The sequence below is a fragment of the Pongo abelii genome, chromosome 13 (assembly GCF_028885655.2).
Source record: "Pongo abelii isolate AG06213 chromosome 13, NHGRI_mPonAbe1-v2.0_pri, whole genome shotgun sequence".
Classification (NCBI taxonomy): Eukaryota; Metazoa; Chordata; class Mammalia; order Primates; family Hominidae; genus Pongo; species Pongo abelii.
The window spans coordinates 99,237,125-99,309,213 of NC_071998.2; positions in this window are offsets into that span (position 1 = coordinate 99,237,125).

Below are 72,089 nucleotides of genomic sequence, written 5' to 3' on the forward strand. Positions count from 1 at the left end.
CACAGCCCTATCAACACCTTGATTTTAGCCCACTGAAGCTGACCAAGGACTCTGTCCCTCAGAACTGTAAGATAATTCATTTGTGTTATTTTAAGCTACAACATTTGTGGTAATTTGCAACTGTGGCAATAGGAAACCAATGCAACGGGCTACTGAAGCATCACTAAAAATCATAGTTTTAAAAATAAACAATGATGTGGGATCATTATCAAGAGAAATGCTATTGGAATACAAGGATTATGCTAGCTGATGTAAATGTTAAATCGTGTTTCAACCATCACCAAGATTCAACAGATAAAATATTCCAAAGTGAGGTAAAGGATCAAAATGCAAATTTCTAAAGGAAATGGTTACCAAAAAATTACATGACCCCTTAATTCCTTGCCCACCTCTAGAGTATGAAAAGATCCAGTTTTGGAAATTAAGAAAGAGAAATTGGGAGGAAATTTCTTTGGAGAGACCTGTTGCTGTGGCATGAGTACCTTTCACACCGCCGTTTAAGAGTGTTTGTGTGTCTCTCTGTATTTAAGAGGATGATGCTTGAAACTGATCTCAAACCCATTGAGAAGAGTTTCAACAGGGCCTCCCTGAAAATTGGATATATGTTCCCTGCATTTGGGAGTCACAGAGTGGAAAATCTCAACGGAAAGGGCCAGCTTGGCCAGCTGTTTTAGGGGTGGGAGTCAAGAAGAGATGGGTGTGTTGGATGGCAATACTCCTGCAGGAATAAAAAATGTGTGTTTCCCATGGACCAAAGATCAAGAGTGAGGGAGAACCAGTCTGGGGCTTCAGTCCTGTCCAGCAGTACTCCTGGGGAGATGTTCCTACATTTTGCACACTAGAGGCCCCACTAGAGAGAAGCTGAAGGTAGAGTTGGTTTACGGCAGGCTGAGTAAAGAAAAAAATAAGGACTGGAAAAAGAGAGAGAACATGATCGGCATCAAGAGACCTGCAGATCAAAGCTCCTGGGGAGGCATGGTATGGGGCAAGAGTGTCCTGAAGAACACATAAAGGGCCAGTGAGAGCATGGGCTTTATACACCTGCCTGATCCAGAGAGTAGGAAGCCCACCTCTGACAGGGCTGGTCACATAAGATACTTCTAGCTCCTCCCCTGACTCCAATCCCAGAGGGGTGAGAAATTGACAAAAATTGGGAGAGAAGAGCACAAACTGAGAGTGGAAGCTAACCACACTCCATTGGCCTTCAGGTTTTCCTGTGGCTGTCAGCCTACCTGAGGAAGTAGAGAAGACCATTTTAAATCAAAATCAAAGTTTCAATGATCGTAAGGGGCTTGGAATTGTAATTTCTGAATTTCAGTTGCATATGTTGTAAAAAGGGCTATGGGATCTCTTAACTCCTAGGAATGATCAGAAAAGTAATGGGATGCCCAGTGTTTTATTAAGGACAGGGGAAGAAATGTCTCTTCTAATTAATTTTAAAGAGACAGTGGAAGAGATGAAATAAATTTGCTTTGCGATTGTATCCCAAGAGTTGCTCTCGTCCAATCCAAGAAACGAGTTATATTACATTTTTTTAAATGGGAGAAAGAAAACGAGAAAAGAGAAATAAAAGAAAAGAAAATGAAATACAGCAAAATATTAGTAGAGTTATTTTGGGTTGGTGATGCATGGGTTTTATTTTCTATTGTTTTCTTTCCAATATTTTCATACATATTATCTTTATAATAAGACAGATAATTTTTACATGCATCTACACCCTCCATTACAAAAGACTCTATTCTTGGTACCTACATGGTATACGGCCTTATTAAATGAGCATTCCAAAGAATGCTTGAGACAGATAAAAATGAAAAAGTCTCAGTCGTTAAGGGACTGGAGGAATTTCTTCACTTTTAAATACCACAGTTTTGGATAAAAGTGTTTACAGAAGCTTTGTGTGACTGATGTTGTAGACACTTTAGTATTAGACTGATGCTTCATTATAGAAAGAACCCACACATCGTGGGCAGGAAACAGTTGAACAATAAACTACTGGTGGCCCCCTAAACGAGCTGGCAGTCTTTAACTTCGGTTCATAAAACCAGGGTGGCATTTGCCAAAAGGACACAGAAAGCGCCCAGAGAGATGACAACTTCCGGATAATAGAGCGAATCTTCTAAGTAATCCAGAGTGTTAAAGAAACTATTTTTATTAACTCTCTGCAGCTGTAGCAACCACACTAGAGCACAAATGTGTGAAAATGCAAGCAGGAACACAAAAATAATTTGGAAAAAGTCCCTACCTCCAAAAGGATTATTGGGAAGGCAAAGTGCAGAATGCATCTAAAATCCAGTGTTTATCTTAATGTAGGTGTTTTAAAAAGTTACTTTTCTTCTCTTCCCAAGTCTCCTCCTCCTCCCCAGCCCCCTTCATAAACATAGGGCACCTCACTGGGGTGGCTTGGCACCAGATGTCTCCTCATCTCTGCTTTCTTTATTTCATTTCAGACTCTTGGGTGAATTGTCATGCCTGATATGGTTGATTTCAAAGCCAAGTTTAGATGATGTGAATAATTAAAATCATGAAATTTAAACTCTCAAGTGAAACATTTCTGAGTCCTGCACACAGAGGAAACTTGAATTGGACAGGCGAAGCCAAACCGCAGCCAAACGAAAAAGGCTACAAATCCAGCATTTTAGGTACCACAGAAAATTAAGCACAGCAGGCAGAAAAGCAGCAAAGTTTATCTTGAGTCTGGGCCAAGAGTGAGCCAGGAGGAATACAAACACACAAACAAAAACTCTCTAGCAAAATGTGCTATTCAACTAAGGTTTGGTGGATGCCAGTTTAACCTTTGAGTTGGTCCCAACTAGGTGAGGGTCTGCCTTCCAAGGCTACTGAGCAGACAAGAACTCGCAGCTATAACTGTGCAAGGCATGTATTCTCTTTAAATACAATAGTAAATTAAAGGTCCTTGGGGAGACCCAGAATAGTTCGTGTAGGGTTCTGTGGTTATCCTAGTGCCTGCACCCTTTAATTCTGCAAATGCACATGCTGGAAAGCTTAACAAAGATCCAACCTATTAGGCATGTGGCTTTTGTGGGATCTAAGAGCTCCTTTCATTAGACTAGAACATCCACAAGAAAAATACACGCACACATATCCACACACATACACACATGCACACAGACCCACAAGTTCACTTCAGCCATGCATGGATGCACAGACATGCATATGCATTCTGATGCCCATTCTGACATTCACATATACACTGGCACACACTGGCATATGCATGATGTTCAAAAAGGTGGTATGAATATTCAACATTAAAAATATCATCCAAGAATTTCTTAATGGGGTAAAAAAAAATTTTCAGTGTGATCTGAAGATATATCTGATCCTAGTTTTAAGCGTTTGCCCCCTTTGGCTATACTCATTCTCACTGTACTTTGCAGTATTTAGCATAATGAGCTCTCCTCGAACTGGAGAAAGTCAAACAAGTATTCTCTGAAACTACATTTCCAGAAATATATACAAGAATATGTATTGGCATAGGTTCAGAGATATAAATAGGGTTTCCCATATCTATTGATAGAATTCTAATAGGTAAATAGTCATTTGTCTCATCCCCGCCAAAAATCAAATTAACTCTGTTCGTTCTCTCCAGTGGCTTATGAAAAAAAAGTGGAGTCAGGGAGAAAATCTTAGCAGAATTGCCAATAATTTTGCTTCCTTAGTACAGTCAAGGTCTATTGTATGGGTTATTACCTTAGAAAGTCTCACAACAACATACAAAGCAAATTGTTCTTCAAGGACCCACTCAATGCCCCGAGTGTCCACTCCCATCGGTCAGCATTATAGAAGCTGCAGGGTTCTCTCTCCAGGGGCTCACTATCCACGTGGTTACACACATCTCCACATCATTATAAATATTTGTCCCTACAACATTCACCAATAATGAGAAAAAGGGATTGCTATTTCCTCTACTTGGCAAAAGAGGAAATGGAAATGAGTCACTCCGGAAGTAAGAGGATGCACAGGAATGTTGGGACAAACTGTCCTTGCACTGGGTTGAGCCCTCTGTACCACGTGCAGTGCAGAAATATTCACTAACCAGCTGGGAAAGTACATGAACTGCCTCGTTAGGCTTAACCCTGATGGCTAGAGAAAAGCTTTGCATCTCCAGGACTGGCATTATTTTAGAACTGTAACCAACGTTTAGTAGTTTTTCCTCTCCTTAATCAACCTAGATGAGATGTTCTGTGGTTGGGCTGGCAAAACGGCAGAGCAAAGCTGGAAGGGACACTTCTGATTTTAGTTTGGCAACGGCTGCCCTGGGGCCTACTGAGAGGATCTGCAGCTGTGTCAGTCACGCTGAGGCAAATATGTGGTGATAGCAGGAGGATTCTGCCTGGGCCTCATGCTCGGTTGGCACTCTGCCCCATGTTCTGGAAGAAGGAGTAAATGTACCACTACACACCTCCATCCTTTTCCTCATGTGCCTTCACAACATGTAATTAGACACCTCTGACTCACCTCCTAAGCTGGACTTCAATGAGAAGTGTACATCACCAATGATATCTTCATTTTTAGATGCTTAGCCACCATGTTGTTTCATCATGGCAGACAAAGCCACAACTTGACCACAGCCTACTAAATCTATATGTTCGGCCATAATTCCACGCTGAGTCCCAGGCTTATATCTTGAACTTTTGGCTGAACATCTTCACTGGCATGTTCTTCAGGCACCACAAACTCAGCATATTAATAAATAGAAACTATTTTCCCCCGATATCTCCACCTCCCCCACAAAAACCTTCGTGTGCTCCTTAACTTACAATGGGGTTATGAGGATGGGTTTATAGTGATGTAACCCCATCGTAAGCTGAAGAGTGTACTGAATGTATATCACTTTTGCACTATCCTAAAGTCAAAAAAAAAATTGTAAGTGGAACCATAGTAAGTCAGGAACTGTATTTAGTAGAGTAAGATTCAGCCAACAGTTTTCTGTAAAAAGATAGATAGCCAATTTTTTTGTCTTTGTGGCCCATATGGTCTTTGTCACAACTACCTGTCTCTGCCATTATATTGTGAAAGCAACAATAGACAACATGTAAATGAATGTGCATGGTCGTGTTCCAATAAAACCTGATTTATGAAAACAAAGAGTAGACTGGATTTTCCCTGTGGGCTGTGAACCACCCACTTATAGTCACCAAACCCAGAAACTCCTAAGTCATTTTAGATTCCTCTTTTCGCCTAATCTTCACACCTTCAGTAATTTACGAAATGTTACCAGTCTTTACCTCTTAAATAGATCTCAGATCTCTTTTATTCCGTCTTGTCATTGCCTTTAAATTAATTACACTAATTTGTGCTATTAGTTTATTTATTGAACATGACCAACTACTATGGGCAAAAACAAAGCATCACATATGGTCGCCATCCTATGGTCTCCATTGCTTTTTTTTTTTTAATTCAGCTAATATTCAGTGGATACCTATTGGGTAACACATGTTATACCAACCAGACAGGTCAGTGATGAATAACAAAAATATAGTCCTTCCCTCACAGAGCTCCCATAAAGCATAAAAAACAGGACTTTCATCTATAAAATATCTCAAACAGTCTCTGAAAGTGGTTTGATTTTATCTACTTCTCAAAAAGTTTCCCAAAATTAAAAGCTAACTCATAAACAGAATTTGTCAAACACTTACTAAGAGAAATACACTATATATAAACAGTCAGTTGTTTAAAGTACAGAATGAGCACAAGAGCAAAAAATCTTACTTATCAAGAGTAAGGTATTCTTTATCCTATAATAATTGCTGTGCCATGTATTAAAGAATTGGAGATATTCTTACCTCTCCTTTCAGCATTCATATCAAACTGTGTTTGTATTGATGGAAATTCCTAAATAAATTTAATTCATCACAGAAAAACCATGGCATCTTATTAGGTATGAAATGTGTTACTATTATGGAAGTTATAACTCCACTAGGATAAATAAAAGGGAGGAGTAAAGAACATTATACGAAGTCCATTTTTGTTAGAGATGGTCCAGAAAATCTTCAAAAATCACAACTGGGATGCTTTGAAACTCAAAATTATAACATATTAGGCAGAAGTTGTCTTCTGCAGCTAGAGAAAAAAATACCTGTGGGGCATAATTATATATATTTATTATACATAATATATATTATAGTATAATAAATATATATAATTTATTATACATAATATATAATATATATATTTATTATACATAATATATATTAAATTATATATAATATATAATATATAATATTAAATTATATATAATGTATAATATATAATATTAAATTATATATAATGTATAATATATATTAAATTATATATAATGTATAATATATATTATATTATATATAATGTATAATATATAAGATTATATTATATATAATGTATAATATATAAGATTATATTATATATAATGTATAATATATAAGATTATATTATATATAATGTATAATATATAAGATTATATTATATACAATGTATAATATATAAGATTATATTATATATAATGTATAATATATAATATTATATTATATATAATGTATAATGTATAATATCATAATAAAGATAAATATTGGTAAATATTTATTAAATATATCAATATAAATATATACATATATAATGGATGCATATCATATACTAAGTATACAATATACTATATATAAGTATATATTATATATAGTATACAAAGTACATGTCACACAAGTATACATTAAATATATAAAATAAATAACCATATGTTGTATATAAAGTATATTTATATATATTTTGTATATTATATATTTATATAGTATCTATTATACATTTTTATACATATATACATATATATATGGCAGATTACATTTATCTTTAAATGTAGCCCCAGAATGAAAACTGTAGGGGGTATTCAATTCAAGGTAAGTCCCTCCAATTGTGCATAAAGGGAACAGCCTTCCTGGGGCAGGAAGGGTTAGAGATGCACGTGATAGACCCCATGGCCTCCTGGTAGGATTCCAGAATGAGCACACCAGCATTGGCAGGGGCTGGCCTAGCTGTCCTCTGAGGCCCTGAATTGTGTGAGAGTGGGAGGGCTTTGAAGAAATCATTGTGCATGAGAATATCAAGTGACTGGAGAGATCTCATTCACCCTAACAGAAATGAAATACAAACTCAGAACGTGCTAACGCTTTGATAGAGGGGGCATTCGTGAACACTGTGAAATAGTTGGCCTAAAATATATAGATGCATGCTTTCCCTCACAATGGCATTTTTCACAGGGACAAATGAATAGATTCTAAGGTTCAACATGGGTACTAATAATATTTCCCAGCATTTGATCATTAAGAGAGTGAAGCAGATAAGTTTATTGTGTTGGTGCTGAACTCATACTGAGTTGAAATCTTGCCTCCAGAATTTACTTTATATGGAACCTTGAAGAAGTTATTGACATTGGTAGGTTATATTTGTTCAGTATGTTCACTGGACTTTCCCTACCAAAGAATCTTACTACTTGCCTCATTAATGTCAGACTTGGCCATGTTATTTGCATTGGGCAGTGAAATTGAGATGAAATAATAAGTGTCAATGTGTCATTTCTCAATATGTAGCTTTAGGAGCCATTGCATGTTTTAGCTGCAAACGATTCCACCTGCCAAAAGACAGCTGGGTTACATATAAGGGCAACTCTTTGAATGTGAAAGAGAAAAGAAGTGATGTTAACCTATGATGCACAAATAACATGAGTGGGAAATAAAGCTTTACTGTTGTATGTCAGCGAGATCTGGGGCTGTTTGTTACTATAGCCTAACTTAGCTTATACTGTTTAATATGCTATTTAAGAAACCACTCTCAGATTTCCTTTCTTCAATATAGGAATAATGTAAATATATATTTTAGAAAACTGTTGGAGAAAATGAATTAATTCATGCAAAACATTTGGAACAGAATCTGGCACAGGGTGAGCACTAAATAAATGTTACTTATCATTATACCTAAACTACCCCAAAAGTTCTGAAATTAATGCCCACAATTTCTCAGTACACATGTTGCAATTATTGCCAGACATGCCAGTAATAATCATCAGGAACAAAGAAGATCCCACCAGTATATTAATTTAGCAAGACAGTCCTGAATCAGCTTTCACAAAAGACATTTTATTGCTCAGATAATGTGTGAAGGCAAGGTGTACGAACACTATGCTGGGAGTGAGGAAAATTTGGTATTAGTACCTCCCACTTTCTGGGTTAATTTCCTCCTCTTTAACTAAGGATGTCGCACTAGATGGTGTCTAATGCCCTGGCAACTTGTATGTCCAATGTCATTCTAGCAGAATACATTTCAGCATTACACACAACACATTCAGAGAATGAAATCGTAGAAGGCAGCCCTGGCGTGCATTTGTTTATTCCGGCTCAGCAGCAGTGGGAATTTGAATTCCAGGTGTCCAAGCAAAGTTCTGGAGCCCAGAAAGGCTCTGGAGCATACCCAGGAGATGCCCCTGCTTTCATGGGCTCCCAAGACTTGCAGGGGATCGCAAGCAAGGAGCCAGGCCTTTGTATTCTAACTTTGTCTGCATCCTGCGGCCAAGTCTTCTGGGAACTCTGACTGGCATGTTTGACAAACATATTCCCCTCGTTTGTATCCCCAAAGCAGTGGCATGCGGGTAATAATCCAACACCTGCCGCAGAGGGGCAGATCAAACTGAAAAGGCCCCTGACATCTCCAATTTTTATCACTGGGATTTCACAGTCAGTCTGTAAGAGTTCACATAATAGCTGAGTGGTGAGTTTTTAGCCACACTTTCATTTAATTTTTAAAAATTTTCCTTAAGAACTTCGATTTAAAAGAAATGTAACACCCTATGCTGCTAAGTTCTTAGTAAAAAAAGAAAAAAAAAAGGGCTTAGGAAAGCACTGCTGGTGGCAGTGTAAATTGATAAAAAATTTTTTGGAAAGGAGTTTTATAATACCTACCAAGAACAGCAAAATACTTCATTTCATTAGACCAAGTGACTCAACTCCAGGAAATTTATTTTAACGATCAAGTTCCCTAAAAGTGTAAGTGTGAGGTAGAGGAAACAAAATACAAAACTAAATTTGTCACTTTCCATACTGGTGAAAATCTAGAAACAACTTTAAAGTCCTCAAATAAACCAGTTAAATAAATTGTGCTATATCCCCTCAACTGAATTTGAGACCGCAAGTACAATTATAATTTAAAATATTACACATTCCTGGGAAAAGGTCTACGACACAGAGTTAAGGAGGAAAAGCAGAAATACCATGTCTCTGTATGAAAAAGGAACACACAGTTAACATGTTTGATGTATTAGAATGGCAAAATAATTTGTAATTCTTCTATCTTATTTATTTCTGGCATGGTTATGCTATTGAATATTCAAGAAATAAATCTTTCTAGGTAGAAAAGATCAGAGAAGGGTCTTAAATTCATTTGGTTCTTTTTTTTCCTACCCTCTTAATCACTTGTACTATACTGTGTATTCTCTGTGGGGGAAATATATTTTAGTACTGTACATGAAGTATTATAGACCTCTAGGATTTTAAAAATATATTTGGTGTTTTTGGAAGAGAGAGCAAATTGAACTCATGAATTTATTTGTACTTCCAGTTTAACTGCAATGCAGTTTGAGTATTTTTTTAAAAATCCCACGCCAAGGCAAACTGGCCATAATTTACAAAATGTATAACAACCATTTTCATTTTTCACTTCTAAAGTCAATACTTGTATAAAAAGAAGCCTGGGAAACATCACACAGGCAGAAAGAATCGTCAAAACAAGGCAAAGTGTGTTGTATTATCCCGGGGGGGCCATTAGTTTCTATCTGCTGTGAAGAAGGCATCTTTGCCAAAAGCAATTTCACTGACCAAGATGTCAGCACAGGGCATTGCTTTTCCAGAGGGTCTTATTTAGCCAGTGCAATTCAAGACCCTCTTTTCTCTTTTCTGCCAACTCCCACTTCCTGAAACCAATCCTCAGTTTCACTTTGGAGATGAGATTCCCATTGTCTCTGCTAAGAAACTCATGAGAGCAAGGCTTTTATCTTTGAAGGAATGTGCCTGTGCAGGAAGCCAACACCCATCAGACTAACATTGACTCAGGTCTATTAAATATGGTAATACTCAGAGGAGGCGTGGCATAGGGGAAGAACTTTCTGGGTTACATAGTCAGGGTTGTGAAGGAAAGGGGGTTAAGATTGCGGTTTATCTCATTGCTTGGTTTCACAACCTTGACCAATGTCACTTATGTTCTCTGACCCTTGGTTTCCTCTTTCATCAAAGAGTGATAATAAACCCCATTTCAACCAAGTTACCACGATGATTGACCAAGATAACATATGCAAAGCATCTGACACATAGTAGACACTCAGTAAACAGTATCAATTGTTATTATCTCAAGTATTTCATTTAGCAAACATAACTAGGGCAATCTACCTCTTAATATGTGAACCAACTCTAATGATCAATAAAAGATCAACTGTATCATTGCTCCATTGCTCCATTCTGATTTTTTCCAAGTAATTTTCACTGAACAGCACCTATTTATATAATGTACGTATGTTTGAAATTGCAAGGGTGAATAGATACAGAAGGGGGAGAAGAAATACTAAGAGAGGAAGCATGGGCTAGGTAGTTTATAATTTATCAATATAAGAAGACACATAATGATTTCTATTTTTAAAAATATCATCATAAAACTAAATAAATACTACTTTATTTGAGACTTCAAGAAATATTTTTGTTGGTTTTGTGGCACTTAATACTTTCAGGTGTTACTTAATTTTGGCATTTGAATGCTAAATCTCTTCAAGACAAATGATTGATGTATCTACTAGTTTTATAGTGAATATATTTCAGCTGTCCATCATTCAGCTCTTCTGACAGCTGGGGTCTGTGGACAGGGGCCAAAGGAAGAATTTCCCATTGTGCATTTTCTTGGTAGTAAATGAAAGGTACTCTCCTCTCCCTTCCTTGGTAGCAAGGGTGCATGCATATAATCTAGATTGAGCCAAGGACACATTCCACCTAGGAGATTAGAATCAGAAGTAAGAGGTGCCAAAAAAGAAGCAAAGTTGGAACTGACTGTGGTAGCATGCAGCAGCCATGGTGTCCAATGTCAGTGCCCTGTAGTGGCTGTAATGATGGACAGTCCAAAGCAATGTCTAACAGCAGTGGAAACCAAGTGTCACCAGCTGCAGTGGTGTCCAGCAGCAGTGCTTACTTACTCTTGATAAGTAAGATGTGTGGTACTGGTCTAAGGACCTATTGCTGCCTGACTTCCAGATGCTCTTTGAATCTTGTCTATGCTCCAAAACTACCTCTCCAAGTTTCTATGAATTATAAAAATTATCTTTTTTCCTCCCCAAGTGAGTTAGATACTCTTGCTTGCAACCAAGATGTCTGGCCAGCACACAATTTTTCTCCCTGTGAACCATCTCTAACACCCCGTGTCTTATTCCCTATGGGATCCTGCCTAATCCAGATTCCTTATATATATAATTATACGTGTGTGTGTGTGTATATGTATAATTATATATATACATATGTGTGTGTGTACATATATACATATATTTACATACTCTCCATCCAGGTCTCAGACTTCAGTCTTTATTGGTCTCTCCTCTTGAAAACTGCCAGAATTAAGGACCTCACTTAAAGAGGAGTTGAAATGGATGATTAATTTTATATGTTGATGTTTAACTGTGTTCATCCTTCTTGTAGACCTAACAGGCTGTTTGGCCCTGTATCTCTTCACTTAGATTGCTGTGTTTTGTCTCTGCCCATCTGTTCACAGTTCTTAATTTATACTTATACATAACATGTTTGGTGTATGCTAGGGCTAAATTGTGTATACTAGGGCTAATGCCAAATTCTTTCAGGGCATTGAATGCACACATTTATCATACATTTGTAAACACAGTCCTCATAACTTTTGGGTTGGTTTCCTTTCATTTTTTCAGAATTCAGCCATTGTGCAGTACCCACCCAGTGTAGTCACTCTGCCAGAAATGAGCTGAGGGCTTGTCCCAGTCAACAAACACAAAAACCACAATTCAAAATGATTGACATGAAGATCCATGTAAGGGCGTTTTAGGAATGCAACTGGGTTTAATGTAGTGAAAATGACTCTTAGAGACTTTCTCTTCCTTAATTTTCCACCCCATTTTATAAACTGGGAACTACCATCCATTCACAAACATTAGGAAGTAGTCCCTCTACCCTTGATTCGGTCTCTCCAACACCCAACCCATCCTCAGAAAGTAGAAAAGATTTCTCTGAGCAGTTTTGGCTTTTCTGTCTCTTTTGGGGGGGTGTGTATGTGTGTGTTTATTGCTTTGCATCTGCCTCCCAGTGGAAGCACACCTGGATCAGAGCCCTGAGTCAGTTCTGGAGACCAACATCTCTCTGTTCTTATTCAGAGGCCTTTCAGGTGTGAGGGGCCATGCTTCCTTGAGGCTAAGCTGTCTTGTTAACTTACCCTCTTTACTGTACTAGGGCAGCTCATTCCAAAGTCTAGATGTAGGGAAAAGTAGAAGAAAGCCTGTTCAAGCTACATTCTCTCACCCAACGTTACTAGTAAGAGAAAATGATTTTGATCTCCATCTCTCTGACTTCTCTATTTCCCAACTGGTTTTAAACACAATGTGTGTATACGCATCCCCAATGAGGTTACAAGAGGTGTAGTGAAAGATGCAAGTAGCTTCCATGCATTAACCCTAGTGTAGGTAGAACTGTATAGAAGTCGCTTCAAACTAAAAGAGAAAAAAATAAAAGTGAAGGTTAATGTATTCTGTTTTCTCTGTAATGCCACAAATTTTATTCTATTTCCCTGCATCATTTGGGCTGCAAGATGGCTTTCCTCATACAATATGCATTACATTGCTTATTTGACATTTACTTAGAACCTACTCTGCACCAGGCTCAGAGGTGGACACTGGAGTAATCCCTCAGAATGCAAGAATGAATGCAAGTGGCAAGGGATGGGGCTGGGAAGGAAGAAGGGGTCACATTAAGAAGGACCTTAAGTAAAGTGCTAAGGAATTTTGGCATGACCCGAAAGCTAATAGTTACTTGATATCTCAGCCACCCACTTATCAAAGCAAGTCTGTGACCTGGGGTGGTGGCGGGGTGGTGGGGGGGGGGGGGTGGCTCCAAACTGATTCTCAGAGCCCTAGGACTTCATAGATGGCACATAGGGGTCAGTCACTATGAGGGAAAGCCAAATAGAAGGATCCTGGGTTCCAGCAAATCCATTCAAGACACCCCCATTTTCACCTGTATTGTATACTGATGTGTTATGTAAGAATTGTTCTGAAGAAAGAGCTAAATACCAAACTTACTTTTTAAGGTTAAAACTGTATTTAATAGTCACATTGAAGATCCATCTGCAAGCAGCCATCTTTAAAGACTCAACTTATTTTATATGTGGAAGTGTGAATCTCAATTTGCATCTCCAGGTATCTGAGAAATATCGTATTTTTTGCCTTCTCTTGAAATAAAATTAAATGTGACCCCAAGTTATCATTCTACCAGGATGGCAAAATGCCCAATCTCAGTCACGAGGGGTTGTCCCCTTTCCCCACAAAGCCACATCAAAATCCCCCAAAAAGGAGGGCTCTTTAATTTTTAGTCCACCAGGGTCATCATGAACATCTTCACTGTCTAAGCCTAAAGCACGTCCCTAAAGCTCAGCTGCTTCCCTGCCATCCATGCCCGGAATCCTACCTTCTATACACACAAAGCAGCCAATCCCTCCCAGGTTTGGTCATTTTCCTAGAAAGCAAAACAGAACAGGGCATAAGCCTGGGCTAATCATTGGACTCATAGCCCTTCTCCATCTCTGAGATACCCTCTCTACTCCCTACTCACATTTTCCAACTCTTCCCTCCATTGAGGACATTTAGTATAATGCTTTCAGTTAAGGATTTAGCAAAATGCAAAAACAAAAAAAGAAAAAAATATTTATACAAAAACAAACAAACAAAAAAACCCTTGTGGTCTTCTAGAGGCTTCTATTTGCCATATTGAAAAACTTCAAGAAAAGTGAAATTAATTACAACCTGCTGCCTGCCTGAATTGGAGGTCAGGAAAAACAACATAAAGAGCAAAATCGCATGCTGACACTTCAATAATGTAAAATGCATGGTTTTGTTTTGACATCATTATATAAAGTATCAGTTTTGTCTTCCTAATCGCTGACTCCCCTTCCTGGAAAATAACAATTTTGAATAACTGAAGAAATTAGTTGGCTCAGCATTTAGTCACCCCGGGGACTTGTGACCTTTTTTATTTTCTGTTTCAAACAGGGACAAAATCATCTGCCCAAGGGCAGCCTTCACAGAAGCTCCCCAGTAGGAAGCACAGCATAGTATTACAGGCTGGACTGTGCAGTCTGGGAAAGGTTTCCCTCTCTTTCTGACCCAGGGCTCTCAGCAGGCACTGTGTGGGACCAGGTGACTCTCAAAGTCTCTATTGTTGTCTCAGCTCCTCAGTCTTGGTGGGAAATCAGCCAGCTGAGACACTGAACTCTTCTGGACCAGCATCGGCACTGGAGTCCTTGGCTGTAAGAAGGTGTGGACTGGGAACAGTACATCTGCAAAAGTGTAAAGCCAAGAAATGTTTGAAAGCCCCACTAAGAACCAGACTGAAACACCAATACGATCTGGACGAGGAAGAGGTTACCAGGTATAAGAAAGGGCTAAGCTGGCAATACCAAGACAGAAAGAGCTTCAGAATGTGCATTGCCTGTCTGTAAAGGGTACAGGTTGGGAGTGAAAGCTGCTACATCAGGATTCTGACAGTCATAGGGGACAAGGACAAGGCTGACACATCCAGCTCCTCTTGGGTGAGGTCCCCAAGAGCATTCTTGGTCCTTGCCCCACCCCTCACTCCACCTAATGGTGCTGGGGCATGTTACCTTTTTGGTGGACTACAGCCATTGATCTCAGTTAAATGGAGTTAATTTTCTCAAATATCTTTAGTGTCAGAATAGATCTCTTTCCCTCTTCATGGCCACCAGGACTTGTGAGAAGGAGACAATAACTTGGGCAAGTATATCTGCTGTGCAAACACAAAGTTGCCCTCAGGTGGGCAAAGTTCAGACTCAGAGCTAGGGAGTTACATTCCATTTTGGCGCTTACATGAAACGACCACCTCAAAATAGCTTTATCTGTACCAAAAGTGGTATTTTGGTTCTCCAGCCACTGACACATTTGTCCGTTTTCTTGAATTCTTCAAAATGGAGACAGGGGAGGGCATACCATTCGTTAGGCACCTTGAAAACCCTGACAATGGTGTCAGACTTGGCTGAATTGGATTGAATCGGTATTTAGTCAGAGGCAGGCAAAGTCTTCAACAGTTGGAACGCAGCTCCTGGCCAGACAAACGCCTTCGTGTCCTTGAAGATGTAAGCCCCAAGACCAACCATGACAGCAAAGGACAGAATAAATCACTAGCAGTTCCCAGCAAAGCCCAGGGATTGATAGAAGTGCCCCAGATCATCAATAAATGAGAGCTATGATATCATCACTTCACGGGTAGTCAATTTCAAGGAGGAGCTCCAAAGACGGCATTACTAGAAGGAACAAAAGTTTTCCTAAGAAACAGAAGAAATTAACACTTATTAACTTTCTCCTGTGTGTCAAAAACTTTCTACCTATCGCCTTATTTAAGTCTTAAAACATTCCTACAAAGTAAACATTATCTCCTTTTTCACAAGTGAGATGGGTGATTTGCCCAACGTCATCATTTAGTAAATGGTGGAAGTGAAAACTGATGCCCAGTATCCTGACTCCCAGTGAAGTGCTCTTCTCATTACACAGCTGTCCAGAAAAAGACCATCGCAAGGGAGCCGCCCATTATTTTGATACCTACATTCAGGTGTGCTGGTTAGAAGAAATCAATGATATTGACTCACAGTCACCCCTTACAGAAACATCCTAATTATAGCCAAGGGCCTGGGAAACACATGGACCAAGCTACCCATCGTTAAATCAAAATAAGAGCTTATTATGTCTCTCCCAAAGAAGAAGAGAGTGTGATTATATGGCTGCCTATTTACTCCTCAAACCCCATTTTGAAAGTTGTCTTTGAAATTGGTGCAGAGTACTTTTTAAAAATTCCCAAATTGCTGCAGCCTTGGTCCAAGGTTTCCAACAGGACACAGATGGGCAGCAAGGCCAGTTTCAGTGGTCAGGTTTCCCACTGGTGGAGCTTGTGCCAAGCAGCTCATTCATGGTCTGCTGAGGGAGTGGTGACTCATGATACAACTGCTTTATTTCAGCTTCTGGAACCACAGGAATACATGGTTTCAGAATAGAAAAGACCCACTGACCATCAGAGAGAGTTCTTCTCTGGACAACTGTATAGACTCTCTGATTTACACCAAATTATGGGCAGCCAGAGCATCCCAGAAAACACTGTCAGCATCTTCCCTGGGGGCTCATCCAAATTTTTATGTTATATCAAACCAGGTTTGGCACAGAAGTTTTAAGGGCCTAGGGGAAATGATTTAATTAATTAATTCATTCATCCTATACTCCCAGAGAACTGATTTGTTCTAGCTTCTGGAAATATTGAGGTTGGAATGAGCAATATTGGTGATAAATATATATAGTCCTTGTCTTGAGTAATGCCAGATGTATAGTAGATAATAAATATTTATTGAATAAATGCTCTTGAAAGCCACATTTAAAAGAGAACATAAATAAGTTCATGTTATTTTACTGCTATCATAGGATTATTATCAACGTAACAAAGCAAACAGAGGATAAAATACTTAATTCTGCTTTTGGTTGGTGGAAAGGGACTGTGATCTTTCAGAGAAAGCTACTGAAAGAAAAAACCCATTTAAGCTGAGTTTTGAAGCATGAATAGGAGTTTGGCAAGCTTATAAAAGGGGAAAAGAAACCCAGATAAAGGAAATGCTATGTACATAGTAATGAAGGTGGACAAGAGGATAGTGTGTTTGGGTGCCCACCAACATTCCTATGGTAAAAGATTGCAGCATCCATGGGGGCGGGTGAGGTTTTCAGGAACACAAGCGGTGAAATCAGCAGGACACCCGGCTAAGCTAAACAGCCTGGGCTTATCCTGTAGGCAGTGGGGCAGGAAGGCATCCTGCCCAATATTACTTTTAGAAAAGCAGCTTCAGAGCAAATATGGGTGACTCAGCACATCTATTGGCATCTCTGGGAGCCATGCTCAGCCCTTCCCTTGTGCTGGTGGGTGGGCGTGATGTCTGTGTGCAAGGAGACCACCCACCTGGTGTCATGGCACACATCTGACTTTGATGGGGATTTCTCTAAGCTCCATGGCATGAGTAAAGCTTATTTGGAAATATGAAGGCAAAGTTCTCTCATGCTTTTACTCACACTTTTGTTCTTTTTTTCCCCCATTTGGTTCACATTTTTATATTACCATCACAGAATTGTTTCTCTCTGCTGCCTCTAGTTCTCCATCTGAAAAACCATCATCTTTGACATCTCTTTCTCTGATTGTCAGTGACCCCCACTTCAGTGACCCCCACTTCAAAGCCTAGTCCAAATGCTGCCAGGCATTTTGGGCAGCAACTGCTTAACAGACACCACTGACACCTCTCTCACCCAAGCCCTGCAGCAGAAGGGAGCCATTTTAATGTGATTCTCCCACCAGGCACTCTATAGCCACTCACTCCCCTCCAGACTCTCACATGAATGAATCTCCTCACCAAACCTTCTGGATATCACCTCACACACACCCACCTTGAACATGCTGCACATTGACCGAAACCTTGAATACAGGTAGAAGGACGTAAGCAGTAAGAAACAGAAAGAATGTAATAGAGGGCTGGGTGCGGTGGCTCATGCCTGTAATCCCAGCACTCTGGGAGGCTGAGGCGGGCAGATCACAAGGTCAGGAGATCGAGACCATCCTGGCTAACACGGTGAAACCCTGCCTCTACTAAAAATACAAAAATTAGCTGGGCGTAGTGGTGGGCCCCTGTAGTCCCAGCTACTCAGGAGGCTGAGGCAGGAGAATCGCTTGAACCCGGGAGGCGGAGGTTGCAGTGAGGTGAGATCCTGCCACTGCACTCCAGCCTAGGTAAAAAAAAAAAAAAAAAAAAAAAAAAAGAATGTAATAGAATATGTGCAAAGAGTGGCAATCATTTATTCAGTATTACTGAGGATTATTTCCATATTTATTAACGAATAATAAGATAGACAGCAATGTGAAGGCTCCAGACATGGAGAGATTCATGAAGGAGAACACAGAGAAGAGGAAAGCCTGCTGCCAGGAGAAAGGCCAACTCTCTTTCCTTCCTTTTGTAATCACACAGTCTACTGACGTCTTTGCCCAGGAATAGTCTCCCATAGACTTCTATCCACTGGGATTTCATTCCTAGTGCTTCTATTCTCATTCCTCTTTCCTAACAGAATCTCCAAGGAAGGGAGAAGCTGATCCATCCAAGAAGATTTATTCTACGGGAAAGGCATCAAACACTCCTCATAGCTACTGTGTGGGAAGCATTAAACAAGTCCTATTTCCTTAACATAAATCTGGAAGGCAAGAGGAAGCCATGGAAGGTGTGAAAGAGGAAATAATATCATCCAGGTGGTGTTTTAGAATTTGTGGCGGAGGCTTTTGGTCTTCCCTGAGCTCTGGCTTCTCATGCTGGCAGAGCATTCTAAAGGAGAGCTTGAAATGATAAGAAAATGATCACAGATGCTCAGGGGAATAGCACTGATTCTAAAATTGGGATCACATCTGTTCTCCAGTGAGAGTTTGCAAAACTCTGAACACCTTGTCCCAATACCATCTGCTCCATCCCCTTTCCCCACCTGACAACCTTTTACCAGGCTGGTAGTCAATCCCAGGGAATCAACCATTCCTCAGCTTATTGGGGGCTTGATGTGGAATTGGAGCAACTCCTTTTTGCCCTCTCTGGCCCACCTTGAACTTTCTTGTCCTCACACCCTGCAGCCCTGCTACCAGCTCCTCTGCCCTCAATTGTGTGTTCACCCAACCAGTAGCCTCTTTCATCCCAAGGACCTGTTGACCATCCCTTTCTTTGCTCTCATTCTGGCTTCTCCTCCTCTCCCAGTCACTTTCTTCTTTTTCTCTCAGGCATTCATTCAACAAGAGTTATTTCACACCTACTCTATAGTAAGTACTCTGCTAAGGGCTAGGGATACAACTGTGGAAGTGCTCTCCAGAGTTTCTACCCTCACGGAGCACAAAAAAAGTAAACTGATGTGGAAGGGGCTAAGTTTGCCTTGGAACAGGGGGAACACAAGGAGGCATGCATGCAGATAGCCATCCTAGTGTGAGAACTCGGGAAACAAAAGGACCAGAGAAATAACAAAAGTTAGACGAAAACCCAGCAGATGCCCCGAGTGCAGGTATGAATGTTAAAGTCACTTGAGTCAACCAGGAGTGAAGCCGCAACTTTAATTTCATAAAATTTAATCAAATTCATAGCAAACTTAGTTGCTTCTTTATGTAAACTTGACCAATTCAAGATAAAACTCAGCTAGCTCAAGATGTTTTCCTCCTTTTTTTTCCTTCCTCTCCCAGCATTATGTAAGCTGGGGTGATGATGGAGAAGTGTAGCGGGGATTGCAGCAGTGGTGTGGGGCCATATCTGAGCCACAGCCCTGCCTCTGTGCCTTCCCTGCCTCCCCTGCCACCCCGCTGCCGCCATGATGCCAGGGCTACTCCTGTCGCATCTGAGTTCCTCCTCCTCACTCTTCTCCTCACTCTATCTCTTAAAGCCCCAAACTCCAAGTTTCTGGATTCTCTACCTCCAGAGGATGTAAAACACGGTTAACAACCAAACAATCTCTCTTCTTGAAAAGGATCCTTTTAACTTTTTATGCAGAGCAACATATCTTCCCTTTGTCTTGACATCTCTTCTTCATTCTAGGTCCAACGTCTCATTTGAATAACCAATAGCCTGATCGAAATATTTTCACAACAAAACAGCAATATTTTTTCCAAGGCAAACTCAGCTTAAGTATATAAATAGCTACAGTTCCTTAAAAATGGACTTTGCTTTTCTTTTGTTCTACTACATGGAAAAAGGTTAAAGTCCAAAGTCCATTCTCTTTCCCCTGAACCGTGCAGCTCTCCAAGCACAAAGCTGACTTTTCTACAGAAGGATTTTAGTTTCAGTTGTTTGTTCAGTTGCCCTGGGTTCCTAGGGGATTAAATATTGCATAAATTATTGGGGGGAAATTTGCCTACAGATCCTTAACAACAGTTAAAAAGCCCTGCATCTCACGTGATCTACTTTGCATCTTTCCAGTGGTACATATTCTACTGGTTGTACCATTATCATGACAGAGGTCAAGACATAAATATCAAGGATTAAAGGGTTGTATGCTTTTCTAGGTTACCTATGCCTCTGTTCTTCTCTTATCACAGAAAACGAAAAGTTAGCTCTCTCCCATCTATTTAAGACAGCATGTTTTCAGAGAACTGTCTCCTTAAACAGTTAAAAATCAATCAACAATATAAATAGAGGAGAACTCAAAACATAGTTATGCTTTATCCTATAATTAATTTAATTTCAAGAGAGGTGCTGTAGGTTCAATCCCACCAGCTCAATACCTATTCCACCTGAACAAGTGATGCCAGGCATGGGTAAATCAAGTTGGAGAGCTACTGTGAGAACAGCTCTGGAGTGGAAAGCTTTCTAAGGCCAAGGTTAAAGCGGAAAGAATGTTGCACAAGGCAACCTAAGGCAGCTTGACCAGATTGTCAAGGTTTTCACCAAGGAACCAAAATGTATCTGAGCATCAATAACAGGACACAATAGCAGAGCAGGTAGTGATATCACTGCCATGTGCAAGGCATGAATTGCTAGTGAGGGGTGGCACCAGGGTAAAGACACATTACTGAGCTCTAAGGAGCACTAGCCAAAAGCTGGAACTACCGCGTGCACTTTGCTTCAGTGCCCACCCTCCAGGAGGCTGGCTGACAAATGGCTTCTCCTAAAGACATCCTTAAAGGTCAGTCTGACTCTCTAAGAAGAAACAGGAGCAACACACCCTCCACGTAGTGTGCATGCAGTCAGCTGCATTCCTAGGGCCATGTGGTCCCCATCACTCACCGTCCAGGCCTGAGCTAAACTATAAATTTTTTAGAGAAAGATTCCAGATAAACACAAGCTCCTTGTTATCGGTGCAAGTTCAGAGCCCCTTTAAAGAATGATGAACAAATTATTTCCTTGTTCAGTCGCACAAAACTCATGAGTTGTGCTCACATTTCAGGATTAAAAACTATGAAGTGTGCAAGCAGTCAAACTAGGCTTTGATGTATGCCCTCCAAACAGTAAAAGTTTATAATCCACCTGCCCAGAGGTAATCCTGGTATTCTGAATGGGAAGCAGAATGGCCCTGACATTCTGTTCATTCAGCCATAGACTCCAAAACATTTGGTTGTGCCTCAAACCCATTTGCCCTTTACCACTTGAAAAAATAAAATGGAGAGAGACGGATGATTGTATAACCGTCTCACATTCATAGTCCTATTTATTTCTTTCAAAAACTGGAATTAGAGCATTAACCCATTTTACATGATTCCTTCAAGGCCACACAGCTGGTGTTATGGATTTAGAAGTTAAATCCAGATCCCAAAATCAAAGATCTACCATGCACCATGTCCAAAAATGTCCTGCCAAAAGGAGTGTCTGAAGGATAGGGAATATGGCTTATTTCTCATGGTTTAATATCAGGGATATCAGGATTTCACAGATAGTGCTAGCCTTGGGTAGAATGTGTGATTCTTTTGAAGTAAAGCCAAGGTAATGGGAAACACTGAATATTTCTTTGTAGGCATCCCTTCTTTGGCTCTCTCAAAGTCAAGCTTCTTAAGTAAAATGGCACGTTCACAGCATTTTTGCTTTGTTGAGTCCAAACGACCCAATGAAGCAGCAATCCAGAGTGAGGCAGGAAGAGGCAGAGTTCCAGGCATGTCCAGTGACCCAGCATCACCTCCAACCCAACCAGGACCTGCTGCTGCCAGGGCTACAGATGAGTCAGTCTTGTTCCAAACCAAATGGTAATTAAGAGGGGATGCATTTTTAGACTGCTGTGGTCTGGTATTCTTCTGGCAACTTTTGAAGGCTGTCAAAGCTCTGCCAAAGATAAAGAGAAGGAACTCCTATTTATTGGTTGAGCGGCTATGATGAACTGCGCACTCTGCTAAGTGATCTACATACATGGTGACATTCAATCTTAACAATATCCCTGCAAAATAGGACCTTCTAGCCTCATTTTTTTAGGAAGATGATATTATAATAGAGTTTGGAGAGAAGAACTGAATTGCTCAAGGTCATCCACCTAGGACACACAGCTTTTGGAATTTAATTCTAGATCCTGCCTAGCTTCATAACATATTCTAATTCTACCACCACATCAATTCTTGTCAGCCACATTTTAATGCCTATGGAATTTCTCATGTGATCTAGGTTCTGGTTCCTCAAGAAAAGACATGGAAACAACAGAGGCCCAGGCATTCTAAATTAACAATGCTAACTCTTGTTTGTTCTTCAAAATTCAACATGTGCCTGCTCCTTTAGGTTAGTGCCCCTCAATATGTAATTTATGGATGGTGCTGTCTGTAAAATGTTACCGATTGATATGCCTTGGATGTGTCCCCACCCAAATCTCATCTTGAATTGTAACTCCCACAATTCCCACCTTTCATGGGAGGAACCCAGTGAGAGGTGATTGAATTATGGGGCGGGTCTTTCCTGCACTGTTCTTGTGATAGTGAATGAATCTCACGAGATCTGATGGTTTTCAAAAGGTGAGTTCCCCGCACAAGCTCCCACTCTGCGTGCTGCCATCCACATAAGATGTGACTTGCTCCTCCTTGACTTATGCCATGACTGTGAGGCCTCTCTAGCCATGTGGAACTGTTAGGCCAATGAATCTCTTTCTTTTGTAAATTGCCCAGTCTCAGGTATGTCTTTATCAGCAGAGTGAAAACGGACTAATACACCGATCCATTATGAGACAGGAACAGATATTGAAAGTACATAAACATTTATAGCTATTGACAGCAATTATTTTTGTAATCAATCAAATAACAAAATATTTGGGTTTATATTATGTATGTTTTTTTTAAATTTTCCTTTTCTAGTAATTCATTTTTATTGTGACTTACAAAAACATCAGTATGTAACACACCAGAAATTAAAAAAAAAAAACCTGATTTTTCAAGTTTGAGAAGCACTGTACCAAGTGAGAGATCTTTGAAAGCAGGGGCCATCTTTTAGTGTCTGGATAAGTGAGAAATATTCCACGTAAGGGATGGCTTTTTACTGAAAACAATTTCTGACCTATACTACTAGCTGCCTCTAGCATTTCTGATCTGAAGGGACACAAACCTGGGGGGCAATTAAAAATATGGACACTGGAGTCAGCAGGAAGTGGATTTGAATCCTGCGTCTGCAACTTAGCAACTACACGATCTTGAGTAAGTTACTTAGTTTTGCTGTGACTTAGTCTCCTCCTCCATGAAAAAAGAAACATACATTAGGGAAATGCAATTCATAACTACAGTGAGATACCACTTCCCACCCATTAGAATGGCTACTAGTTTTTTTTAATGGAAAATAATATGTGCTCGTGAGAATTTGGAGAAATTAAAACCCTGTTGTATTGCTGGGGGGAATGTAAAATGATGTACCTGTTATGGAAAACAGTATGGCGATTCCTCAAAAAGTTAAACATGGAATTATCACATGATCCAGAAATTCTACTCTTAGGTATATACTCAAAGAATTTGAAAGCAGAAACTCAAACAGATATAGACACTGATGATGGTTTAACTTTACCATGTTGCAAAAGTGGTACACATTCAGTAGAAACCATCCTTCAAGTATCCATACAACCATTCTTCTACACAATCTTCCATACACATATGGAAACTGTACACATTTCATCTTTCATTGAAATATGAAGATATCTGGGTGGTACCAGAGACTGACTATGTCAGACATTTCTCTTGAACTATTTCAAACCTGTTTGGGCCCACCACTTGCTCTAGCTGCTACTGTGGATTTTTTTCTCTTTCAGTACAGTATTCAATAAATCACATGAGATATTCAACACTTTATTATACAACAGGCCTTGTGTTAGATGATTTTTGTCAACTATAGGCTAATATAAGTGTTCTGAACACATTTAAGGAAGGCGAGGCTAAGCTATGATGTGCTATAGGCTACATGTATTAAATGCAGTTTTGACTTACGATATTTTGAACTTATGGTGGGTTGAAATCCCATCGTAAATCAAGGAGCATCTGTGTTTGTACACCAATGTTCTTAGCAGCACTATTTACCATAACCCAAAAGTAAAAACAGCCCCAGTGTCCTTCAACAGATGAATTAATTTTAAAAAGTGATATATCAATACAGTAGAATATTATTCAGCCTTAAAAAGTAATGAAATTCTGGCATACTCTATTAAATGTCACAAAGATTATGCTAAGTGAAATAAGCCAGACAGAAAAGGACAAACATTGTATGATCTCACTTATATGAGGCACCTAGAATAGGTAAATTCATAGAGATAGAAAGTAAAATAAAAGTGACCAGGAGTTTGAAGGAGAAAGAAATAGGAGGCTATTGTTTAATGGGTGTAGAGTTTCAGTTTGGGATGATGAAAAAGATCTAGAAATGGATATTGGTGGGATTGGTTGCACAACATCATGAATGTACTTAATGTTCCTGAATTGTACACTTAAAAAAAAGTTAAAATGCTAAATTTTATGCTATATGTTTGGGGTTTTTTTTGCTGTTTTTTAATTTTAATTTTTATTTTTTCCACAGTGAAGGGGAAGGAAGGGAAGGAGAGAGAGAGAAAGAGTACAAGACTACCTTATAGGTTGCTGTGAGGATACAATGAGAAGGTGTCTACAAAACGGCTAGCTAAGAGAATGCATTTTATACATATGTAAAATTTTATTATTAAATTTAAAAAGCCAGAATTTAGTCCTTACAGGTAGTGAATTTATCTTTTATTTATTTTTTATTTCTATAGGTTTTGAGAGAACAGGTGGTGTTCGATTATATGGATAAGTTCTTTAGTGGTGATTTCTGAGATTTTAGTACACCTATCACCCGAGCAGTGTAAACTATACCCAATGTGTAGTCTTTTATCCCTCACCCCCTCCCACCCTTTGCCCCAAGTCCCCAAAGTCCATTGTATCATTATTATGCCTTTGCATCCTCATAGCTTAAGTTCCCATTTATAAGTGAGAACATATGAAAGTTTGTTTTTCCCTCCCTGAGTTACTTTATTTAGAATAATATTCTTCAACTCCATCCAGGTTGCCGCAAATGCCATTATTTCATTTCTTTTTATGGCTGAGTAGTATTTCATGGTAGGTATCTCACATTTTCTTTATCTACTCATTGATTGATGGGTTGGTTTCATATTTTTGCAATTGTGAATTGTGCTGCTATAATCGTGTGTGTGCAAATGTCTTTTGTGTAATGACTTCTTTTCCTCTGGGTAGATGTCCAACAGTGGGATTGCTGGATCAAATGGTAGATATACTTCTAGTTCTTTAAGGAAACTCCATACTGTTTTCCATAGTGGTTGCACTAGTTTACCTTCCCACCAGCAGTGTAAAAGTGTTCCCCTTTCGCCACATCTACGCCAACATCTATTATTTTTTGATTTTTTAAAATTGTGGCCGTTCTTGCAGGAGTAAGGTGATATCGCATTGTGGTTTTGATTTGCATTTTCCTGATTATTATTGATGTGGAGCATTTTTTCTACATTTGCTGGCCTTTTGTATATTTTCTTTTGAGAACTGTCTATTCATATCCTTAGCCCACTTTTTGATAGGATTATTTGTTTTTGTCTTGCTGATTTGTTAGTGTTCCTTGTGGATTCTGGATATTAGTCCTTTGTTGGATGCATAGTTTGAGAACATTTTCTCCCACTCTGTGGATTGTTTGTTTACTCTGCTGATTATTTCTTTTGCTATGCAGTTTTTTTAGTTTAATTAAGTCCCATCTATTTATCTTTGTTTTCATTGCATTTGCTTTTGGATTCTTGGTCATGAAGTCTTTGCCTAAGCCAATGTCTAGAAGGGTTTTTCCAAGCTTATCTTCTAGAATTATTATGGTTTCAGGTCTTAGATTTAAGTCTTTGATCCATGCTGAGTTGATTTTTGTATAAGGTGAGAGATGAGAATCCAGTTTCATTCTTCCACGTGTGACTTGCCAATTATCCCAGCACCATTTGTTGAATAGGATGTCATTTCCCCACTTTATGTTTTTGTTTTCTTTGTCAAAGATCAGTTGGCTATAATTATTTGGCTTTATTTCTGGGTTCTCTGTTCTGTTCCATTGGTCTATGCGCCTATTTTTATACCAGTACCATGCTGTTTTTGTGACTATAGTGTTATAGCACAGTTCAAAGTAGGGTAATGTGATGCCTCCAGATTTGTTCTTTTTGCTTAGTCTTGCTTTGGCTATGCAGATTCTTTTTGGTTCCACATGAATTTTATAATGTTTTTTTCTAGTTCTGTGAAGAATGATGGTGGTATTTTGATGGGAATTGCATTGAATTTGTAGATTGCTTTTAGCAGTATGTTCATTTTCACAATATTGATTCTACCCATCCAGGAGCATGGGGTGTGTTTCCATATATTTGTGTCATCTATGATTTCTTTCAGCAGTGTTTTGTAGTTTTCCTTGTAGAGGTCTTTTGCCTCCTCGGTTAGGTATATTCCCTAAGCATATTTTTTTTTTTTTTTTTTTGCAGCTATTATAAAAGGGGTTGAGCTCTTGGATTTTATTCTCAGCTTGGTCACTATTGGTGTATAGCAGTGGTACTGATTTGTGTACATTGATTTTGTATCCTGAAACTTTGCCAAATCCATTTATCAGTTCCAGGAGCTTTTTGGAGGAGTCTTTAGGGTTTTCTAGGTACATGATCATATAATCACAGTTTGACTACTCTTTACCAGTTTGGCTGCCCTTTATCTCTTTCTCTTGTCTAATTGTTCTGGCTAGGATTTCCAGGTAGTGCATTTATTATTCAATCTGGTATTTATCGTATCAAAGGTGAAGGTAGAAGTTTGTGGTAAGGAAAAGGTGAATAAAGGTTGGGGGAAAAACACCATCCACCAAGAACCAGAGGGATTCATTTGAAGAAATTAAGCTAGTGTCTCACACTTCCTTATGCTCTTATCTCCAATGTGCTCCCTTAGGCATAGGGAAGCCTCAGTTTTCTCATCAGTAAAATGGACAGAAGAGCCATGTTTTCAAAGAAAGCACCAAGCTCTGGAATTTTTTCATTCAATTGTTTTGAAGACAATGGAGAGAATAAATGGAGCAGTAGCAGGAGCTGGCTATTTATTGAGTCCGTGGAATATGAAAACTGCACTTATTTTCTAATCTTCCACTGAGATAAGAAGAGATCTGGGTGGTACCAGAAATTGACTGTGTCAGAAACTTCCTGTGCCCCATTTCAAGCCTGTTTGGGCCTACCGCTTCCTTCAGCTGCAACTCTGATCAGCTCTCAGCAGGTGTCTACTAGCTTAGTTCAGCTGCAACCAGTCTGCAATATATCCAAGGCTTTTCAGTTCCCTCACATCCTTCCCTGGAACTCCCATGGTGCCATAACATGTGATGCCATAGGCACTCACTTGGCCTTCACATATGAACATCTGGGAAGTGGAGAAGCACTAATATGTGCAGGTCTGCCTTTAACCCCTGGGCAATGGGACTGATGGATCAATGCCTTCCTCTTTCATTCCCCAGGAAGACCTGAGACTTATTTCATAACACTCCTCAGAAGCTCCCAGAGGCATCTCATCAGTGATCATTAGTAGTTGTGATCTACTGGGGATGTGTAAAGTTTTATGTAATTTTTATCTACGTTTTGGTTGGAAATTGCCACATTTATTTTGATCTCAGTGACCAAATCACTCACATATACCAAGATGCTCTACTTAACCCAGCATTGTTAGAGGACCCCTATCTGTCTTGGATACTTGAAAGTTGACATGGATCTTCTTTCTGCATATTTCTTATCAGTGTATTTCTGATCTAACATCATGGAGTCTCACCCAGGCTGGGTATTTAAGACTCGTGTTCACTCTAGTGTATCGTCATGGAGTTCTCCCTTCAGGTATATGTGGAATAGGAGGTCATTAGGGGAGAGTGTGTGCATCAAAGGTGGGAGGATTCATTCTCAGCGGGGCCCCCTTCTCTCTGACCCCCAAGGCTGAATTAGAGGTCTCTCGCCCTCCCTCCTATCTGCCCCTATGATTGTGGTCAAATATACACAACATTAAATTTATCATCTTGACCATTTTTAGTGCACAGTTCAGTAGTAAGTTCTAATTGTTGTCCAATCTCCAGAACTTTTCTCATCTTGCAAAACTAAAACTCTATAGAGTGAGCTCTTCATATCCATGGGCTCCACGTCTCCAGAATCAACCAATCATAAATCAAAGACACTAGAAAATATTTTTTTTTAAATACAACAATAAAAATAATACCAACAAAAAACCAATAGCATGTCACAACTTCCTACAAAGCATCTACATTCTATTAGGTATTCTAAGTAATCTAGAGATTATTTAAATTATACAGGAGGATGAGTTATATGCAAATATTGTATCATTTTATATAAAGGACTTGCTTATCCTTAAATTATGGTAGCCACTGAGGGTGTTGGAACCAATCCCCCATGGTTACCAAAGAACAACTGTACCTATTAAACAACAACTCCTCATTCCCCTCTACCCTGACCACCTGTCAACTACCATTCTACTGTCTCTATAAATTTGACTACCCTAGGAACTTCATATGTACGTAATCATGCAGTATTCGTCCTTTTGTGACTGGCTTATTTCTCTTAGCATAATGTTTTCAAGGTTTTCCATATGTCAGAATTCCCTTCCTTTTTTTTTTGAGATGGAGTCTCGTGCTGTCGCCCAGGCTAAAGTTCAGTGGTGCAATCTCAGCTCACCGCAAGCTCCGCCTCCCGGGTTCATGCCATTCTCCCGCCTCAGCCTCCCAAGTAGCTGGGACTACAGGTGCCCGCCACCATGCCTGGCTAATTTTTTGTCTTTTTTTTAAAATTTTTTTTATTTAGTAGAGATGGGGTTTCACCATGTCAGCCAGGATGGTCTCGATCTCCTGACCTCGTGATCCGCCCGCCTAGGCCTCCCAAAGTGCTGGGATTACAGGTGTGAGCCACCGTGCCTGACCCAGAATTCTCTTCTTTTTTAAGGTTGATAATATTCCACTGTATGTATAGACCACATTTCTTTTACCCATTCATCCATTGAGGGACATTTAGGTTGCTCTCACTTCTTGGCTATCATGAATAATGGGGCAATGAATATGGGTATGCAAATATCTCTTCATGTCCCTGCTTTCAATTCTTTGGGGTATATACCCAGAAGTGGTATTGCTGAACCATATGCTAATTCTATTTTTAATTTTTGAGGAAGCACCACACTGTTTTTTGAATTGCTTGCACCATTTTATATTTCTACTCACAGTGCACAAGCATTCTAATAGTTCTCTACATCCTTACCAACACTTGTTATTTTTTGGATTTTTGATAGTAGACATCCTAATGGCTATAAGACCCTTATGTTTTTGTTCTGTCAATGATAAATGCCTTGAAAGCTGGAACTAGCCTAGGGCCTGCCACCAGTTATATGCTCAGTACAGGATCATTAAATGAATGAAAAAGACAACCAGGTATGGCCTGACTCTGACTGCGGGCAAGTCAGTTTCCCATTCCCAATATCAGCATCTTCATTCATCAGGTGAAGGAATATATCAGGTCATCCCTGATGACTCTGCCTGACCTCAGAAGGTCAGTATTTCTAAGACATAGAGCAGAAGGCAGACTTTGACCACTTCATTCTTTTTGCCAAGGCTCAATCTCTCTCAGGAGTAAGACACTGCAAGAAACAAAATAATCTTTGCACCATGTTGCTTTCTAGTTCACAAAACCCTGCCACAAAATTTTCCCAGAGAGCACTCACCATATGCACAAGTGACCAAATCTCTACTTTGGTGAGATGATGTCCTTGCACCGGTAGGACTTTTTTTTTTTTTTTTTTTTTTTTTGAGGCATGTCCTGAAGCTATATGCTTAAGATTTAAATAATCTTAGGCATTTATTTAAATAAATAATTTAAATTATTATTATTTAAATAATTTTCTTAAGCATATATCTTCACAGATTTTCACATGTGAATACATTGATATAACCATGGCACAGATCAACACACAATATTTCTAGCACCCTCAGAGATTCCCTCATGCATTTTCCTAGGCAGAAATCATCCTACATCTATCCGTAAGGAACCACTATTCTTATTACTACCATAATCAGTTTTACATGTTCTTTCATAAAAGTGGAGTCATACAGTCTTCATCCTGTTGAGTCTTGATTTTTTTGCTTAATATAATTTCTGAGTGATCTATTCATTTTATTGTATGTAGCAACAGTTTATTCTTTTTAAGTATGGAGTGTCTTAGTCCACCCAGGTTGCTATAACAAAATGTTACAGCAATTTGTAAACTGGATAGCTTATAATGTAAACTGGATGGCTTATAAATAACAGAAATTTATTTCTCACAGTTCTGGAGGCTGGGGAGTACAAAATCAGTGTCAAAGATTTAGATTTGGGTGAGGACCTGCTTTCTTGTTCATGGATGGTGCCTTTTTGCTGTGTTCTCATATGGCGGAAGGTGTGAAGGAGCCCTCTGGGGCATCTTTTATAAGGACATTAATCCCATTCATGGGGGCTCTGCCCTCATGACCTAATCTCCTCCCAAAGGTCCTACCTCCTAACACCATTACATTGGTAATTAGATCTTAACATATATATTTTGGGAAGACACAAATATTTACACCATAGCATGTACTATTCTATTATATGAATATACCATAATTTAATTATTCATTCTTCTATTGTTGGCATTTGGGTTGTTTCCACTTTGAGACTACTATGAATAAAACCATGAACACTCTTGTGCATGTCTTTTTGTAGACATATGAAGCATATTATCTTGGGTTTAGATCTTGGAGTAGCTTGCTGAGGCACAGGGTAAGCTTGTGTTTAATTTAGTAGATACTGCCAAACAGTTTTCCAAAGCAGTTGTACGAATTTAAACTCCCTGTTGAGACTTTAAAGATTATATACTTGAACATACAGATATATATATATACATAGATATAGATATAGATATATAGATATGTAGCTATAAATACAGATGTAGATTCTCCTCCTTTTCCTAAAATGAGAACTTGAAACTCAACAAAATTTGTATCTAAGATGTTGGTCACAACATTTATATCTATAGATGTGAAAATTTTGAAATGCCAAACAATTTAAAAATTATTAAATAAGTTATTCTCCATCCAGAAAATATGACTGTATCATTAGTAACATTCACTAACATAAGGTTTTTAAAATATGGGGGAAATGTTTTTGATGTAGAAATTAACGGAAAATAATTTTTTAGAATGCAACGTTGCCTATTCATTGATGTTTGTTTGCCTAGAAAACAGGCCCAAGAAATGTGCATCAGAACATTAACAGGCTATCTTTTGGGGGTTGGATTATGGGTGATAGGCATTTCTTTCCTATCATTTCCAAAATTAGAATATTTTGTTTTCATAATCAGATAAAAGTAAAAATGTATGCAAAAAGGCAAAGCTCTCTTCTTGGAGTCTGGAGAGCTACTTTGATAATTCTCTGTATAAAAAATAACAGCAAAACGACTGTGTTTCCCCGCTCTTCTACTTCTTCCTAACTCTGCTTGTCAGCATGAGTTGGATTGGGAAACTAGAAGGAAATATGCCAAAACATTCGATGAGGCTCTTTGCAATTTTCTGTACTTTCCAAATGTTCTCTAGCAAGTATTCATTTCATGATTGGAAAATAAAGAATATGTAAAAAAGAGGTTTTTTTTTTTAAAGTAGGATTGAAAAAGTGATTTTTCCCGCCTCCATCAGAACTGAGAGGGCTTTGTCTTCCCTGTGGGATCAGACCATAGAGTAGCTATTTTTATCCATCGGCATCACCACAACCAGCTAAACCTAGCCACATTTTGTGTACGTTCGATGTGTTATGGACTATTTTTCACAAGTCTAGATGACTGGAGAAACCCCAAAGGCGCTTGTCGGGAAGATGTTTGCCCTTAATTCCTAAGGTAAATTTAATGCACATGTATTAACCATCTCTCTCCAGTCCTCTCCCTTTGAAGTGGGCTTGCCACTGAGCTCAACTTCAAGGTTTCCCGTGATGCTTCCTTGGTCTCCCTAATTCACTTAACGCGGGTGGTTGGTGGTAGAAATGCAGACAGCGTTTGGAGGGTGCAACTAGACGTACTCATTCAGCAGATTCCAGGGAAGAAGCCATGCTGTCCCAGGCTCTAGGGATGCGTGGAGCACTGAGGGAGGGTTTCTTCTGAGGAAGAGCTCCCAGTTGACCAGGGGAGACAGAGGAATAAATAAATAAATGAAACAGGACCGCCTTAATTTTAGAGCTAGCAGAGTGCTGTGAGATTACAGCTAGAGACTGAACAACTCAGGAAACCCCCCTGTAGCTACTCGAACAAATGTGGAAGTGTCTGGCAGCCCAGCCCTCTCTTTTTCTCCCACAACCATCTGTCCTTGAATGTCACATCACCTTATATAACGTCGTTCACTGCTAAAGCTCAAACCAGCCATCTTGTTTATTTGTTACTTACACTGTGATGGCAGCCCCAGGAGTTAGGACACCTTGTTTCTCCCAGTCACTGTTATGTCCCCCATGAGAACTGAGGTTAGCGCTGGACAGTGACACTTCCAGAATTCCAGCCCAGGAGCTGTTTAGAGATAGCAACCTGAGCGGAATGAGAGTAGGACTGAAGCTCCATTTTCATAGCAAATCCTGTGTTGCTTATTTTGACACTCGCAAGTTTATTTGGCATGGCGTTGGTAGGAAGAGTGTCAGAAATTAGGGAAAAGCAGCTCAAAACACTCCTAGCCACCCCTTGAGACACCTCTGTCCCGTAGCCCCTTAGAAGTTCAGAGAGGCCCATTTTCACTTATTTTAAACTTCTAATGTAATTTTAAGATGAAGCAATGCCAGGAAGAGATTACAAAAATCATGCTGTTTTAAATATTTGCACATAACAAATTAACATCTTGAAACAGAACACAATGTTATCTTTTTAGTCACAGGATAATTCCAATATTTAAAAAAAAAATTGAACTACAGTGCACCTTGGACGGTATGTTCCAGTAACGAGACACAAATTTAAAATTGTAAAATAAATGATTTGTCTTAATTTCCTCTCCCTCTCTGTTTCTCTCTTCCCATGTGAGATGCTTTGTCTTCTGCCCTTCTACCCTTGGACATCAGACTCCAGATTCTTCAGCCTTTGGACTCTGGGACTTGCACTAGCAGCCTCCTGGGGGCTCTCAGGCCTTCAGCCTCAGACTGGATGCTGCACTGCTGGCTTCCCTGGTTTGGAGGCTTTGGGACTTGGATTGAGCCATAATACCCATTTTTCTCATTCTTCACCTTGCACACACCCTATCAAGGGACCTTTGTAATTGTGTGAGCCAATGATATAAATATTTATATAAACATATATCCTCTTTGGTTCCGTCCCTCTGGAGAACCTTGACTAATACAGATTTTGGTAATGAAAATAGGGTCTATCTATTCATGTGAAGCCCAGCCAAGCAATCCCCATGTCCCATCCGCACCTCACCATTCTCTGTATAAACTCTTTCTGGCACATAGTAAGTGCTTACCAAGTGGCTTATCCATAAATACTGACCAAATCCACAAACAAAGGAATGAATGAATAAAGTTGGAAAAGAAGGGCACAAGAGTTGAGGCTTCGTGGTGGGAAGATAAACAGCCTTCTAAGCCCAGTAGACAGGTGTGCCTACAGATGGGATTGACAAGTAGAACCATGTGTTCTGGGAACTGCAAACAAGACAGAGCTGCAAATGCTGCTGGGGACATAGTGCAATCTTCAGTGTGAGAGGTGGCAAGGAGCCAGATCCCACACGGCTTTGAGAAGAGCTTGGAGATGATGGGGAGGCACTGAAGGCCTTTAAGCAAGAAAGGAGTTGTGACTTGACTTGCCTTTAAAGATCACTTTGGCCCTGGTGTAGATCAGGAGACATGAACCTTGGTCTGTGGGACAAGTCTGGCCCTCTACCAGGTTTTGTGAATAAAAATCTTGTGGGAACAGAGCCACACTCATACATTTGTGTATTGTCTGTGGCTGCTTTTGCACCACAACAGCAGAGTTAACTAGTTGTGATGGAGTCCATCAGCAGGCAAAGCTGGTAATGTTCACCACCTGGCCCTTTAGAGAAAAACTTTGTTGACTGCTGGTCTACAGGAAAAGGGAGAAGAATTCAGAGACAAGGAGATCAGTTACAGCTTGCCAGTAGCCAGTATAGAGAGAATGGAGAGGAGGCAGAGACAGGAGAGATGCTCAGAGGTAGAATCATCAAGACTTAGGGCTTAGTGGGAGATAGGGGAAGGGTGTTCAGGATGACTCTCTGTTTCTCTCTTGCATGACCGGGTACACATTGTATCATTGATTAAAATAAGAAAGAAAACCAGGTTTAGGGATGGGGAAAGAAGAATTTGTCTTTCAACATGTTGACTTTGAGGCTCCTTAAGGATGTTCGGCTGGAGATGTCCTCCAGGCAATAGAATAATCAACGCTGGAGCATCTTGGAGACACAACTCTTAAGTCCTCAGTGTGTCAGAGGAGGTGATTAAAGAGGCAGGAGAAAGGATATGCAAAGAGAAGAGCTGTGGACTGAGGATAGGGTTCTGGGAACTTTCCAGAGCTCAACTAGCGGCAGACAGAAGCCTGAGGAGCCCAGGGCTCTAGGGAAGGCTGTTTCCTACACAGGAGCTCAGAACCCTGTGTCCTACTTCCTCTCCCACCAAGACCGAGCATGGCTGGCAGCTGAGGGGAACCCCCTCTCTGTCTCCACTCTGGGAGCTGTGGGGAGTTGTAGGGAGCTCCCATTTGCCTTTCTGCTCTAGGGAACCCACCATTCCCACCTAATAATTGCCCCATTCTGAGGGATCCACAGGATCTTATCATTTTCCATATAACCACCTGAGCATTGCTGCCAGGTCACATCCAAGTGATGCCAAATGCCAGAATGAAAAAATGGACTTGCTTAGTAGCCCGCAATGCCAGATCAACTTTCTCTCTTTTTATATTAAATATTATCAGCAAAATATTATCAGTGGGCTTTGCTCTATCAATGCCCAGCTAAGGAACAGTCTGCACTTTTTTTTTCAGGAACATTTCAGCTGGCTTTTCTCCCCGAGATCATCACCTTAGCTCTGGGCTTAGAAGAATCATATATATGAGACATATATATATACACACATATGAGCTATATATTGTATGCACATATATATGATATATACCGTATGATATATAATATATATGACATATACACACACACTTTTTTTTTTTTTTTTTTTTGGCTCAACTGACAAACTGATGACCAAAAGAAGAAGGAGCTTCCAAGAAGCTCAACAAGCTTATGGCAAAGCTGAAAATATCTCGTGTCTTTCCACTCTAAACTTGATGCTCACTTTCCCCCTAACTCCTCATCCGTGTTCCACCAAAGGACTCCACCACCCCAATGTGGCTTTTGAAGGCTATTTTTCTCTTCTTTGCCTGTGTTGCACTCAGGCCCTCCCTCACCCAGAATGATGTCACGTACACACACAGGCAGGCATAGCATTAAGGTTTCAAGGGGTGGAAAGCTTATTCTCCACACCTCTGAATTTCCTTGAGCATTTTGGCGGCCTGCCTTTCCCTGAGTCCTCCCTTCGGAGGTATAGTAAGCTCTCTGGCTAGAGGAACAGCTGTCATTCGATCGTTCCCTCTGGGTACCTTCATCAGAAACCCTGACCCTGGGGGTTTGCTTGACTTCTCACCTCCAACCCCACACAAGATGAGGCAGTGATGATAGCTTAGTGGGTCTGCTCTGCAAACTTGAACTTTCTCACCATTTAGCTGCTCTGAGGTCAGATGCGTTTGACTCTAAACACCATGTATTTCAATAAGGTTTTATGATATTGAAAGTCATATTTTGATATCCATCTTACTTACTCCTTTGTCTACCTTTCAATTTGTTCCAACCATAGGTGGAAATCAGGGAGGGTATCCACTTTTCAGGAAAAAAAAAAAAAAAAAAAAGCAAAACAGGGAAGCAGAGATATTCAATACAAAAACTGTGTGTCCGTGTAAGGTGTGGAGAGAAGGGAGGTTGGCTCTGACATTTCATCTTCGTGATAATTTATGTGACTTTCGCATGCTTTGTCCCTCTGAGAAAGAGGAAGTCCAAAGCTGAGGCTCTTCTATTTTGTTTGGGAATGAGTCACAATCTGGCCCTGGACTACCTATCTAGCCTCATTCACCATGGCTGGCTGTTCTGAAACCAGACTCATTTTTTTCCCTAAACGTGATCCCATCCTTCCAGCCACCAGGCCTTGGCTCACACGGGGCTTCCCACATCTCCACGCTCAGTCTCAGTATGAGCTCGGTGCAGCAGGGCTTGAACCCGGTCTGCAGGAGACATAAAGAAGAATGTGCCATCTCAAGACACAAGCTCTCTGATCCTAGTTTCCTGGGACTGCCAGGACAAAGTGCCACAAACTGGATGGCTTACAACAGAAATGTACTTTCACATAATTCTGGAGGACAGAAGTCTGAAATCGAGGTGTCTGCTGAACATGCTCCCTCTGAGAGGTAGAATCCTTCTTTGCCCTTTTTGAGTCTCTGGTGGTGGCTGGTAATCCTTAGTGTTCCTTGTGCAGCAGCATCGCTCCCATCTCTGCCTCCGTCATGTTGTGGTGCTCTTCCTTTGTAGGTCTGTGTGTCTCTGTCTTCATGTGGCATTCTCCTTTTGTTATAAAGACACCAGTCACATTGGATTAAGGACCCACCCTAATGACCTCATCACAACTTGATTACATCTGCAAAGATCCTATTTCCAAGTACAATAGTCCCCTCTTATACATGGGGGATACATTCCAAGACCCCCAGTGGATGCTGAAACCATGGACTGTACCAAATCTGATTGCGGTCAATTGGAACATCTTTCTGTTTATGTCTTCTACCCACAAATGCAATGCCTTTGTCATCTTAACTAAACACTTATCACATACTGTGGCCATAACTTCTGCAGTTTGAGGTATGACAGTAAGACCAGTGTGAATTTCTTTTTCCTTCCTCATGATTTCACTAATGGATTTGTTCTTACCATAGATCTTAGTGATCTCAGTACGCAATTTTTTTCTTTCCTTAATAAGTCAAGAACTTTCACTTTTTGGCTTCTCTTTGGCATATCCAAGTTGCCAGCCTCATTACTCTTCCCCACTGGGGACATTATTAAGTAAATTAAGGGTTACTTGAACACAAGCACTGCAATACCATGACAGTCAATCTGATTTCCAACATGGCTAATAAGTGACTCATGGGCAGGTAGCTTACGCAGTGTGGATATGCTGAATAAAAAGACAATTCATGTCCCAGGTGGGACAGAGCAGGATGGTGCAAAATTTCATCAAGCTACTCAGAATGATAAACGATTTAAAACTTAGGAATTCTTTATTTCTGGATTTTCTGTTTCATATTTTTAGATCATTGTTGCCTGAAAGTAAAGGAAACCACAGAAATCAAAATCATGGAAAGGGAAATCTCAGATAATAGGGAACCCATGTAGGGTCATATTCATGTATACCAAGAGTTGGGACTTCTGCATATCCTTTCGGAAGATAGAATTCAACTCCTAACAGCTCTCATTCACTTTTCAAGGCTCAGACTCCTAACAGTGGGAAATGCTCCCGGAGGCTGCAACGAGGTAGGACCTTTCCTTCCTCTGCTGTCCCAGGAATTGGTCTCCATCTTTTGATATTTGTACCGTGTTCCCTCATAGATGTGGTAATTTGAAAGACGTGACAGATAAATCATGTGTGCAAGGAGAAGAAAATATTACTTTGTGCCCATAGATACTCTTTTGCGCTTTGCATAGTCTCTCACAGATTACGGTTTCTGTAATCATTCTTTGGCCTGACCTGAAACTGTGGAGGGATCTGGCCCTAGGAAGCCTCTGGAAGAATTCAGGATTGAATGATTGAATGAAAGCACTGGCACAAACTCACCACAGCTGGCCAGGAAAGCCCTGACCAACGGGCGTCCCCAGGTCCCTCTGTGGTGTGTGCTTCAGCCTGCTGCCAGCTGAGGAGTGTCCCCCCGACTGATTTCTCCGGATAGAGCTGAATCCAGAAAGCGAGCTGTTCAAGAGAAGCATGTGGCTTGGCTGAGTCAGGCCCACTTACTTTCCCCACTCTGGTATTTATGGCTCCCTGCAGCAGCCTAGTTGGCAGGCCTGGACTGCTTCTCCACCTACATTCCTAAGCCACACGGCTTGGCCAAGATGCATACCTGCAACCTGGCCTCCAGTGTTGGACAGTGTTTGTGGGAGTCTTGCTGCTCCTTGGGAGATCAGCACCTGGTGGCTGGGAGTGAATTTTGGATACCCACAAAGCCTCCAAGTTGCAGCCATTATTTTAGCCCAGGCCACAGGGCAGGAGGACTTTATCATATAGAATGCATCAGAATGAATACACCGGTGTTCCAGATCCCAGCTCTGTCCTTTAGGGAAGGCTGTGGCCTCAGACAGGTCATGTGCCTCTCTAACCCACTGTGATTGATCTCATGTTGAAAATGGAACATCACACTTCGGGGACTGTTGTGGGGTGGGGGGAGGGGGGAGGGATAGCATTGGGAGATATACCTAATGCTAGATGACGAGTTGGTGGGTGCAGTGCACCAGCATGGCACATGTATACATATGTAACTTACCTGCACATTGCGCACATGTACCATAAAACCTAAAGTATAATAATAATAATAATAATAAAAGAAAAAAAAAAAAAAAAGAAGAAAATGGGTTCATTGGCAATTTCCTTGCAGCATTACTGGAAGGCAGCTTGGTGGTAAAGGACAAGTGTTCTAGAATCAAGCAGCCTAAATTCAAACTCAGGCCACAGACTTGGAGCAAATCACTTAATTCATCCAGCTTTAGTCACCTCAGCTGGAAAACTGTATTTGTTTCTTACAGCCATGCTAACAAATTGTCATAAGTTTGGTGGCTTAAAATATGCAGACTTATTTGCTTACAGTTATGGAGGCCAGAAGCCCGAAGTCAGCTTTACTAGGCTGAAACAAAGGCATTGGCAGGTCTGTGCTCTCTCCAGAGGCTCTAGGGAGACTCCATTTACTGGTCTTTTTCAGCTGCTAGAGCTGCATTCCTTGAATTATGGCCATTCCATCCATCTTCAAAGCCAGGAGTGTAGCATAGCATGTTCAGATCTCTCTCTGCTTCCATCATCACAGCATCTTCAGCCTTCTGTGTCAAATCTCCCTCTGCCTCCCTCTTTTTTTTTTTTTTTTTGAGATGGAGTTTCGCTCTTGTTGCCCAGGCTGGAGTGCAACGGCGCAATCTCAGCTGATTGCAACCTCTGCCTCCCAGGTTCAAGTGATTCTCCTGCCTCAGCCTCCCAAGTAACTGGGATTGCAGGCATGCACCACCACACCCAGCTAATTTTTTTGTATTTAGTAGAGACGGGGTTTTACCATGTTGGTCAGGCTGGTCTCAAACTCCTGACCTCAGGTGATCCACCTGCCTTGGACTCCCAAAGTGCTGGGATTACAGCTGTGCGCCACCGTGCCTGGCTTCTGCCTCCCTCTTCTAAGGACACCTGTGATTTCAGTTACGGCTCACCAGGATAATCTCCCCATCTCCAAATCCTTCACTTAATCACATCTGTGAAGTCTCTTTTGCCACCTACGGTGACATTTACAGATTCCAGGAATTAGAACCTGGCTGTCTTTGAGGACCATTATTAGGTCTATAACAACAACATTAAAAATATGTATCAACCAATACAGCATGACACAGATCCCTCAGCATGGTCCTCTGCTTTCCTGCCTCATGAGATGGGCAGAGACCACTTAGGGAGCTCACGTTAGCAGTATTTACTAACCAGGTTTGAACTATTTCAATATTTTAACACCCAGGCATACCAGCTAAATATGAACACTGCTATTAGTAAGTGCCTCAGAGAGCAATTATCATGATTAGATGCCACAATCCACGTCAAGAATACTAAGCACAATGCCTGGCATACAGTAAATGCTTAAGAAATGCTAGCTATTAACATGGTTATTAATAGTGAGTTGGTGCCTCCCAGGGGCCTGAACTCTGTTCTGAGTGGATTCATTTCACTGAAAGATGACAGCTCCCCTGCCTCCAGCTGCATCTCCACTGTCTCTTCAGGCAGCATAGATATTCCCACATGCCTGGGCCTTTCCCTCCTGGGTACCAGTCCTACTCATTCTTCTCTATTTCCTCCACCTTCTCCCTGGATATGCTCTCACTCTCAGCTCCCCCAGATTCAGGACACAATCTATCTTCTGCAGTTGGGATTCTAATCAGAAATTGGGTCAACACACCCATTCACCAGCCCCCAGTTTGCCCAAAGAATAAATTATGCTTCCCACTTCCTCATCTACGTAAGATGTGCTGTGGCCAAGAATGCACTGGATGCTTCCAGCAGCCTGGGAGGTGGCCAAGTATCCTGAGCCTGGAGTGTGTGCACTGGAGCCAGGCTTTGACAGCTGCAAGAAGTCCCCTGCTGGAATATCCATTACTCTGAGCTGACTGGCCAAGCCTGGATGAGGGCACCAGGCCATACCCATTCCTGTGAGCTGACTATAAAGTTAGTACTCTAAAGCTACAGTCTTCTCTTGAAGCCAAGTAGATGAGGGCCTATTGGAATCCTCTGTACAAGGAGGAAGGTTCCAGGCCACCCTCAGTACCGACGGCTAGTTAATCTTTGAAATTTGGCTCTCCAATCACCCTCCTCAATTGTATTTTTCCACCTTTAATTTAAGAGTGTCAGTCCTGGGTCAGAAACATAGCCAGGCTCTAGAAATCCAAACTCAATGATAATAGCTATTGCTTATTAAGTGCTTATTCTGTGCTAGACAAGGGGCTTACATCAACCTTCCAGTTGTAATAAGATGCAGAAAATGATGCTTAACATAGGTTAAGTGAATTGTAAATGGTGCTGCCAAGTCTTCAACTCAGGATGTCAAAGTCTTACTGTTGTTGTTTTTTCCCCCATGATACCATACTTCCTGTGAATGAAAAGCAATCCTGGCTCTCAGAAGGTTCAATCCAGTGGGAACATGCTCCATAATTAAATAACTGCAACCTCCTATACGCTAAGCAAGATGGTAGGAGCAAAAAGAAAAAAAACAACCTCTCTCCTATGCCAATGAAGTCCTTGGAGACTACCTGATTCAACCCCTCGCTGTGCAGATGGGGAAACTGAGTCAAAGGCCTCACAGTGAATATGTAGAAGAGAGCTAGGACCAGAGCCCAGCCTCCTGCTGCCAGGGCCACACTACCCTCCCCAGTGGCCCTTCCTGCTACCTGGACCCCCAAGGAAGGAAGGAGTTGGGATTAGGATTGTTAGATTCAGCAAAAACCAAAACAGATGTCCAGCTCAATTTGGATTTCAAGTAAACAACAAATAAAGGATGTTTTTTATACTTATGTGTGTGTGTGTGTGTGTGTGTGTGTGTATACACGTATATACACATATATACGTGTATATACATATATACACACACATAAGCTAATATCATAAGCAGTAACTATCACCATTTACAAGTGTGTCCCAAATATACTTGTAATGTCTCATATACGTATATATATATCCCCAGAAATATTTGGGACATACTTATACCAACAAAATATTTATTGTATATATGACTATTTTCTTCATTTGACAATTCTGGTTGGGCTGGATCCCAGGCATTCAGGGCTCTAGGAAGGGGGTTAAGCTAAGCAGGCCTGGGTTGTGGGGGAGTAGCATCCACTCTTTGGTTGACTTATGGCTGATTAGGTGAAATTCAGAGAAATGGTCTATAAAGCCAATGCAAGAGGAAGACAAGAGAGAGACTCCTGTTATGTACAACAGGAATCTGCAGACTCCAGCCAGCCAAAAGGGCCATATTCACACAAGAACCATTCCAGGAAGGGAGAGGAGAAGGGGTGTAGGAGTGACTGACAAAGCAGCTACAGGGGCCCAGTGAGGGCAGCACAGAGAAGGCAGAGAGGGACTCTGCCTGGGCGGAAACCTCCTGTAGAAGTGGAGCTTCTCCAAGTAGTGGTGGTCACCAGGAGGATAGGGTAGTGATAGCAGGGGGACATCCTACATGTTTTTATGCCCACCCTAGCCTTCTTCGTGTCTGGTAGCTTGGGATAATGAAAAAAATGCCTAAGATTTGGCTTCAGAATTTCAAGTCACATTAGCCCATGTCCCAGCTATGTGACCTGGACACATTTACAGAGCATTTCTGAGTTCAATTTTTTCCTTTATAAAATGGGATTCACTGGGCTATTGTTCAAATCAGACAAGAAAATGAGGATATGACTTTATAAAGTGCTTCTATAAATGCTGGCACTTATTGCAGTAAATGCTCAGTGTCTACTGAATGAATGTTGTTTTTGTATTTTCTCTCTCTCCTCATCAAAAACACGTCAGGATCCTAAAACAAATCCCATTTGTGAATCCAGTCCTCTGCTGCTCTATCATTCCCTTGCCATTCCAATTGGAGAAGAGGATAATTGAATGATTTGAAGCTGTGAAGGGGCCAGATTCCCCTGGCTTCGGGTTTCCATTGTCATTTGGGAGAGTTGCTTTGGCTCTCGGAAGCACACTGGGCACTATTAAATAATTTCCTATAGCAGGAGCTTGTATGAGATGGTCCCTTAGTGCATAATAGTTTTGAGGATGAGGTCAAGCCAGTATTATGGGTGTTAAAAAGTAATTATGTGGAGCCGCAGAGGTGGAGGCCTAGACAGTGGGGAGCCAAGATAGGAGGAGGAGGGTAGGAGGAAGGGGGAAAATGGGAGGAATGAGGAGAAGGAGATAGGCTGTCGTAGGATCTGGTTACTCTCTGCTTGCAAGTTCACCTTTGGGAATTAAAGCAAATCATTTGAACTCCCTGAATCATTTTCCTGATATATAAAAAGAATAGACCCTGCTTACAGATGGGTTGAACTGATAATTAGCAGAAAGTGTTGGACATTTTACTATATGTATATAATAATGTCATACGGTACTATAGCATCCTACTTGAATTTCATATGACTCTGGAGTGGGCAGAGGAAAAAACATAGCTGAAAGCCCTAAGATACAAAACTGCAAGGGCTCTAGTGTGGCCAGGATGTATTTTTTCAAGGGGGAGAGTATTGTGAGATTAGGTGGAGTATCACACAGAAAGGTGGCCCTCAACACTGGCTTCACCTAAAAATCACCTGGCAGCGGGGAGGGGGTGGGCTTTGAAATAGTATCAGTGTCCAGGACCCACAGGTAGAGATCAGAGTAGTTGGTCTAAAGTGGGTTCTGGACAAAAGAATTTAAAAAAATTCTGTCCCTTCTAGATTATTATTATTATTATTATTTTGAGACAGTCTTGCTTTGTTGCCCAGGCTGGAGTGCAGTAGTGCGATCTCAGCTCACTGCAACCTCCATCTCCCGGGTTCAAGCGATTCTCGTGCCTCAGCCTCCCGAGTAGCTGGGACTATAGGCACCTGCCACCATGCCCAGCTTATTTTTCTATTTTTAGTAGAGATGGAGTTTCACCATGTTGCCCAGGTTGGTCTCGAACTCCTGACCTCAAGCGATCCACCTGCCTCGGCCTCCCAAAATGCTGGGATTACAGGCATGCACCACCATGCCTGGTCCCCTTTAGATGATTCCAATGTACAACCACGATTTAGACCCACTGGGCTAAACCTTTTAGAACAGAATAAGTTGTGTCAATTTATTCTAATGGGAGTGTATTGAACATTTTAAAGCAAGAGGTGGAGTGATACCGGATTTGCATCTTTAAGTGTCACTTAGGATGCTGTGTAAAGATCAAAAGTGGGCAGGCAAGTAAGCAAGCTTGCAATAGCCCACGTGAGAGATGTGGAGGGTAGGACTGGGGCTTCAGCAGATGGAGGTGAAGAAAAATGAAAGGAGCCATGACGCATTTGGGAGGTAGATTGGATGGGTGATGGGTTTGTGTGAGAATCCTGCAGACATGATTTTCGAAATTATGGTATTTCTGAGATAATCATCTGGATGGATGGCAGTACCATTTATTGAGGTGGAGAGAATTGCAGAAGGAGCATGTCTGGCACGGTATTGAATCTAAGTTTAAGATGCCTGTGAGACATTCAAGTGGAGCTGTCAAAGGGGCAGTTTGATGTCCAATCCTAGAGCTCCAAAGAGGTCTGGGCTGGAGATGTGAGCTTCAGAGTTGTCAGTAGGTAAATAATCTTTAAAGATTCGCATACGTGAGTGAGATTACTAGTGATTGTAAGAAGAATGAGAAGAGATCTTGGAACTGCATCCCTAGGATCTCCAGTGTTTAAGGTGTAGAAAGACCTAGGGATGCTGACTGGTGGAACTAAGAAGAGGGAGAGGGGACATAGCTGTGGGAACGTGGTACAACCAGAAGCAAAGGACAGGAGTGTTTGAGGAAGGAGGTGTCTAAGGCTGCTGGGATGGCAAGCTGGATGGCAGGCTCCATCCGATACATTCCACTGGATGCTGCAGCCAGGAGAGTTTCAACGACTTTTAAAGGAGCAGTTTTGGAGAAGTGAGGGGCCAAAATCCAGCGTGCAGTAAGTAGGAGAGTGAATAGGTACCCTGTGGCTCAGCATGGCCATTCATAGTCTGTGGGAAACCCTTGCCCATGAGCACAAAGGCCTATGTGGAAGTATGTTTATCAAAGCCGTGCTTGTAACCAACTTAAACACCCATCTAGAGTAGAATGGAAAATTAAGCCAGGGCAAGAGAGGCAGCTAGAGAGTGCAGTGGTACAGGCAGAGACTCTGGAGCCATATTACCTGATTTGAATCTTACATCTTCTTCTTACTTGCTGTGTGCCCAGGAGCAAGTTACTGGATCTCTCTGTGCTTTAATTTTCTCCTTTATAAAATGGGGGGTAATAATACCTGTATATCTCATAAGGATGTTGTGAGGATTAAAATAAGTTAAAAATATAAAATGAGTTAACATAAGCATAATGGGCAAGGCACAGTGGCTCATGCCTGTAATCCTAGCACTTTGGGATGCTGAGGTGGGCGGATCACTTGAGGTCAGGAGTTCAAGACCAGCCTGGCCAACATGGTGAAACCCTGTTGCTACTCAAAATACAAAAATTAGCCGGGTGTGGTGGCACACGCCTGTAGTCTCAGCTACTCGGGAGGCTAAGGCAGGAGAATTGCTTGAACCCAGGAGGCAGAGATTGCAGTGAGCTGAGATCGTGCCACTGTACTCCAGCCTGGGTGACAGAGTGAGACTCCATCTCAAATAAATAAATAAATAAATAAATAAATAAATAAATAAATAAAATAAAAATAAAAAAAGACACATCTAGAATTACTAAATACCATGGCATAAAGCAAAGGGTCTTGAGATAATTTTTTTACCTCCCCATTTTACAGATGAGTGAAAGAAAGTTATATAAGGGGAAAGTGGCTGGTTTAAATCATTGAAAGCTAGGAGGAGCCTTTTCCCCGGGTGCTTTCAGTACCCAGCCCCTTCACCACACCACTCTGCCCCCAGACTGCAGACTCGGGTCTTATGAGTCTTGTTCAATGCTTTGGTAAGGCAAAATGTTAAGGAGGCCACACAAATATGGCAAAGAAGTCTTAGTCTGGAAACATGATTTTTTTTTTGTCCTTTGTAGTTATTTAAGGTTGAGAGCATTTACTTTGGTGGCCCACTTGCGTGCTTGTTGGTTAATAAAGTCATCTGGGTTCAGCCTAAATTAAAGTGAGTTCATCCCCTCCTTCTTCATCCACCTTTTACATTGTAGAGGTCCATTCTACTTCCTGATTCTCTCCCCACCCTCAGAGCCTCAGTTTGCCTATTTTGGAGCCTAGCAGCCTCCTCTCCTTTCTTCCTTTCCCCAGACTCTGCCTTTCAATGCACCCTCCTCCACATGGAGCACAGATAAATCTTTGGAAAACACAAATCTGCCTGTACCTCTTGTCTGCTTACACCCTTCAGAGGCACTCTATGGTCCTCAGCATGAAGTTCTTAGCTTGGCTGCTAAGACCTTCTGTGACCCTGCTTCTAGCTACCTTTTGGGCTCACACTTCACTTGTTGCTATGATTCTCACCTCCATCACACCTTATGCTCCCACCACACAGAGGGACTCACCATTTCTTCACTAGGCTCTTTCTCACCCCCAGCCCATGTCCACGTTTCTCTCTCTGTTTTTCCCCTCTCTTCACATGTGTAACTCCAGCTCATTTTTCAGTCATGCCTCCCATCTTCAAGGAAGCCTTTCCTGGGACCCTAGCTGGTACACCTCACCCACCCCTCCAGGAGCTGACTGCCCCTGTGAGGCTCCCATAGCAGCACCCTGAGTTTGCATCTATCTTTAGCACTTATCACACTCAATTATCAGGGTCTATTAATATGTCTCTCTTCCTCTAATAGCCTAGGAGATCCTTAAGGCTGAGACCCTTTCTTGTTTCTTTTTATGTCTCTAGTAGGTCTGGAATGTGCTATGCACAGACATCACAGACTAGATACACAAATGAACTTTATTACAGAATGAAGAATTTGCTTTGTAACTGGGAAGGGACATGCAAAAGTCATGGCTTCCCGCTTTTCAAAGATTTCTGATTATACCAGTTACGCACTGCATTTATACTTGCTACATATTGTGGAGGTGCTAAGAAATTTGTTTTGCCTATAACTGCATTTTTTTAAAAGCCTGTGTTTATGTTTTCTAAGTAAGATAATTAGAAAGGCTTCACATGGTATAATTCCATAGATATTATGCTGCTCACTAGTTATAAAAATAATCAAATATGTCTCATAAAGATTACTTAATTTCACGAATGAGTTGTACTCAAGTAAATATTTACTTCTAAATGCAATTTTGTTGAAAAACCTTTCAGAACACTTTCATTAAACTTGTATGATGCATAAGCTGTGTAGTTATTAAGTCATTATTCAAAGGATGATCATTTTTAAATAAAAAGAAACACATGTTTTCAATGCATCAAACACTTATTTAGAGCTACTTACATGCCAGACCTTGAGGTGACCACAATTCCTTCGATTTCTGGCATTAGTCTTTATTTTACACACTCACACAAACACACATACACACTCCACAAGCAAATCCAAAACAGAGCAGTGATCTCTTCCTTCTCTCCATTTTACTGTTCCAACTCTGATCAATTACCACTTAAATAGATCTTTGAAGATTTCAACATTTCCTAATTCGATTTTTGTCATCTTTCAATCCATTTTCTGTATAATAGCCAAGTCAACTTTGTAAAAATTAAACCATATTATGACACTCACTTGCTTAATACCTCCCAGTGACTTCCCGAGATATAATTTGTTATATAAGGTAACTTCGACACCCCCACTAACCCCTGAAGCTCTCTGTTCTCCAGTTGTACTGGGCATTTCTTTCTGCCTTCATCATCCAAGCCGATTCTTACTCCGGCAATTCTGCAATCACTATTCCTCCTCTCTAGAATACTCCTTCCACAGATCTTTGCATGGCTGCCTCCCCATTATTCAGGCCTCTGAGAGTTTCCTTTCCTTCACTCACTGTCTTCATCACATAACCCCATTTCATTTCCTTCAGAACAACCACTTTTCACTGTTTGCAGTTAGCTCACTTCTTTGTTAACTTTTTATTGTTTGACTCCCTCCCTCCACCCCTTTGAATAAATATTTCCATAAGAAGAAGGATCTGGCTTGGCTTGTTCATAGCAGTACCTCCACAGTTTAGAAAGTTCCCTGGTCTATCACAGATGTTCAATAAAATTTCTTGAATGAATAATTTAAGACATAATCCCTGCCTGAAAGATCATTCACTTTTAAAATTAAATTGAAAAGAAGGCAATCTGGGACTAGTGCTGGAATGGGGGTGAAAGAACCATGGAACCTTCATCTCCTCAATGTTCCTTCTCTTCCCTTGATTGTTATGAGGTCCTCTAACAGCCTCCCTGCCTCCAGTCCTGCCTCCTCCAGCTCATTCTCTGCAATACAGTGGGTACTCCATACTATGCTCATGGCCCTTAAGGATAAAATATAAACTCATTAGCACCCGTATAAGGTATCTTAAGTTCTAGTTTCAACTGAGCTCCATAGTTTTCATTTCTCACCCCCTCTTTAAACATGTCCCTCAGTCTTCTGAAAACCCAGCACTAGCAGATGACAGTCACCCTCTGTTGGTCTTCCTTTTGTTATAAACATGCTGTTCTCTCTACTTTCAATTCCATTCTCCATGTCTTAACCTAGATAACCCCAGTCCTTTTTCGAGGCTGAGCCCAGATGATTTCACTTCTAGAAAATCTTTGCTGTTTCCTCGCTTCTCCTCCTCTTTTCTTTAAAACTCCTAGTACTCACCTCCATCCCCATTCCAGGACTCAACCTACCTCTTTTTTTTTTTTTTTTTTTTGCCTTTTTGTGGCTCAGTTTTAACCACCAGATGGGAAACTACAGGAGGCAATTTGATTTATCTGATTTATCACAGTATCATCCATGTCTAACGCAATATACAATAAATATTTACAGATGAAGTATTTGAATCAATGAATGGGTAAAATAAAATTCTCAAGGGCAAAGAAGGAGAAAGCACTGAGAAGAGAAGGGGCCAACTCGGGGAGGCTTCCAGAAACAAGCAGAGCAGGTCTCTAGTCATTTATAAGTGATTCCAAATTCAACAGCTCTAAAAACCAAAAATCTTTCTTCTCCCATTAGGTGGTAAAGCCTCACTTGGCCTGCTGTGTCTTTACTTATTCCACTTAGTGTGAGTACTCATACGTTTTGCTGCAAAACATTAGTACCCATTATTGCAAGGTTGTCCTTGAGTACATTGAATATATTTTGTAATACACAGTATATGAATTCTGTTCCCTTTCTTAAATCCAAAAAGATTCTGGACTCCAAAGCATGTCTGGCCCCTAGGGTTTCACATAAAGAATGATGGCCCAGGATTTGAACTGTCTTAGAGGATGAATAGGATCCCAATAGGCAGAACTGTACAGGAACAGAATATGCAAGGGCAAAGCAGCCAGTGTAACAAGGAGTAGTAATTTGTCTGAAGTCGTCAGAAGGCAGAATCTTTAAATTTATAGGAAATTCATGCTGGGAAGATGTTTTGAGTCTGATGGGGTCTTGAACATCAGGCTAAGGAGGCTAAACTTTATTCTGTAGGTGATGGGAAACTAGCAAATTGATTTTCTTTTTCTTTTTGAGGCAGGGTCTTGCTCTGTTGCCCAGGCTGGAGTGCAGTGGCATGATCACGGCTCACTGCAGCCTTAACCTTTTGGGCTCATGTCATCCTCCTGCCTCAACCTCCTGAGTAGCTGGGACTATGGGTGTTCGTCACCACTCCCGTTTACTTCTTAAAATTTTTTTTTGTAGAGATGAGGTTTTCCTGCGTTGCCCAGGCTAGTCTCAAACTCCTGGGCTCAAGCTGTCCTACCACATGAGCCTCCCAAAGTGCTGGGATTACAGGTGTGAGCCACCACACCCAGCCAGCAAAGGATTTTTAACAGACAAATGAGAGCAGGTAAAGCAGATGTGATGAGTGGGAAGCAATCTGTACTTAGCTTCTTAGTTATGTGACATTTAATTGCTCCGAGTCTCAATTGCTTCATTTGAAAAGTGAGGATAATTTAAAATGAAAATCAAATGCAAAACGTGTGTGAAAAGTTTTTCTAAAATGTAAAATTGTTTTAAGATATAAAGTGTAATTATTAATTGATAATGAAGACCGAAGAATAGGGAGTGGGGCAGGGTTTAGGAGTTGAATGTTCCCTGTGCTGAGTTTGTGTGATATCTGGCAGGGTGTAGGAGTTGAATGTTCCCTGTGCTGAGTTTGTGTGATATCTAAGAGGCAATGTTCTATAGCCAGGTGGCAATGTGGTTCTGGAAATAGGTAAGAGCCAGAGTGATAAGAATTGGCAGCTGTCTTCATAGAGGAATGAGTGGAGGATACAAGAGTCGATGCATTGCGCCTTAAAGTAACTGGGATTAGTCACAAAAAGGCCCCTCCTAAACATCAAAAAAGGATGAAGTGTCCCTTTTTTCATTTACATAACTGTGACATTTGTGTTTCCAAATTTTAGTTTCTTATGAGAGATAGGTAAGGAAGTAATAACTTAAAAATATAAAATCTTTGAAAGGATATACTATGAAAAAGCTAGAACATTGAACAGGGCAAGCCCTTCATGCAGAGCGTTTGTTGCTAAGTCATTTGCATTTTATTGAAAAAATGTATTACAGGAAGTCACTGGATAATAAAGACATTGTTGGAATTTGTATCTGTATTTTTTTCCCCTAAGTGAAAGTATTGAGGGTTTGGTTTGCTTCTGAACTCTCTTTTAACTTCTTTTTAAATTTTTTCTTCCAAACTACATTTGTAAGAACACATTGAAATTTAACAGATTGTGATAACTGGAAGGACTCTTACATATCAAATCCCAGCCATTTTATAGATGGTGATCAAGGTCTAGAGATGGGGTGTAACTTGCCCATTATCACACCATTAGTCAGTATAAGAAAATGGTCTCATAGCCAACTAAAGCCTTTTCCATTTACAACAGTGCCAGAATCTATTGTGCAGCTGGAGAGGAAAGCATGAGTTTGGATAAAAAGAAACAGATGATGTCAATCATCCTCTTCCCCAAACCAATGAGGAGGCAGGTGTTTCCCTTTTTTTCCCTGTATCTTCCAGCTTCACCTGGCACATCACATGACCACATGTCTAATTGATTCTTTTCAGCCTACTTTCTGCTTTCTGAACAGCTTCTGCATGTCCAGGTGCCCACCCCTCCCAGATCCAACACAACCACCTGATAGCAACAATGATGTTCTAGAGGGGACATCTAGGAAAATCCTAGTGCATCTTCATCTCCTGCTATTAAAAGATGTGTGCTTAGCAGTGACTCATTCTGTCCCACACTGCTCTGATGTGAATATTGGAGGCTCAGGGCTCCACATGCATGATGATAACAAGTTCAACCAGTGTCCCTGAGGATGGATACAGAGAGATTTGGGGTGTCTGGTAGGATGAATGAATGTGTCTGTGAGAGACCCATCCTGGTGGGAGAGACTGGGCTGATCCTAATCAGGGGAGCATGTGACAGCTGGTGTGCAGTCACGAGAGGCAAGTCTCAAAGATCCATGATCATGCAGGGAGGAATAGCAAGATGGTGGAATAGAAGGCTCCACCAATCATCCCCCTCCTCCAGCCCTGGCAAGGACACCAAGTTAACACCTATCTACAAAGAAACAACATCTTCATAAGAACCAAAAATCAGGTGAGGACTCATAATACCTAGTTTTAATTTCATGTAGCTGAAAGAGGCAAAAAAAAAAATACAGAAAAAACAGTTCTGAATCACCAATGCCACCCCCTGCCCCACATACCAGCAGCAACGGTATGGTGCTGAGAGCAGCTTGTCTCTGGGCATTGAGGGAGGGAGAACACAGCAATTATGAGGAACTGAACTCAGTGCTGTACTGTTAAAGCAGAAAGGAAAACAGAACCAAACTCAGCTGACACCCACCCATAGAGGGAACATTTAAACCAGCCCTAGCCAGATGGGAATTGCTGATCCTAGTGGTCCAAACTTGAGTGCCCACACACCTTGCCACTGAGGGCTGCAGTGCTCTTGTCTCCAAGTAAACTTGAAAGGCAGTCTAGGCCATAAGAACTGCAACTCTTAGGTGAGTCCTAGTGCTGAACTAGGCCCAGAGACAGTGGACTGGGGTGGACACACAACATACTGAGACACTAGCTTGAACAGCCAAGGGAGTGCTGGTATCACCCCTCCCCTAACCCCAGGCCTCACAGCTCACAGCTCCAAAAGCAAAACCTCCTTCCTTTTGCTTAAGGAAAGGAGAGGAAAGAGTAGGGAGGTCTTTGAGCTGCCACAGCAGGATAGGGCACTAGGTAGAGTTGTGGGGCCCCAGCTCCGAGGGGACATTTCTAAACACACCCTGGGCAAGAAGGGAACCTACTGCCTTGAAGAAAAGAACCCAGTCCTGCCAGCATTCATCACCTGCTAACTGAAGAGCCCTTGGACCCTGAATAACCAGCACCAGTGATACCCAGGTACTACATGAAGGACTTTAGTTGAGCCTCTGAGATGTGCTGGCTTCAGGTGAGACTCCGCACATAATTAGCTGTGGTGGCTACAGGGCAAAATTCCCTTTGTTCGAGAAAAACAGAGGAAAAGTAAAGGAGACTTTGTCTTGTACCTTAGTTACCATCATACCCACAGGAGAGGTAGAATACTAACTGAGCTCTTGGGGTTCCCAATTCCAGGGCTTGACTTTCAGATGGCATTTCTGGACTTTCGTTGTGCCAAAGTGCAGCCCACTGCCCTGAATGGTGAGTCCCAGGCCAGGCAGCATTCACAACAAGCTGACTTAGAACCCTTGGGACTTAAGAGAGCTTGGCTGGTAGTCTGGAAGTACTCCTCACAGCCTCGGGTGGCAGTGGCTAGAGGGAGAGGCTCTTCTGCCTTAGGAAAGGGGAGGGAAGAGTGGGAAGGGCTGCATCTTATGTTTTTTTGTGTGTGCTAGCTCAACCATAGTACAATAGAACACCAAGTAGACTTCTAAGATTTTTGACTCTAGTCCCTGGCTCCTGGACAACACCTAGGTCCTGGGGGTCCTTGCCACCCTGAAGGAAAAGACACAGTCCTAGCTGGCTTTGCCACCTGCTGATTGTAGAGCCCCAGGGCCTTAAGCAAACATAGGTAGTACCAAGGGAGTGGTTACAGCAGGCCCTGTGCAAGACCCAGCACTGTGCTGGCTTCAGTTCTGACCCAGCACAATCACAGTGGTGGTGGCCGCAAGGGTGCTTGTGTCATTCTACCCCCAGCTTTAAGTGGCTTAGAACAGAGAGACGATGGTTTGTTTGAGAGAGGGTAAGGGAAGAGAATAACAGTCTGTGCCTGGTAATCCAGAGAATTCTCCCAGATCTAGTCCAAGACCATCAAGGTGGTACCTCTACAAATCTGCAAGAATCACAGGGTTACTGGACTTGGGGTGCCCTCTAAAGCAGATACAGCTTAGATCACAACACCCAAGTCCTTTCAAATATCTGGAAAGCCTTCCCAATAAGGACTACTACAAATAAGTCCAGGCAGTGAAGACACCAATAAATACCTAAGCCTTCAATGCCCAGATACTGAAGAACATCTACTAGCATCAACAACATACAGGAAAACACGGCATCACCAAATGAACTAAATAAGACACTAAGGACCAATCTGAGAGAAACGGAGATATGCGACCTTTCAGACAGAGAATTCAAAATAGCTGTGTTGAGGAAACTCAGAGAAATTCAAGATAACACAGAGAAGAAATTCAGAATTCTATCAGGTAAATGTAACAAAGACATTGAAATAATTAAAAAGAATCAAGGAGAAATTCTGGAGCTGAAAAATAAAATTGGCATACTGAAGAATGCACCAGAGTCCTTTAACAGCAGAATTAATCAAGCAGAATAATAAAGAATTAGTGAGCCCAAAGACAGGCTAATTGAAAATACACAGTCAGAGGAGACAAAAGAAAAAAAAAATTAAAAAAAATGAAGCAAACCTACAGGATCTTGAAAATGGCAAATCTAAGAGCTACTGGCCTTAAAGAGGAGGTAGAGAAAGAGATAAGAGTAGAAAGTTTATTCAAAGGGATAATAACAGAGATGAACTTCCCAAACCTACAGAAAGATATAAATATCAAAGTACAAGAAGGTTATAGAACACCAAGCAGATTTAACCCCAAAAAAGACTAACTTAAGGAATTAATAATCAAATTCTCAAAGGTCAAGGATAAAGAAAAGATTCTAAAAACAGCAAGAGAAAGAAACAAATAACATACAATGGAGGTCCAATACGTCTGGCAGCAGACTTTTCAGGGGAAACCTTACAGGCCAGGAGAGAGTGACATGACATATTTAAAGAGCTGAAGGAAAAAAAATTCATCCTAGAATAGTATGTCCAGTGAAAATACCCTGCAAACATGAAGGCGAAATACTTTCCCAGATAAACAAAAGCTGAGGGATTTCATTAATACTAGACTTGTCCTACAAATGTTAAAGTTATTTCTTGCAGGACAGGTCAGAAATAAAAGGACATTAATGAGCAATAAATAATCACCTGGAGGTACAAAACTCACTGGTAATGGTAGGTACACAGAAAAACACAGAATATTATAACACTGTAACCGTGGTGTGTAAACTACTCTTATTCTAAGTAGACTAAACAAGGAACCAATCAAAAAGAATAACTACAGCAATTATCTAAGACATAATATAAGAAGATATAATTATACACAACAAAAAGTTAAAAAGCAGCGGGACAAAGTTAAGGTATAGAGTTTTTATTAGTTTTATTTTTGCTTGTTTGTTTATGCAAATAGTGTCATCATCAGGTTAAAAGAATGGGTTATAGGAAGTATTTGCAAGCCTCATGGTAACCTCAAACCAGTAAACAGAATGGATACACAAAAAATATAAAGCAAAAAAACTAAATCATACCACCAGAGAAAATCACCTTCACTACAGGAAGACAAGAAGGAAAGAAGGAAGGAAGAGAAGATTACTAAATAATTAGAAAACAAATAACAAAATGGTAGGAGTAAGTCCCTACTTATCAATAATACATTGAATGTAAATGAACTAAACTCTCCCATCAAAAGACATAGACTGAATGGATGAAAAAACAAGACCTATTAATTTGTTGCCTACAAGAAACACACTTTACCTATAAAGACACACACAGACTGAAAATAAAGGAATGGGAAAAGATACTCCATGCCAATGGAAACCAGAAAAGAGCAGGAGTCGCTACATTTGTATCAGATAAAATAGATTTCAAGACAACACGTATGAGAAAAGACAAAGAAAGTCACTATATAATGATAAAGGAGTCAATTCAGCAAGAGGATATGACAATTTTGAATATATATGCACTCAACACTGGAGCACCCAGACATACAAAGGAAATATTATTAGAGCTAAAGAGAGAGCTAGGCTCCAATACAATAATAGCTGGAGACTTCAACACCCCATTTTCAGCATTGGACAGATCTTCCAGACAAAAAATCAACACAGAAACATCAGACTTGATCTGCTTTAAAGACCAAATGGATCCAATAGATATTTACAGAACATTTCATCCAAAGGCTGCAGAATGCACAATCTTTTTCTCAGCACATGGATCATTCTCAAGGACAGAACATATGTTAGGTCATAAAACAAGCCTTAAAACATTCAAAAAATTGAAACAAGGTCAAGTGTCTCCCCTGACCACAATGGAATAAAACTGCAAATTAATAACAAGAGGAACTTTGGAAACTATACAAATACATGGAAATTAAACAATATGCTCCTGAATGACCGTGGGTCAATAAATAAAGAAGAAAATTGAAAATTTGCTTGAAAAAAATGATAATAGAAACACAACATACCAAAACCAACAGGATACAGCAAAACCAGTACTAAGAGAGAAGTGTACAGTTATAAGTACCTATATCAGAAAAGAGGAAAAACTTCAAATAAACAATCTAATGATGCATCTTAAGGAACTAGCAAAGCAACAGCAAGCCAAATCCAAAACTAGTAGAAGAAAAGAAATATAAAACTCAGAGCAGAAATAAATGAAATTGAAATAAAAAAACAAAAAAGTTATTTTTTTAAAGTTAAACAAAATTGATAAACCTTTAGCAAGACTAAGAAAAAAAGAAAATATCCAAATAAATAAAATCAGAAATGAAAAAGGGGACATTACAACTGATACTGCAGAAATTCAAAAGATCATTAGTGGCAACTATGAGCAACTATATACCAATAAATTGGAAAATCTAGAAGAAATGGTCAAATTCCTAGACACATACAATCTATCAAGATTGAACCAGGAAGAAATCCAAAACCTGAACAGACAAATAACATTGAGGCTGTATTAAAAGGTGTCCCAATACAGAAAAGCCTGGGACCTGTTCACTTCATTGCTGAATTCTACCAGACATTTGAAGGAGAACTAATACAAATCCTATTCAAATTATTCTGAAAAATAGAGGAGAAGGGAATACTTCCAAACTCATTCTATGAGGCTAATATTACCCTGATACCAAAAGCAGACAAATGTACATAAAAAATATAGGACAATATTCCTGAAAATATTGATGCAAAAATCCTCAACAAAATACGAGCAAACCAAATTCAACAACATATTAGAAAGATCATTCATCATGACCAAGTGGGATCCATCCCTGAAATGCAAGGATGGTTCAACATACACAAATCAATCAATGTGGTACTCATATAAACAGAATGAAGGATAAAAACCTTATGATCATTTCAACTGACACTGAAAAAGTATTTGATAAAATTCAACATTGTTTTATGATAAAAACCCTCAAAAAACTGTGGATAGAAGGAACATAACTCAACATAATAAGAGCCATATATGACAGACACACAGCCAGTATCATATTGAATGAGAAAAACTGAAAGCCTTTCCTCTAAGATCTGGAACATGTCAAGGATGCCCATTGTCACCACTGTTATTCAATATAGTACTGCAAGTCCTAGCTAGAGCAATTAGGCAAGAGAAAGATATAAAGAACATCCAAATTGGAAAGAAATATATCAAAGTATCCTTGTTTGCTGTTGATATGATATTATATTTGGAAAAATCCAAACATTCCACAAGAAAACTATTAGAACTGATAAATTTAGTAAAATTGCAGGACACAAAATCAACATGTAAAAATCAACAGCATTTCTATATGACAATAGTGAACAATGTAAAAAAGAAATAAAAAAGTAATCCCATTTACAATAACCACACTTAAAATTAAACACCTAGGCATTAACTTAAAAAAAAGTGAAAGATCTCTAAAATGAAAACTATAAGTCACTGACTAAAGTAATTGAAGAGGACACCATAAAATGGAAAAATATTCCATGTTTCATAGATTGGAAGAATCAATATTGTTTAAATGTCTGTACTACCCAAAGCAATCTACAGATTTAATGCAGTCTCTATCAAAATGCCAATGACATTCTTCATATAAATAGAAAAAAAATCCTAAAATTTATATGAAATCACAAAAGACCTAAAATAGCCAAAGCTATCCTAAGCAAAAAGAACAAAAGTGGATGAATCACATTACCTGGCTTCAAATTATACTACAGAGCTATAGTAATCAACAGCATGGAATCTGCATAAAAACAGACACATAGACTGATGAAACAGAATATAGAACCCAGAAGCAAATCTATCACCTACAGTGAACTCATTTTTGACAAAGGTGCCAAGAACATACACTGAGGAAAAGACGGTCTCCTCAATAAATTGTGCTGGGAAAACTGAATATCCATATGAAGAAGACTGAAACTAGACCCTTATCTCTCACCATATAAAAAAATCAAATAAAAATGGGTTAAAGGCTTAAATCTAAGACCTCCAACTATGAAGTCTCTACAACAAAACAGCATAGAAAATCTCTAGGACATTGATGTGGGCAAAAATTTCTTGAGAAATACCCCAGCAAACCAAAGCAAAAATGAACAAACGAAATAACATCAAGTTAAAAAGCTTCTGCATAGCAAAGGATAAAATCAGCAAATTAAAAAAGAGACAATCCAAAGAATGGGAGGGAATATTTGCAAACTACCCATTTGACAAGGGATTAATACCCAGAATATATAAGGAGCCTAAACAACTCTACAGGAGAAAAAAATGTAATAATCTGATAAAAAAAAAATGGGCAGAAGATTTGAATAGACGTTTCTGAAAAGAAGACATACAAATGGCAAACAGACATATGAAAATGCGCTCAACATTGATAATCAGAGAAATGAAAATCAAAACTACACTGAGGTATCATCTCACCCCAGTTAAAATGGCTTATATACAAAAGACAGACAATAACAAATGCTGGTGAGGTTATGGAGAAAAAGAAACCCTTGTATACTGTTGGTGAGAATGTAAATTAGTACAACCACTATGGAGAACAGTTTGAAGGTTCCTCAAAAAACTAAAAATTGAGCTACTATGTGATCCAGCAATCCCATTGCTGGGTATGCACCCAAAAGAAAGTGAATCAGTATTTTGAAGACATACCTGCATTCCTATGTTTATTGCAGCATTGTTTACAATAGCTAAGACTTGGAAGGAACCTAACTGTCCATCAACAGATGAATGGATAAGGAAAATGTGGTACATATACATAATGAAGTACTATTCAACCATAAAAAAGAATGAGATCTAGTCATTTGCAAAAATATAGAAGGAACTGGAGATCATGATATTAAGTGAAATAAGTCAGGCACCAGAAAGACAAACAGTGCATGTTCTTACTTATTTGTGGGATCTAAAAATCAAATCAATTTAACTCATGTTCATAGAGAGTAGACTGATGGTTGCCTGAGGTTGTGAAGGGTAGTAGGGGGTTGGGAGGGAGGTAGGGATGGTTAATGGGTATGAAAAATAGAAAAAATGAATAAAACCCACTATCTGGTAGCACAAGAGGGTGACTATAGTAAATAATAATTTAATTGTACATGTTAAAATAACTTAAAGAATGTAATTGGACTGCTTTTAACTCAAAGGATAAATGCTTGAGGGGATAGATTCAAAAAAGATCCATGATTAAATGCCACTGCAAGGAAAGAGAGGACACAGCCTACACAAATACAGCAGGATGGGTGAAACTTCTGGAGTTACCTTCAATGTGGTCACCAAAGAAACATTTAGAACATATTTAGGCAGAACTCTGGAGAAACACAGTGAAGGTCTGGTTGAGTGGCCAAAGGAAGACAGAGGCATGAACAATTGAAGGATAGCTCAGAAATAGAGCTCCTGACTTTAATTTGCTATCTTGAGGGTTTCTCTTTCATGGGCCTTGACCTATCCTTAATGCAGCAAACCATGTGGAAGAAAGTGAACAGAAACCTATCGTATTAGTCAGGGTTCTCTAGAGGGACAGAATAGGATAGATGTATATATAAAGGTCCCACAGTAGGCCATCTACAAGCTGAGGAGCAAGGAAGCCAGTCCACATCCCAAAACTGAAGAACCTGGAGTCCAATGTTTGAGACCAGGAGCATCCAGCACGGGAGAAAGATGTAGGCTGGGAGGCTAAGCCAGTCTAAACTTTTCATGTTCTGCCTACTTTTTATTCAGGCTTCACTGGCAGCTGATTAGATTGTGCCCATCCAAATTAAGGGTGGGTCTGCCTTTCCCAGCCCACTGACTCAAATGTTAATCTCCTTTGGCAACACTCTCACAGACACACCCAGGATCAACATTTGGCAACCTTCAATCTAATCAAATTGACACTCAGTATTAACCATCACACCTATCAATGTGTCTCTTTTTTCTCATCCAATCTTCTTTTCAAGCAATAATCAAAGAAAGTCTACCACAGGTGGCTGGGGTGGATTGAGTTTACTCTTTAGGTTACACAAAAATCAGTGCTGAAACTAAGCCATTATTAGTATCATGCTTCCAACTGCTGGGCCAAGTAGAGCAAGCCCACTCTGCAACTATGTTCATTTCCACATATTATACACACGACATCTGCCCCCACATACTTTTTACATATGCATATACATGTATTTGCAGGTCATATAATAAATCATTCATTCATTTACTTCATCAATATGTATTTAGTAGCCAAGTGCAGTGGCTCATACCTGTAAATCCCAGTGCCTGGAGAGGCTGAGGTGGGAGGATCACTTGAGCCCAGGAGTTCGCAACCAGACTGGGGAACATGGAGAGACTTGTATTTACAAAAAATATAAATAAAAAAAAATACCGAGGCCTGGTGGTGCACACCTATAGTCCTAGTTACTTGGGAGGCTGAGGGGAAAGGACCACTTGAGCCCAGGAATTCAAGGCTGCCATGAGCTATCATTACATGGCTGCACTCCAGCCTGGGCAACAGAGCAAGAGCAAGACTCTGTCTCAAAATGTATGTGTATATGTGTGTGTATATGTATGTGTGTACATATATATATTTAGTGAAATATACTGGATGCTCAGAATACAAAAAAGCAGTCCTAGCTGAATATTTACCATGCTGTATTTCCGTCTTAAAGAAACTTAGAGGGTTTTTGTTGTTGTTCTTTGTTGTTTTTTGTTTTGTTTTTAATTGCCTTGATGGGCTAATGGAATTAAGCTCTTAATTACCTACTGCTCTTTATTGTTTTAACTAAGAGTGTCCTTTGTCACATTTCACAGTTTCAGGTAGGCCCCTTACTTTGTCCAAAGTTGGTTTAGTTTTGCATTTTCCAAATTGCTTTGTCAGTGCTGTAATTAATTTTCCTTCCTTCATAGAAATATCAGTCTCTGTGAAACTTTCCCTGCTTTTGACCATCTCAGTATTAATGGCCTCAATATTATTTATCACCAGGAATTTCTTCCTCAATGCCCCATAAACACCCCAGACATTGCATTTCACTCACTTGATTGACATGCATTTGCTTCCATGTCAATTGTGAAAATTAATTTCCCTCTAAGCTTCAGTGCTTATTCCAGGGTTTGTCACACAGTGGGTCCTCAGTTACTGTGGTCCTGAATAAATGTAATTAGGGACAAATGTACTTGCTCTATTGAAGTCACTGCCTAATTCGAAAGAGCAAATCAGGTAGTCTTGGGGACAGACATATTGTGCCAGCTTGTTCATCACCTCAAAGTGTGGGAAGGTCCTGAGTCTCGGTATAAGAACCTCGAAGAGACGTAAGACCTAGCAGGTATTGATGTTTTGAGCCTCAGTCTTAGTTATCATGGGAAGGACCCCCAATAAGCCCCAGACCAGAGTGAGTGGAATGGGAGGATGTTAAGGAGTAGCCTGGATATTCGAATTAGACAGGCCTGGTTTGCTTCATATTCAGCCTGATCCAGTTTCCATCATCTTAGAAAAATAGGACAAATATTTAGGCAATGTTGCAATGCAAATAAAACAAAAATGTTTTGTGATGTATGTGGGGTCAGCAAAGGAGCATATAGAGTGCATACCAAATGCCCATCTGGGGGATTGTTCACGGGAGCAGCAAGATGTCTTGGAAGACTTGGCAAGAAGACAGCTAAGAGCCGTGTGCAGCCCATCCATGCACCACAATTCTGTTTCTCGGCTTATGTAACACAGTGGAAACAAGGTCCTCGCCTTCCTCACAGAGGAGAGCAAGGCTGAAAGGCATGAGTAGGAATCACTTTGGCACTACTTAGTATTCATGCCACTCCTTACTGCTTCTAATAAAATCCACAAGCTGGCAGTTTGTTTACCATCTCACAAAAGGCGATCTCACCAGAGGAGAACAGTACATGGCCAATCTAACATTTCCTTTGCTTTAACTTGGTAAATGTTAGGAACCTGAAATGAATCAGAGATGCAAGAGCTTAATTAGACACATATTGTTCCATCAACTCATTGTTTATTCAATGTGGCTCATTCAAATGCAGGGAGAAAAATACTGAAAGGCAACCAAACAAAAGCGATCCTCCCTCTCCTCTCCCTCATTCATTCCATTGTACTTTTTTTTTTTTTCCAAATTATTATTATATAATTGTAGATTTAAATGAAGTTATAAGGAACAATACAGAGAGATTCCCTAGTAGTTTTTACTTAGTTTCTCCCATACATAACATTCGCAAAACTATAGCACAATATCACAGCCAGAATACTGACATTGACACAATCCACCAATCAGAATTCCCGTCTTATTCGCACTCATTTGTGTGCATATGTGTTTAGTTCTACGCAATTCTATCACATGTATAAATTTGTGTGACTGCCACCACAGTCCAGATACAGAACAGCGTACTTTTACAGAAGCCACGAGTGAAACAGAAGAGGGGCGAGAAGTGTGTTTTCTTACTGCAAGGAAATACACCGAGGTGTTTTCAACAGTAGAGTTGAGCAGTAGACACATGGTGCTTTATTTTTTTTTCTCCTGTTATCCTTTGTGTTTTTTTAAAGATTTATTGTGAGATGATATATGTACATAGATAAAGCGATTTAAACTTATACAGTATTTAGTGTTATTGAAGGAATAACCACTACCCAGATCAAGAGGCCATCACCAGCATCTCAGAAGTTACCCTTCTGAATCACGATGGCCGTCTCTAAAAGCAGCAGCCCTCTGGCTCTCAGGGTCATAATTTCATCTTTACTGCTTTATCACTTTTCCATACCTCCTAGAACAACATGCTCTTTGTCTATTTTATTGTTTTTTGTTTTCATTTTTGTTTTTTGAAATGGAGTGTCACTCTGTCACCCAGGCTGGAGTACAGTGGCACGATCTCGGCTCACTGCAACCTCTGCATCTTCAAGTGATTCTCGTGCCTCAGTAGCTGGGATTATAGGCGTACACCACCATGCCTGGCCAAATTTTGTATTTTTTTTAATAGAGATGGGATTTCACCATGTTACCCAGGCTGGTCTCACACTCCTGGCCTCAAGTGATCCACCCACCTTGACCTCCCAAAGTGCCAGGATTACAGGCATGAGCCACTGTGCCTGGCCCTGTCTGTCAATTTTAAAGCAAGATTTGCTCTGTCCTTACTAACTTTGTGGCCATGGGCAATTAATGTCTCTGGGCTTCAGTTTTATCATCTATAAAATGAGAAAGAGAGTTAATAATAGTACTTCCTTACAGGGTTGTTTTGAGAACTGTGTGGTGTGTGTGTATGTGTATGTGTGTGTACACATATATACATGTACTGCTTAGTGTGATGCTTGACACATACGTATGCAATATGTTAGCTATTTCATTTGTTACTGTTGTTACACCAGATAACCTCAAAGATAACTTCAGATGCCCATGTTCTGTATTTCCACAGAAGTAATGAGCAGAACACAGATTTCTTTGACAAAGACTGGGGCCTCCATTCTGGTTGCTCCATTTATGAACTGCATAAGCATAGGCAAATTCCAAGGCTTTCTGAGCCCCAGTTCCCTCTTCTGTAAAAGGGGAGCAGTCATAGCTCTGCCAAATGGCGGCTGGAGGGACTGTGGGGTAAGCGATGTAAAAAGTGTAGCATGATGTTGGGATCCAAATGGCCTGGGTGCCCTCCTTGCTCCTCGGCAAGCTACTTAATCCCTGTGAAAATCTGTTTCCTTTTGATAAAATAGGCCTAACGATACCTGCTAAAAATTAACAGGTAAAGCCCTTGGCACAGGGCCCAGTCTGTAGTAGGGCCTCAAAGCCTTTCTTTCCTTTCTTGGCCTTTGTTCCCCTTTTGGTGAAATGGAGAAAGTAGTGTGAGTCTTTTTGAACTCATAAAATTGTTATAAAGATCAGATAACACAATGGACATGAAATCACTTTTTAAATTGTAGTGGCATGACAATAAAAACTCAAGTTAGTACCTAAGTTACCAGGGCAGGATTTATATTGCCCAGCTTTATCTGACGAAAATGAGTATGAATAGAAACATTCGAGAGTCCTCTAAACAGTGTATTCACTCATTGATTTATTCAACAATTATTTAGTGAGTATATACTACATCAGAATTTTTGCTAGCAGGATTCTTTTTAAAAATTATTCTGATCTAGTTAAAAAGATAGTCTTATGTCAATAATTAGAGAAAGATCGATTTAAAAATAGGTAACAGAAGAAATTGGGGTTAAGGAAAAATAAAGACAGAAAAATAAAATGAAGCCAAACATAAGAGTAACTCATGAGAACTAAGATAAAATTCTATATACTGATAAAGATGGGCTAAATTTGTACTCATAGGAAACAATGCAAAGAGAAAGACAATCAATTACTGAGTGTTTTTCAAAATGTCATCCATGGGTCCTGCATCACCATGATCATAGATGCCTGTTTCCATCTTCTATCCCCTGGCCACCTGAAATTCCATGCCTGCTCATTGTGTCTGGGAACATTTTACAAAAGCTCTAGTGCCAACGTAAGGAGGTCCTGCTACTTGAAATTAAGGATGTAAGTAATGGTACCTATAGTAACACTTGGCAAAACTCTTTTAGAATATAATTTGGTAAATGTGGTAGAAGTGTTACCAATTTTCAAGATTTTAAAATCATATTTTCTAAGAAAGTGATTCAATCAAAAACAAAACAAAAAGGCCAAAGGATAAAGACGGTCATTGACGTTTTATTTATGACTGGTTATAGTGAAAACAACCTAATTATGCAAAAATGAGAAAATAATGAAGTAAACTACAGAAGAGTCTTACTTTAAAAATAAATAAATAAATAAATAAAAATAAAAAAAACAGAGTTTTGCTCTTGTTGCCCAGGCTGGAGTGCAGTTGTGCGACCTCAGCTCACTGCAACCTCCACCTCCCTGGTTCAAGCAATTCTCCTGCCTCAGCCTCCCGAGTAGTTGGGATTACAGGCATGTGCCACCACTCCCGGCTAATTTTGTATTTTTAGTAGAGACGGGGTTTCTCCATGTTGGGTGGGCTGGTCTCAAATTCCTGACCTCAGGTGATCTGCCGCCTCAGCCTCCCAAAGTGCTGGGATTACAGGTGTGGGTCACCACGCCCGGCCTGGAAGAGTCTTTCTATTAATTACTATAGAGACATACAAATTATAATCATGACTGCCAGTTGGCTCAGTTTCTTTCATAAAATTTGGAAGGTAAAATTGAAAATGATTGTATGGATGTAAAATATATAAACTAAAGACTAGAAAATAAAAATAAATATGATGTTTTATTATAGATGGATTACAGATGATTTTGCTTCTTATTTTAAAAATGTGTCTTTCAGTTTGGTTTGGTTTGGTTTGGTTTGGGTGGGTGGGTGGGTGTGTGTGTGTGTGTGTGTGCACATGCACTTTTCTCACCGAAAATAGGGCAAGTTTATCTCTATTATCATATATCATTAGAAGATTAAGAATAAAACTTTATTTCTAGTCATCTTTCTGGACAAGGTTAAAATGAAAGTAAGCAGTGAGGGAACTAGGTAAACCTTATAACATCACTGACAGAACCAAGAAAGACCATGAAAATATAAATTCTGTTCAAGAGAGTCACAACTCTCGACTCCTCTTGGACATTTTTTAAAGCATGCTTTTTTTGGCAGCTGCATTTATCAGCATATGTGAAAATATTATCCAGTGTGCATTCTGTATTTTCAGAAATGTGACATGATAGCATCCCTTAAAGAAAGGGATGTGGTGGTGAACATCCATCAATTTTCACTTGTTGGACTCCCTGAGGCATGACCCTGTGTCATGTCAACATTTTTTCCCTCCACCAGCAAAATTGGAAGATACAAAGAAAGATAGCACTGCAACATCCTGTCATCATTGCCTTCCTCTCCCCGTTCCCCAACCGCCTTCCCCTTGGTGCTGGCCAAAATGACAGGGGGAAAATTGTTGCTCGTATTGCCTTTTTATTTCAGGGAAATAATGTCAAAGATAAATAATACTTACAGATTTAACCCAAATGTTAGTCATAAAATGATCTTCCAATGCTTGGATGTGTAATAAGGTACCTAGAGCCAAGTTAATACTGTCAACAGAAACCCCATCCAACTTTCTAAACCGTCTTCATCTGAATGAGGCACAGCTCTCAGGATACTATGAGGGGTAACCCCATAAAACAAATCAAAGGGAGCATTTGCCTAGGTTTTATACTGCTAGATCCTAATCTGCATTTCTGCTATGACAAGAGAGCTTAGAGTTCTCTGGAGGATGGTATGGGTGGAGTGGGGTCCCTTATTCGAGCTTCCTTTCCAGAAAGAATAAAGGATTTGCACTGGACTCCTCTTTTCAAGACCAACACCCTATTTGAAAGGCAAGTGAAGCTCTCTTTCTTGAACTACTGAAATATTTGACTTACTACTTGATAGTTATGTCTAATTGAGGATGGTAAAAGGAAAAGACACATACTGGGAACTGTGAGGTCTCAGTATTTCCAGACCTGGGGTGGACAATAGGGTTTACAGAAACTGCAAGCTTTGCTCAATTTTCTTGGGGCAGCAGCCTGAGCTGAAGTGACTGCCTTTTCCTTAATTAACGGGGCTGTTATAGCTCTTTTCCCACAAAGAGGTTTCCATTGGCCCAATTTGCTGCCACTCAGTATAAAATGTCCCCGTTGGTCAAAGTTCCCAAGAAGACATCCCAGAAGTAGTTGGCCTCCCTCCAGCCCAGTGATTTTTCCAATCAGCTGTGTCCAGGAACAGAGTTAGCATTTCTCAAAACACAATGGAAGACTCACAGTCATTTCTGTAGAAAATATTCCATCTAAACACTCTTTCATCCTAAGGAATATGGGTACATGCAATTTTGTGGCTCTGCAAACTCTCCCTAAAACCTCTTTATTGTAGACATGGTTCCATAGGTATAAAAGGATGCTTAGAATTAGACTTCTGCTAGACGGGATTAAAAATTGGAAGGAAATTGGTGAGAAGTAACTGGTCAGTCCCATGTTGGAGAAAGCAAATAAATGAAGGAGGTTGATGCAGACCCCCACATTTCCAAATGGAGAAAGGCAATAAGGGGACACAGGATACACAGGAAGCTTTGTATCTGGAGCTTTTATGGTAATTATCAGAGTTCTGAGGCAGCAGCTTTACCAGAAATTAGGAAAGGAGATGACTTTTCCTCTATTTATAAAGCTGTGGTAACTGGCTACTGCCATACCTTGTACCTGGACAAGAAACAAGATCAAATTAAAAAACAGATGCAGAAAAAGGTGACCTTTGGATCAATGATTTAAACAAACACAAAGAACAAGTGATGATGAGAAGGCTTAGGGCTTCAGCTCTTTTCCCTGTCCCCTCTGACTACTGGAAATAAACATGTCCACTCACCCTGCAGCCTGTGATGTGAGGAACCAGGTGAAGAGTAAGGGGAACCTGGGCCACTCATTCACCTTTGTTCAAGGATGAATGGGAAGCAAAGGTCCTCCATTCACCCATACGCAAGGTTGAATAAATCCATATTGGGAATGTTCCCAGTGAAATACAAATTGTAGGGATAACAATAAATAATTTAGTACTACAGAGGCAAAGAAAGCACATATACTTGAGAAAAAAATGTTTTATATATAAAAAAGGAACTGTATCTACTTTGTACTCTCAATAAAATTCTAGAGAAACTTGGGCTATAAAGTAAAAGATACAAGATGAGAAAATAATAAAACAGTCAAATACCTGTTCTAAATTTGGAAAAATTTGTCACCTACAGGAATCTCCCCCACTTAATTGCTTTCTCAGATGTGGGTTCAGAGTCAGGCATAAATAAATGGGAGCTGGATAAAATAAGAAAATTCTAAAAAAAAAAAGTAAAATGCAATCGTAGCTTTAAAATTTGCTTTAGAAGCAGTAAAGGACAAAATCGAAATTGCGTGAATTCCGGGCTATAATGTAGAAGAAAGAGGAAAAACATCTGTTGAAAAATGCAGAAGAAATAAAAAGGGGGAAGTGAGAGAAGAATGACGAAAGAAAAAATGGTACATCTATAGGACAAAGAACAGTGACACTTCATTGGTGTTTCTGAATAAAACACTGGATCAAACAAAAGGGAATAAATACATAAAGTTATAATGAAAGAACTGAAGTCATCAGCATACTTAATGTGGAAAAAACATACACACTTCTGTTAAGGCAAAAACAAAGCCTGGGGAACACAGTGAGACCCCTTCTTTACAAAAAATGAAAAAAATTACCAAGGGTGGTGGTGCACGCCTATAGTCCCACCTACTTGGGAAGCTGAAGTGGAAAGATTGTTTGAGCACAGGAGTTCAAGGCTGTAGTAAGCCGAGATCATGTCACTGCACTCAGCCTGGGTGACTTTGAGACCCCTGCCGGTTTTGAGACCCTGTTTCGATAAAATAAAAAATGTAAAAAGCAAGACAAAGATACACCTCTCTCAGCTTTTACTTATTTAATCTCTCTCTCATTTCACTGGTTTCTTTTTATCCCTATATCCAAGTCCCAGTCCTCTCTCTCCATATAGATATATATATTTTTTTAGCTTTATTAAGGGGGTAATTTATACACAGTAAAATTTAGTGTTTTGAAATATACAAGTCAGCCAGATGCGGTGGCTCACACCTGTAATCCCAGCACTTTGGGAGGCCGAGGCAGGCGGATCACGAGGTCAGGAAATCGAGATTATCCTGGCAAACACGGTAAAATGCCATCTCTATTTAAAAAAATACAAAAAATTAGCCAGGCATGGTGGCAGGCGCCTGTAGTCCCAGCTACTCGGGAGGCTGAGGCAGAAGAATGGCATGAACCCAGGAGGAGGAGCTTGCAGTGAGCCAAGATCACGCCACTGCACTCTAGCCTGGGTGACAGAGTGAGACTCCGTCTCAAAAAAAAAAAAAAAAAAAAAAAGAAATATACAAGTCAATAGGTTTTGAAAAATGCACACAGTCATGTGGCCACTAACAAAATCAAGATATAGTACACCTCAATTACCCCCAAAATTCTCTTCTTCTCCTGTGCAGCCAACTCATTCCCCTACTCTGGCTCCTGGAAGCTGCTGTTGTGCTTTTACTTGCTACAGATTAGCCTTTTCCAGATTTAATTTACGTGGACTCACAGAGCATGTAGCATTTTGTGTCAACCGTCCTCCATTTAAAAAGATGTGTTTGGGGTTGGCACAGGTTGCTGTATCAGTAATTAAGGCATCACTTTTTGCTCTCCATCATGTTTGTGCTTCCTTATTTCTTGGACAGCACCCCACTCTCTTTCCTTCTACGTCATGGCATTCACCCTGGGTTACAGGCAACCACCTCCTCATCGAGTCTATTGATCCCCTGCCCCCAACTCCCCACCCTTTCTGGTAAACCCCTGCTTTTCCTTTACCATGTGGCTCAAAAATCTCTCTCCTTATTGAGGCTCTCCAAATTCCCACACATGCCTTCTTCCATAAGCTTGTGCCCTGGGTTCCCTATTTACTGCAGTTATCATAAGTTGTTTCCATGCCGGTTTCTTTACCAGGCTGTGGCTGTGCTCTGTCCCTGAATCCCCCACTGTTGCATAGTAGATGAACGCAGCACGCCTTGCCCTGTGTGGCTGTTCCTGAATGTTCACCGTGACTTCTGAATGTGGCTTTGGATAGAAGTAGTCAGATGAAGAACTTGAGACCCAGAGATGTAGAATCTTGATCAAGATCACACAGAAACCCAGATCATCATTCTTGCACATATAACCCAGGACATCTTCCAGGAGCATAACTTTATCTCATTTGTCCTGAAAGAGAATTGGGTGTTGGCCAGTAAGAGTTGAGAAGAAGCAGTGAAGGAGTAGAAGAAAAATGTCTTTGAGCACAGGCCTGAATAGGCCACCCTAGGTTTTGTTGGTGGTAAGAGGTAGTGAAGCATGTAGTCATGGATTAAACAGTTTTTCTCAACCAGGGTTTGGCAAGAGAATTAAGCCCAATTGCCCTAAGGCATCCATTGTTAGTAGTGAATGAACTTCTCCCCAGTGTATCTAGAATGCCCTAGACGCAACCTTGGGAGAATGGAGATAATAGCTATTCAGATTATGTTCTCTCTCTCTTTTTTTTTTTTTTTAAGGCAGGGTCTCACTCTATTGCCCAGGCTGAGTGCAGTGGCATGATCTCGGCTCACTGCAGTCTTGACTTCCCAGGCTCAAGCGATCCTCCCACCTCAGCCTCCAGAGTAGCTGGGATTACAGGCAAGCACCACCACGCCCAGCTAATTTTTATATTTTTTGTAGTGATGGGTTTTTGCCACGTTGCCCAGGCTGGTTTCGACCTCCTGGCCTCAAGTATTCAGGCCACCTCAACCTCCCAGTGTGCTGGGATTACAAGCCACTGTGCCTGGCCTCAAATTATTTTCTTTATTTTGTGGTTCTAATGAGAAAGCCCAGTCAGGAGAAAGAGCCTAGAGGGATGAGTTAATAACAGAACAAAAATAATGAATCAAAAAAGCCAGGAACCTATAGCTAGGACACCATGGTTTGAGGCCCAGTTTTAATATTCTATGACATTAGCTTATCTGAGCCTCAATTTCCTCATCTATTAAATCTGATAATTCCCACTACTGACCTCACAAGGTGTGTTCCAAATGAGATAACATTTCTGAAAGTGGTTTGTAATCTGTCCCATATGGTTCAGATGTAAGCATTGTCCATGAACTAGAAGGAATCTCAATGATTAGGCCAACAGCCAACTCCCAAACAACTCTTTTAATGATCAGGAAAATTTCACACACCTTCTGATTTCTTCCCTCCAACCTTACAACTCCTACACTTCCACGTCTGAATACATATTTCTGCCTTAAACCAAATACTGAGAGATGACAGATTTACCTTCTTCCTTGTTCAGGGAAGCAATGAAAACGGGGAAAGAGAGCATATTTGCTTATCTTGGGAGGTGTAGCCTGTTAATGAGCAGTTACTTTGTCAAAGGCAGAGAGGGCATTGTACATTGGAAAGGTTAACCACAAAAGGCAAGGCCACCACATAGAGTTGAAAGGTTGTGTCCTACACAAGGGTACTCAGCCAAGACAGTGAGAAGGCACTGAAAACCAGCCCATGTTCCTCTTGCCAAGCCATATGCTCTAACTTAGGGCCACATGCTTTCAGAGGAAGGGAAAAAGAGTTGCCTTTTTCTCTGGACAAAGGTGCCACCTGCTACCAAGACTTATCCTTAAGGTGGTGTGGTCCACTCAGTGGCTGGAAGGCGGGAGGCAGGGAACACACATTATTTTATTTTACAAAAATGGGTAATGGCTCCGACAAAAGCCATAAATCAGGGCTGGGCATGGTGGTTCATGCCTGTAATCCCAACACTTTGGCAAGCTGAAGCAAGAGGATTGCTTGAGGCCAGGAGTTTGAGACCAGCCTGCATAACATAGCAAGATCCCATCTCTAAATAAATAAATAAATAAAAAGACATAAATCTGCGGGAAAGAGGGAGAGAAAGTTGAACAGAGACTTTAACAGTATTCCCTGGCTTCCAGTTGGTAGCTCAAAATCAGCATGGTGAAATTTTTACACCACGGAAATAGGCAAAGGCTATAGATCAGGGGTCCCCCTCTTACCCTTTGGAGAGGCAGTTGTTAAATATTTGCCACCACTGAATTAAAAAGCAGGCTCTAAGAGGAAGATGAGAACTAAAATGTATAAAGCGCCTTTGGTGTGATCCCTGACACTCATGAAACCTTGTGATATAGTTATTATTACCTGGCATTATAGAGCAAGTAGCTGAAAGTTTTAGAGAAGTTAAATTATTATCTCAAGGTCCCACCCAGTTAGAAAGAGGCAGAACTTGGACTCAAATTCAGCTTTTTCTGGCTGACTCTGAAGCCCATGGTCTTTTCACCACACTATGTGGTTTTGCTAAAACCCCAAGCCCGTGATTCTGAGATGGCTCACCGACAGCACTTGCTTATCACATTAATTCTCCTTAGCATTTTTATTTCCCCCAGTGACATTCAGGCATTTTAAAGGCCACTGCGGCACTTCCAGCACATTCATCAGATTTGCTCCCATGGCTCCAACGTCAGCCTCCCCATTAAGATTCATCTTCAAAGAAGCCATCTGAGAGTCAACCAAGTTGGAGTTCAGTAACCACTCTGCGCTTTCTGACATTGGGAAGATATATTACTGTACTCCGGTGACTGCAACGTTTAGAACAGCTTTGGAAGAGTATTGTATCAATTATATTGTCCCTGTGGGAGCCCTATTAACATTAAAATGTCTTATGAGATGAGCTAAACACTTGCACAAAGAAAACCTTTCATATGAGGGCTTCTTCAAATTTATAGTTGTTAAAGCAAAAAAAAAAATCGCCTTGCCTCTCCCTTTGCACACGACACAAGGATAGATGACTCTTCTTAGACTATTTTAAGCAAATTATCTTAGAAAATGAGAGCCCATCTCAGAATATATTACTTCAGGCCAAAGGCAACACCGTGTAGGAGGAGACAGCATGGATTAAAATCACACACATTATCTCGGTTCAGATTCT